The sequence below is a fragment of the Acanthochromis polyacanthus genome, chromosome 18 (assembly GCF_021347895.1).
Source record: "Acanthochromis polyacanthus isolate Apoly-LR-REF ecotype Palm Island chromosome 18, KAUST_Apoly_ChrSc, whole genome shotgun sequence".
NCBI classification, from domain to species: domain Eukaryota; kingdom Metazoa; phylum Chordata; class Actinopteri; family Pomacentridae; genus Acanthochromis; species Acanthochromis polyacanthus.
Window position 1 is genome coordinate 18,153,677 of NC_067130.1, and position 63,295 is coordinate 18,216,971.

The window sequence follows — 63,295 nt, forward strand, 5'->3', positions numbered from 1 at the left end:
AATATATATATATATATATATATTTGACAGAGGCGGCCTTGTAAAATACTATGAAATTGATTCTTTTTTCATAGATCCCACAAATCAATATCAAATGCACAAAGATTCAAATGATATTGAATGTGCTGTCGTTGCAACACAGCTTTATAAGGCATGTCAATTGTTTAGCTTAAGTGATACAGTGTGTAAATAAAGAAATTGGCTTATTTTGAGGCTTATCAACCTTAACTCACGCATGGTGTCAAATATTTCTGTATATGGAGTTTAATTCTTATTGAAACTAAATGTGAACAGTCAAGTTAATGCAAAAGAGTAGCTACACCTGCCTGCAAATAGATCTACATTATGTTTTGATATATTACAGTGAACAATATGGGGGGGGGGAACTTGTATTTTGATTTTGAGGAATGCTGTAAAACCTCAAAGATCTCAGCGTGGATCAAACTGATGAAGAGGATTATATTTACGTATTTCATCTAAGTGTTCTCTTTCAATCCAGACAGGCAACAAAGACAAAACACCAAAATAGAGTTACTACAGCCACATAGGTGTTTATCCAAATAGTTACCATTTATGCTAAAGGGACTCACATGCATGCAACAAAATAGAGAAATAGTCAAAATCCTCACTAAAAGCTGAACTAACATGAAAAACTGGGACCACACACTAACTGTAAATACATACAACAACAGCACCAGATAACTGTCCATGCATGTGTATTCTATGCTGCATACTGGGTTGTATTCATCATTGGAATTGCATTATCGTCCAGTAATATATTAGAAGTACACCCCTGTGCAATATAATTGAAATGTCAAATGTTTTGAAATTGTATCACCTTACAGTAATTACATCACTTCTAAGTTGAACATATTTGCTCTTTATGCGAAATCAAAAACTGACAGCTAAGATTAAACATACAAAAAGTACAGACCCAACACTTGGAAGTAAATGCAACAAAAGTCAGAACATTTTTTGCATTGTTGAGACTAAAATCTATCATTTTTTCAATACTTTATCTGTCCACCTTTTTTTTTTTTTTGATTGGATGATGAGACTAAATGCTCCTCAAAATGAAGGATGCCAAATTTCTGAGATGTTCTGCCATTCTTCTAGATTATTTTTTGCTCTTTGCTGGAACGGTTGTGTTGCTCTATAGAGAAAGGAATTAGATTCATGTCACACAGCATGTTTGACCAAGTCATTGTTTTCTTCTGTGATTTTGACAGTGCACTTTGGATGCTATCATGCTGAAACATTCCTCTTCTCCCAACTTTCTGCTGACTGAGAATCAACTTGTGAGTCCGTTTTTTTTTGGAATGTTCACTGACATTTGTGTTGCATCTATAAATGTTACCTCTCCGACACCTCATGTCATGGCTCGTGCTATATCTCCTGATCACTGCTGCATCTGTGTTTCCACTAAATTTTGGTTGCTTATCAAGTTTCCTGCCACCTTTTTCATTTTTGTGAAGCCTCACAATCAGATTTTTTGGTTTCTTTGGCACTTCTTTTCCATGTGGAGCCCAGATGCAGACAGATACAGAATCATTTGACTTCCAAGTAATATTGTATAAGGTTTACTTACTTCTGTTGTACACTTTTAATATAAATCTGTAAAGCAACGTGGATAATTGGCAGTAAGTAATTGAACTGCCCAACACTTTCATGGTTTTAGTTTAAAAGTGACAGTTTATTTTAGATAGTGAAACAACAGACACAATATAGACTCTATCAGCTAGAATTTTTATCCACAGCTGTGTCAACAGTAAAACTCAGTCTGCTGCATAGTTTCGGTATGGGATCATGTTGAAGTTACAGGGAGGAAAATCAGCAGGCAATATCAACAAGGGGCATATAATCCCACAAACAGGTGAAATCAGTGATTGGACATGGACAGAGGTCGCGTAGAACCTGCCTAATGCATGAGTCAATACCTTGGACAGGTTCTTCACTTCTGGCAGCTGCAGGATCAGAATCAGGACCGCAGTGAGCATCACATCATGTGGCTTTGACACAGAGTTCCTGTGACTAAACATTTACAGAAATTATTGAGCTGTTTTTTTTCTTTATATATTCTCATACCACTGAGAGAAAGAATGAACTCACCGTTCGACCAGGGGCCTTGACCAGCTTTACTTGGCATAAATGATCAGACAGTTGCTGAACTGAATGTGCTGGCAGGAGGTGAACTCCAGCAGCCAACACAGCACAGGCCAGTGGTGGACATGTGCCAGTCTGTAACCAAATCCTCACAGGTATCCAGCAGTCCATGGCTGTTGATTGCTCTTAGTGTTTCAAATATTTTAGTCCTCATATTAGGCTCCAGCACCCCCCGCGACCCTAATGAGGATAAAGCGGTGTATAGAGGATGGATGGGTAGTCCTCATATTTATTTTATTTTTGAAAGTGATTTTACAGGACATCCTGTTTGTCGTTTTTAGTATTTTATATTTAATGATTCGGCAAATTTTAGCCAGTTTTCTGCATTGCTTTTTACACATATTCTTGTAGTAACATAAGCAAATAATACCAGCAATAGACATCATTGCTCAAAATTATGCAAAAAAATCATAACCTAAAAACAGGAAATGAGGAATCATAAATATATGAAGACCCCTGAGTTAAGATCAGTCAAAATTTAGAAGAGCAAAACAAGACAATAATAATAATGAAAGATAAAAGACAGATAAAACAGACTACAATATATAAATACATAGACAAACAAATAAAAATCATATAGTAAGAATAATAACCACCGCTAACAGACCTGATCATTCTAGAATGTCAAAAGGATAAAAGCAAATCTGGTAAATAAGTAGGACCAAGACCATTCTAAAACAGTCAGGTAGACATAATAATCATAAAATCTTAGAATTTTGAAATTACTTTGATACACTCTCTTTTATAGGCTACAAATAAGGCTCCGTCTTAGTATCTTATATTTATGAGAAACTTGTGAGTGCAGCATAATTATGAGAAACAGAAAGCAACTGTATTAAGTTTATTATCACTTTATTATCAGACAGATGGAATCATAAACTTGCTCATAATTATGTGAAAGCTTGTAACTAGTCCTACCTTATGCTCCATAATAACCCCTGACTGAGTAAGTGAGGGTGAGTTACTATCATTGTTTAACTTCTTTTAAACATCTTACATTTTCGTTCTCTTTAAATGTAATCTCGGGGTAAATGTAATTAAAAGTGGCCCAGTGGACCAGACGAGTGTTTTTCCACCGGACCTGTCATTCAGACCCAACCACTCGATCATGATCTACTTCAAAGATCGATTTATCTGCGAGCAGCTTGTCATTACTGACTTCCATCTGCACACCGCTGGTTCTTACAGTTAGCTGTCGACGACAACAGGCTACTACCGTTCACTACGCATTCTCCATAGCCATGGCAGATCCAAGAATACGGCAAGTGAAGATAAAAACCGGCATCGTTAAGAGGTAAAGCTCGCGTCTCGTTCCGTTGAAAAAAGTATGAGATTTATGCTGCTTACAGTAGCTAACGTCAGGCTAATGCTAACGAGCTAACTAGCTTAGCCGGGCGGACAGGCCGACTCGACGAAAACTTTACCGTGATTGAAAGATCGTCTGTCCGCGAAATCGTAACTGTACCCCGGAGTTAGAGCACGGCCTTCGGTCGATGCCTACATAGGAAAGCAGTTGCGTTTTTATTTGTGGTGGCTATTTTTCTCCTCGTCTGGTGTTGTAGTAAAAGCTCACCGTACTCTTAAAGATAGATAGAGCTCTTTATTGTTCCGAAGGAAATTTGTTTTCACAAGCTGTAATGTCACACATCATAACATGCATACAAGGACAAAATTCACAACGTGACACACAAAAATAGAATTCAAGTTCTCTTGAACGGTAATAATTGTGTATTTTGTTTAACTTGAAGCGTTGGTGGACTTATGCTAGCTGTTAGCTACGTAGCAAATTGTCTGTTTGAGGTAGAGCTCGCTTGTTTTTCCCTCTGTCCTGCATTCTAGGTTAATATTTCATCATGGTCCCGTGTTCGTCTAATTATTCGTTAATATAAATAAGCTGTTCTTGCTAAAAGCCGCCCTATTTAACCATAACTGTGTGCGGCACAGCTCGGTGTAGCATTGTGTTGTTATTTCTAAACAGCATAACTTATCTCCACCCATTATAAACGGAAAGTCAACATTTGTAGTAATGAAGGAAAAACTTGCAAGGTCACGATACAGCAATAAGGAAGTCTCCATTATGTACTGTTACTGTCAGTGGTGTCACGTGGCTCTAAGGCCTACAAATTCATCCACGAATTATAGAGATGATGTTCGGATCCTGACATACTGAGGTCCAAAAATCTTAACATTTAACGTGATAACTGCCCCATTTTCAATATCAGATGCTGTGCTCTGGGCAAACTAAAGAGATCTTGCTTTATTTCTGTGCTTGGTCCATAATCCAGCATTACTGCCACAGTGATGGGAGGTTTGAGCATTGGTTCTCAAACTGTGTCTCGTATAATTAGTCGTTTATGTGATTACTTACAGCTTTAATCATATGTAGAGGTTGAGAAATGTTTTTCAGAAATGTGGGCCTCATTACAAACCACTGAACTAGAACAAAGTTGCCAGTTTTGTCTAACAACTTGAATTAGATTAGTATATATTATATGTTATTAATACTCAGTATTTATTTAATTGCTCTGGCAGTAATTAGGGTGACCAATCCTTGAAGTAGGTAAGGAGAAGAGATGCAGGTGCTGCTGAGGGAGAAGTTTTGCCCCTGAAGTCTAACATAATACTCCTAATATATAATGATCAATCTGAATCCTGTCTCTGTGTTCCTGGCAGGTCTGTACAGGTTTAGCAGACTCGTAACTCATTTCAATACAGCAACTGGAGATAACTTTGCATCCACCGTCTCTATCCTCAACTATTTTTATTTTATTTATTTTTTATTTTTGAACATTTATATATATATATATATATACACACGTGGACAAAATTGTTGGTACCCCTCAGTTAAAGAAGGAAAAACCCACAATTCTCACTGAAATCACTTGAAACTCACAAAAGTAACAATAAATAAAAATTTATTGAAAATTAAATAATCAAAAACAGCCATTACTTTTGAATTGTTGATTAACATAATTATTTAAAAAAACAAACTAATGAAACAGGCCTGGACAAAAATGATGGTACCTCTATAAAAGATTGAAAACTATTTGACCAGAGTGACATGATTAACTCAGGTGTGTCATTTAATTGACATCACAGGTGTTTCCAAACTCATAATCAGTCAGTCTGCCTATTTAAAGGGAGACAAGTAGACACCCTGCTGTTTGGTGAAAAGGTGTGTACCACACTGAACATGGACAACAGAAAGCGAAGGAGAGAATTGTCCCAGGACATCCGAAAAAAAATTATAGACAAACATCTTAAAGGTAAAGGCTATAAGACCATCTCTAAACAGCTTGAAGTTCCTGTGACAACAGTGGCTCATATTATTCAGAAGTTCAAGACCCACGGGACAGGAGCCAACCTCCCTGGACGTGGCCGCAAGAGAAAAATTGATGACAAATTGAAGAGACGGATCGTTGGAATTGTATCCAAAGAGGCCAGAGCAACCTCCAAAGAAATTAAAGGTGAACTCCAAGGCCAAGGTACATCAGTGTCAGATCGCACCATTCGTCGTTGTTTGAGCCAAAGTGGACTTCATGGGAGACGACCAAGGAGGACACCACTGCTGAAAAAAACTCATAAAAAAGCGAGACTGGAATTTGCAAAAATGCATGTTGACAAGCCACAAAGCTTCTGGGAGAATGTCCTTTGGACAGATGAGACCAAACTGGAGCTTTTTGGTAAGGCACATCAACTCTATGTTCATAGACTCAAAAACCAAGCATACGAAGAAAAGAACACTGTCCCTACGGTGAAACATGGAGGAGGCTCAGTAATGTTTTGGGGCTGCTTTGCTGCATCTGGCACAGGGTGTCTTGAAAGTGTGCAAGGTACGATGAAATCTGAAGACTATCAAGGCATTCTGGAGAGAAATGTGCTGCCTAGTGTCAGAAAGCTTGGTCTCAGTCGCAGGTCATGGGTCTTCCAACAGGACAACGATCCAAAACACACAGCCAAAAACACCCAAGAATTGCTGAGAGAAAAGCGTTGGACTATTCTAAAGTGGTCTTCTATGAGCCCAGATCTGAATCCCATTGAACATATGTGGAAGGAGCTGAAACATGCCATTTGGAGAAGACACCCATCAAACCTGAGACAACTGGAGCTGTTTGCTCATGAGGAGTGGGCCAAAATACCTGTTGACAGCTGCAGAACGCTCATTGACAAATACAGAAATCGTTTAATTGCAGTGATTGCCTCAAAAGGTTGTGCAACAAAATATTAAGTTATGGGTACCATCATTTTTGTCCAGCCCTATTTCATTAGTTTGTTTTTTTAAATAATTATGTTAATCAACAATTCAAAAGTGATGGCTGATTTTGATTATTTAATTTTCAATAAATTTTTATTTATTGTTACTTTTGTGAGTTTCAAGTGATTTCAGTGAGAATTGTGGGTTTTTCCTTCTTTAACTGAGGGGTACCAACAATTTTGTCCACGTGTGTATATATATATATATATCTCCACAGCTTTTCTGTCTTGACTTGGTGAATTAGTTAGCTGGCTACCACCAGATGTCAACAACAACAAGCTGTGTACCCGGTGCACTGTCTTGCATGCTCCTACAAAATATACAGGTCCCAAGTAGAGTAAAGTTGATATGCTGCTTGAAAAACCCACAAAACAAAGACTACTTGTGGTTTTGATCAATGATATCGTCTAATATTTGAGGGGTTTAATGCCTGATCAGAAGGACTAATGAATGGGTAAAGCATTCGGGGCTATAGTTTCATAGTGGCACTGCCGTAATGTGATGTTTCCTCTAAAAAAAAAAAAAAAAAAAAAACTCTTTACTTTAGAAATCTTATCGGTTGATATTGGAAGATTACAGTAAGCCCTTGTTCAACTCACACTGACCAGAAAACTTAAAGGCCTGTCAGAGTTGGTGTAATGCAGTACAGTAGTTCTTGCTGTGTTGTTTAACTTAGTATGGTAACATGTATTGCATATTTAGAAGCAAACATGGGGAGTCCAAAAAAAAAATACAAACAGCAGTGCACTAAACTACAGTTCCAAACAGACTTTCTCAAAGAACTAATTTTATTAGACTGCAATACAGTGTTAAGTGAATGAAGTCAACTGCTGGGCCTGACTGCCAGTAGTGATTTTTTTAAAACCCTTTTTTCAGTACACCAATAGTATCGGTTGCTGTATGATGACTATAAGAAAAATGTCAGTGTTTATAAAAGGGAAAGTCAAATAGTAAATGGATACAGTAATTGAGACGGGTGCAACTTCATATCGGTCAGGATGGAAACGATAATCTTGTTGTGTCATCAGGTCGTAATACAGTAAATAAGGGATCATGTGATGGCACACTGGGGTTATTCTCATGTCACATAGCAGTGCTTCTCTTCCTGCCTGTAATGCCTCTGGTCCAGGGGTGTCAAATTCATTTTAGTTCACGGCAACATGTAGTCCAATTTGATCTCCAGTGGACCGGACCATTAAAATCGCAGCATAATAAGCTATAAATAACGACAACTTCAAATTTTCCCCTCTGTTTTAGTGCAACAAAATGCATTCTGAAAACATTCACATTTATTGAATTATCTTTTTACAAAGCATTATGAACAACCTATAATTTCTTAAGACAAATGAGTGAAACTTAAACAATATTATTATGCCTCATTTGTGCAATTTACAGATCAGCGTGTCTACAAAGGCATGAAACATTTCGCTCTGTAGAATTTTTGTTCATGGATTGAATGTTTGATCACAGGACCGCAGAACCGATCGTCTTTTACTGAAAGGTTTTGATGAGTGCACATGCAATTGCACTGCTAGGTTAAAAGCGTGCAGATATGGAGTAAGGCTGAACCTAGTTAGGCTCTTAAATACTCCAAACTAGGCTGCACAGGTAGTTTCGCTTAGGATGTACAGTGATGACGGCTCAATAAAAGCGACACATAATTCCCTGGGCTTTTACTGTAAAAAGGCAGCAAGTGTAGAGGTTTCAGTAAGAGCACATTTGAAATGGCTGCTTCATCGCTCATACTCAGGCTTGTCCTTTAGGAGCACTTTGCCCCGCGATGCTTGTACTCCGCTTTTCTTTGAACCGGGCTTTTTAGCCGTTTCATGGAAAAGCATGTTGTCTAAGATGTAGACTTTAAGTGAAAATGTGTGCAGCTAAGTTTAGTTGCACAAGAATGAAGGGTTTTCTGGGCCACTTGACTTAAATGATGTTCTTGGGATGAATAGTAAATTAGCACCACTTAATTGTACTTTGTTCAGTACACCTTATACCTATAGATTTATTTATTTTTTAACAGAATCTGATTAGAGTACGCATTTTATTTTTGGAAAATGTTTAAGGGAAGCAATTATAGTAAGGGTATTTTACCAGGATATAATCATTTTTTAGCTTGGATTTGGTTAATGTGTCTGATGAAACAGCATGTCATAGATGTAAAGATTGTTGGAAAGTGGGAAATCCAACAATGTTTTCGTTTTACCGTTTGTGCTTCTGACAAATTGTGTCATTTTGGCAATACTTTTAACCCGTTGCGCTTCAGTGTCCCGCCCGCGGTACACTTTGAGATCTGCATAAGCAATTTGATAAATGTCTGAAACTGCAAACGCGATTATACAAACACTATACGCTGATGGAAAGCTTAGATTCTCATGAATCCGCCGGTATAAACCACTTTCAGATGTGATTACCACAGTGGGTAATATAAACATATTTGTCCGACAAACAGCGAATATCCATCCATCCATTCTCTATACACGGCTTCAATGTACACAGCGCGACTCACATTTCCGGGTTTATTATTACACACAGATGAAAATATTCCACAAAAAACAGCCATAATCCAACCTTGGACATCCAGACGACACAAGCCAGTAAAATATTTTGTCCAAAACATATCTTGAAGACGGTATATAATCCACGAATATGTCATTTTCGAGGAAATGCACCTCGCGATGCGCGTCCAATATTCCCTGTATTTCTCGTCATATTTTTATTTACGAATAGAATATTAGCGATGTTTTTGTACTGAAAATGGCTGGAATTGACTGCAGCTTAAAGGGCTACAAGATTAATATATCTTCTTCTAAAGATAACACCCCCTTTAAAGCCTTCCATGGCTCATTGGAGTTGAGAGACTTAATTCTTTGTCTCTTGCAAAACAGGAAAATTCTTTTGCAATAAAAACTGATACACTACTCATCTATAATGGTTCGGTTTCCACATTATATCTACTAGAGAATGATCCGATATTGGGCTCTCTGATTTAGGACTTGTGAACTTATCAGCTAGTTTAAGCCAGGCTACTAATAAAGTTGGCATCCATTCTGAGCTTAGCTCTAAATTTATACTCTGACCAAATTTCCCATGCTGGAATAGAAAATATCGTAGACATTATAAGGTGCAGGGCGGTAATGGGCTCGGTATAGTAGTCTGTGTGATGGTCTGAGTGTATCTCTCGTCGATCAGGCAGACCTCTAATTCCCTCCTGTCAATGGCGTTTGTGTAATGCGCTATCGATTGTGTTTTGATGAGGGTCAGATTACTATCAGGCTCCCTGAGGTGGTAATGATGGAGGCTGGATTTCCCACAGAGCATAATATCACGGAGTGGTCAGTGTAGGAAAAACAGCAGTGCAATCGTACAGTCGTGTACTTCATCAGCCTGTACGATCCTCTCCAACTGTACTGAGGTTTTTGAGGTTGAGTATACTATTTGAACATAAGACAAGAGATATTGTATCTCACCCCTCTAGACCAAAACTTTGACACGAACCCTTAATCAAGCTGTTAGGTTTAAATGTACAAAGTGTCATTGCTTTCTGTCTCTATAATCCCGTGTCCCTCCCAGTCTGCCTCCTTTTTCCCTCTCCTTTTTGCTTTCCTCACTCCCTCCTCCCTTTTCTATATTGGAGTTTAGAGGAAACCTGCCTGCTCTTTTAGCCAGGCCTATTTCCAGTGGCTTTTGCACATTCCAGTCAGTGCCTTTCAGCCCTAGCGAGGCGGATGCCCTTAATAAAATGACAACAGTAATTTGCCTTTGTCATTCCGGTCCCAGCACAGACTACACCGTGGCTCAAAAATACAGTGCTAGAGAAGGCGGCCGAATGTGTGTGTGTCGGCTGGCTCTAATTCCCTTTTTTTTCTATTTTCCACAGAGCTGCCTTTTCCATTAAGCCTGAGGTGGCAGGTCTATTTAAAACCAGCCACGACCCCACCCCTCATTCACACGGCGCTCCAAGTCTGGGAGAAATAAGAAATTAACATCAGGACTGGAAGGGGAGGAATGGACATTTTGTTATTAGACTGTCCTTCAGTTTTATTCAAATTATTCCAGCCTTCCTTCCTCCGTCTTTCCGCCTCTCTTTGCCGCCTTCTTTGACTCCAAACAGGTGACATCACTCATTCGGCATCAAGCACGAGAGTGGGAGACAGGAGCTGCGATTGCATATGGTGCCTGTTTAAAAGCTTCTTGATGGAACTGTATTAGAATGAGTGGTAATTGATGTAAAATATGACAGAGTGCTGCTGGCTTCCTTGGCTAAGCGAGGAGCAGCGCAACACGGAGGGAAGGGGTCTCCAGTAATGTGACTGACTAATGAAGGATTACTCACTTACACACACACAGCTGATTTTATGAAAAATGAAATTTGTGTTGTCATTCCAACAAGCAGGCACAGCCGGAAAAAGACGATTAGTCGGGAATCATTATCAATAGCGATATTTTCAAACTCCATTATGTCAATCAGGGTTGGAATCTGCTTAATAGATTTAGTTCCATTTGGCCCGTAATTGATAAATAATCAAAATTTATCAATGTACTCCCAGCCCATTTTCACTAACAATCAAGGAAAAGCGGCCCATTTACCACCTGACTTGGTCCAAATTAGGGATTGAATTGATGATCAATTAATCTCTAAAAAGAACTAGGTGTGTGTGTGTGTGTGTGTGTGTGTGTGTGTGTGTGTGTGTGTGTGTGTGTGTGTGTGTGTGTGTGTGTGTGTGTGTGTGTGTGTGTGTGTGTGTGTGTGTGTGTGTGTGTGTGTGTTGGAGGCAATAAAGGTGGATAAAGGAGTCAGATAATCATGCTGATAAGGTGTGAGCTGGAAGGCATGATACAGTTAATGAGGACAGCAAAGCGTTTTGTTCTGTCTGCATACAGCATGTTTATTAAAAGCTGGGAAATTGTCATGGGGCACATGATTTAAGTTTAAGGTGTAATCTGATTGTGCTCTGAAGAAATTCTGAAATGCATTTATTTAAAAAAACAGTCCATTTAATCAAAATTCTGTTTGCTGTAGGAGTAAGGGAGTAGATTTAGTGTTTAAATGTTTGGGAAAATGACATTTATCAAAATGAAGCATGAATTACAATGATTGGTTTTGTTGGAAAAGAGAGCTAGATATGAACTCGCCTTGAATATTAAGACCGATAAGAGGGAAATTTAACAACAGATTAGGTAGGCTCTGTAATATTTTCACAGAAAATGTCTAAATTAGGGGCAAATAAATCCATCTTGCATATTGTTTCCTTATTTTTATTTTGTACTTGGCCTTTTTTTGTTCCAGCTCATTGTTGCTGAAGACATATTTAGCCAACAGTTTGATCTGGATATTAAACATACAGTATGGTAGATTTTAAGATCTACAAATTTATTACTTGACCCTTATGGTATTGAATTTGCTCGAGCTTCTCCAATGTGAATAATTGTGTTTTGTGTTGTTTTTATGAGTATGACTCCAAATCAAATGTCCTTAGGTTTTTAATTGCTGGCGCACATAGTACACGGTTCAGGTTAAAATAGTTTAGAGTGTTCATACAAATTGTGGCAAAGGTCCTCTTTTGTCCACTGTGCTGTTTCATCCTTGCCAGCGTACTTTCATCAGGGTTGTTCCTGAAGATGTTTTCAGATCCGTATTCCTTCTGCATCCTGTATGTAAACTACAACACTCTGAAGTCGGTGGCTCCACAACATGCTTCTTAAGATTTGACAATTTATTTGTCCCATTTCCTGCTTAGAACAAATATTTTTATTTTGTTTACATCAAGTATATTTTGTTTGTGATTCTAATACCGTGCATTGTATTATATTTCTATGTCCTTCCTCTGTTAGGGCTTCATTTGAAAAAAGCAAAATTTTCTATATCTACTTTTATATCTGAATAGATAGAATGCTTATCCATGAGTCATCGAGCGTTTTCCTGATTAATTTTTACTCCGCCAAGGAACGGCAGAGTTATTTGACGATTGGCGCACATTTGTCCATCTGTCTGTGCGCAACGTTACTGAAAAACGGACTTAATGGATTTGGATGAAAGTTTCAGGGATGGTCAGAAATTACACAAGGACCAAGTGATTAGATTTTGACAGTGATGCGGCTTAGAGTCTGGATCCATGGATTTGTTAAAGATTTCTGTATCATTGCAAGATAGTGGCACTGTGTAACTGTGACTAGAAGGGAACACTAGCTCGGCTGCCTGCTGATGATGACATGATTGCGATCCTACTACAAACGACTGTTCAGGGTTCTCGCCAGCGCATTTCAGCGTAACGGGCCGTTACGTTGTCAGTATAAAAGATTACGCTGTGATTAGGGCCGCTACGCTGCCTTTCAAGTTGTGCTATTGTGTTTTGAGCACATTTGCTTGTGTAATATTTCCATATTTATGTGAGAAAACTTCTTTATTGGGGCAGTTGTCGCTGTGAAAGAGAGTTATTTTGACGGATAACGCCATGTGTGTTTGTTTTTATCGACTGGGTGCCTATCTAGGTTAATTTATGTCTCCCCACCTCAGCCGTGCTTTCCTGTCGATTGACTCGTTCCCGTCAAAAATTAAGAGTTGCTTCCAATCTTGGGGTTACGACTAGCATGTCTCGGTTGTTGTTTCCGTGATGCCATGTATGGTGAATAGTGACCTAAATCATGAGCATTTGGAGCATCTGCGTGACGCTCATTGGCTGACATCTGGGCCAGCCGCTCGCGAGATTTAATGAAGGCTGTTGTGCATGCGTATAGCGTCGGGCTGTCCCGACCTGCCGTTACGCTGTAAAAAAAATCCTGGTGAGAACCCTGCTGTTGCAGACTTTTAAGGACTTATTCATCGGAAATGTGTTTCCAAGTCCCATCAATTCCCACCGCCTGCTACATATTTAGGTCACGCAATTCAGTATCCATACATTACATACACATGCATAACACACACCTGTGCTCAGCGTAAGGCCATTTTGTTTGTGGGTACATCTGTATTAAATGGTCACGTTCTATGTTTCTGTGATTTCTGATAATCAGTAACTGATAAATAAACAAATGCTGCATTTCTGATAATGCCATATGAGGGAATGAACAGCCTTGGCGGAGTACTGCGCGCTCTGGGTGCTTTTCCAGTTTTGATGTTTGGTCTAAAAAATGGCAGAAAAAAATAGTTGTTGCTTAGGGTTTCCCAAAGCCTAAGAAGAATCAGAGATATTCCATTTACTAGAGAAAATCAACTTGAAAGTACTTAAATTTAAGATGCTGGAATCAGATTTTTTTTTTGTTTGGATAAAAACAAAAACCTACTCAAACTGACTAACTGAATTAGCAAAATAGTTGCTAATTAATTTAATAGTTGTCAGCTCCCCTCAGCTTCACAGAGCTCTTTAGTCACCTTCAGCTTGTTGTGTAGCTGTTTTGCCTACAACTTGCTGTTTTGGCTCACTCATCTAGCTTTCATAGAGGTTTTGTCAGCCAAACAAGGCAGCTGTTTTCAGCAGAAAGCTCTAAAAACCCCACTGCACATTACCTGCTCAGCACTACACGGAAGACAAGCTGCTGAACATTGTAGAGTATTTAGATGCTTAAGAGACAGATATTTCCCTCAGGAGTGGGTAGAGACCCAATACAGAGCTAAAAGAGAGTAAATACTGGACTTGTTTCTTTCCATCTGTCAAATCTGATTCTAAATGAATGATAATGTTGTTCTGTAACTGCTTGTTGTGTAAAGAAGCGACTGTTTGTTGTGTCCTCCATGGCCCAAAAAATAGTTTGTTGCTTGACTCAGTTGGCACAATAGTTAGTAGTTTTTATGATGTAGTACAAGTGCTTTTAATTGAACTTGTGTTTTGTGATCAGTATGCAGAATGTTTGTGCAAAGCAGCAGCATTTTAGTTTGAGTATAAAGCGAAGGCTCGTTCCAGAAATAAAATGTCTTCCATGCAGATGTGCCCTATTTTAAGTTGCTAAGTGATCAGCTGAATTTCAAAGTGTTATGTCAGGCTGATCTCCACCTGGCAGCAGGGAGGAGGACTGATGTGTTTGGTGGTTGTTATTGAGGTGTGTGTCTTACCATCCAGTGGGAGATGATCTCACTGTGTCCCCCTCAGTCAGAGGAATGTTGGAGAGAATGAGGATCGATGGCCTTGTCTGCAAAAAGTGACCATCACAGGCCGCCTTTTCATGCTTCAACTTATATTATCTGTCTGGGAGACATTTGATGCGCATTTATGCTTCGTGTTTGATGGAATGGCACTGCATTGCCGCCTTTAACCACGTCTTTTCCTCTCCTCTTGTTTCTTCGCAGGCTGGCGAAAGAAGAGATCGCATACATAACCGAGGCAAAGCAGCAGGAGGAGAAGGTTGAGCGCCTGAAAGCAGAGGCAGGGGATGATTATGTCATCAAGAAACAGGTATACGAGCTGCTGCCTTAACGCTGTGCAACAGTTATGTGGCTCAGTTTGTGGACCTTTGCATCATCCAGTTATCCCCGCTGCCTGTGTAAGTGAAGCAGTTTTTCCCTCCCAGAGTTAGGGAGTGAATTGTGTCGCGATGATTTGAGTGGCCCCTCGTTCATGTAATGAGGTCAGTCCCCAGTGATAATGAAGAATTAGGTTTTGAGAGGAGAATCATTAGTGATTTTGTAATGCGCTTGATGCAGATGTAATTATATCATGTTACTTTATAGGAGTTTGATAATTACTGACACATGCTGGTAATTTAGTGTCCCTAACAGATCGCTGGCCCATATCCTGCTCTACATTCTCACTGTGTCTGCGTCCCTCCATCATTTAGCTGTACATTGTTTGTGGAGACTTTGTACACTTCCAACATGTTCAGTTTTTCTTTTCAAATGCGTAACAAAGAGCCTGGAATTAAGAACAAACATGAGGATGGGATCATAAACTAGCACAGATAAATAGGGGGAATTCATTACTCAGGGAATTGGGCCAAAAATGATGGTAGTGCATTTGTACGCTTCTCTTTCTTGGGAGTAACAATACCATTTCACGTGTTTTTCTATGAAGTCATACTAGCTGCTGATTGTAAATATATCAGTCATTGGATGCATTGTTGGAAAATTTTGTACAAACATTCGTTCCTCCCAGATGATTAAAAGTCGACCGCATGTTCTTTAGCTTGCAAATCTGCATTTTTTTGGCCCTGTGATCTTTCCTCAAACAGCCACCGTCAGATTGGAATTCAGTTTTTTATAATGAAATGTTACAGAAACAACTACTGGGGATAGACTGGAGGAAATTGGGTGCAGGCATTATTGGAAATGCATGCAAAAGCCATTTGTTTAAGTTCTGTCAGCGTCAGCTTTACTTCCTTCAGCAAGATTGTTAAGATTGTGACAAAGCAACATGCTAGGCATTTACTTTTTAGGACTGGTCGTTTGAAGAATCACAGAGCTGATAGTATGGATGGAGAAAGGTCTTGTTCCACTATTTTCTTCGTGTAGCATAGACAGTTGTTGTTTCAGTGAAGTAGTGTGTAAAGTAGTGTGTTGTCTTTCTGAGGTATGCTTTTGGTAACATTTTTTCACTTACAACCATAGAGCATAAATATTGCACAAACATTTTAGGTGTGTCTTCAAAGACAAAGAACAAAAACATCATTATTAAATCACTGACGATCACTTCCACATTGCAGCCCAGTACCTTTCTGGACATGCACACCACCGTTCAAAAGTTTGGGGTCACCCAGACAATTTCATGTTTTCCATGAAAACTCATACTTTTATTTTCATTGGAAAAAAAATACTTTTCTTTTAAAAATAAGGACATTTCTAAGTGACCCCGAACTTTTGAAGTGTAGTGTAAATATATGTAGCCTTAATGTTGTTCAGTTCGTAAAAGTATTCAGTCTTTTTGAGTTAGTTTTAAAGTCAATTTAGATGTTTTGTTAGTCAAGTCTACCCTGCAGGAGTTTCTAATGGTTTGTATGTTGTGTTAATTCTGTCACAGAGGCTGTAAACTGACTGAAAACTACTTCATAGCATCTCTCTTATTTGCAGAAATGAACACAGAAATAAAATCTGTCTGGAATTAAAATCACAAATAGTGAACTTAAAAAGCTGGTCTAAAAACGCTTAAGGTCAGAACATTTTTCTGATGTTTCCAGAGACATCTGGACATTTAGACAAGATGCAAAATGCAGGTTTTATGTATTTCATATGATGTAGACTGTCTTCTCTTTGGATCAACAGTGTCTCTGAGAAAGTACCAACAGGACAAACGCTTCTTATCTTGAAATAATCTTTTTCTAAAGAACAGATGCTGTAAAATGAGGGGGGTTGTCATGTAACCTTTCTGTATATTTCAGTCCGCCATGCTTCACCGATGCTGATCCGAACCCTAGCAAGAGTAGTGGATCCCAGCACGTTTTGACTGCATCTCTTCATGTTTCAGGCAGGGAGGAGCTGCACCAGGGACACCACATCTGATTATGTTTACGGCTGACATTAAAATTCTGTGTGTGTTTTGGTTTGTTTGTTCATTCAGAGAGCGGCGGCTCAGGCTGAGCAGCAGGCTTGGTTGGTGTTAAATGGGGAGATTGGGAGGCCAGATGGATTATGGTTGGAGATGAGAGGTCTGAGGCAGGATGGATTAGAGGTTTTTATTTTAATGGAATCAATACGCTGTAAGTGTCATCTTTATCCAGCGCTGATGGGATCATTCCACTGCACTGGGAGGGCACCATGACTTTTCTCTGTTTCACCACTCCTCTGCTTAGTCTAGCTCACCTTGTCACATCAACATGGCAACCAACTCGACTAGTTGTCTAGTGTCTTTCAGCGTGTCAGTTAGGCGCTCAGATGAACTCATACACATCCAGGCAGGCTGACTGTTAGTGTGCACAGCCGTGTAATGTACATGTGTGTAGCCGCGGCCGTGTTTTGACTTTCCAGCTCGGCAGAGGGCTCGGAGAGGAAGCATCTGTCATGAGTGAGTGTGTCTGACAGCGTTAGCCAGCTCTTCTCTGCTCTTTAGGGTGCCAGCTGGGGGAATTCCACATTAGCCGCGGCTGTGAAAGTTCCCCAGGCTGTAACACAGTTTCGCTACAGGCGTAGTAATACCTCTTTACGCCTGATCACAGTGCCCTCGGCTCAGGGTTTCTTCATTCATCCAGGTGTGCAGCCAGATCGAGGTGGTCCCCTGCTGCCCAACTCCCGGTCCGATCGATAACTCAATAACATTTTTCATACGGCCGGCTTGTTGGGAGATGTTAACCGCAGCAGAGCGTGTGTGGGACACCCTGCATGTCATTGTCAGGAACAAGGCTACAGTGAAATCCAGCGAATAAACACGCCTGAGTCTGGCTGTTTGAATTAATGCTCTGAACTGGGAAAATGCGTGTTCGATAATGTGCTGATTTTTGTGAAGACGGGTGATAAGAGATGGTAATGGGAGCAGTGACAGAGGTGTTCTGATTAATACAGATGCTCTGATGTGGTCTCTGTGTGGTTTCAGATGGAGGTGTTGCAGGAGTCCAGAATGATGATTCCAGACTGTCACCGCCGTCTGGCCGTAGCACACGCAGATCTGCTGCAGTTACTAGTAAGTAACACCGTGAAGTGTACAAAATGTTTTTCATCTCACAACAGAACAAAACTGCACCGAAGCCATCGACCCATTTCTGTATTTAATGTTGCTTTTACAAATTTACAGCCTTGGTTAAAAACACAAACATGGTGTTAAACCCCTGGTCACTAAAGCAGTTTTTTTTTTTTTTAAACCTTCTCTTCACCCCAGACTCAGTTTGAATTTTACAGTACAACACCACTTATAGATTATAGAATTGATTGCCCCTTGCCATCAAGTGGCCTATCTTTAGTCTTTTGTTTTGTTTGTCTTCAAAGAGCCAGCAACCATCAGCATGTGCCTGGATTTAAATGGAAATGTACAAAAACTACAATGTATTTCTAAGTAAAGCTGCGTTAATTAGTAATTTTTGGTCATTCTGGTGCAGAAAAACATATGCACACCCCTCACGTCATTTTGTTTTGTAATAGTCTGCAACTTATTTCCATTTTTGATTATTCTTTCTATTCATTTCTCAATTACAGTGCCTTGTGAAAGTATTCGGCCCCCTTGAACTTTTCAACCTTTCGCCACATTTCAGGCTTCAAACATAAAGATATAAAATTTTTATTTTTTGTCAAGAATCAACAACAAGTGGGACACAATCGTGAAGTGGAACGAAATTTATTGGATATTTGAAACTTTTTCAACAAATAAAAACCTGAAAAGTGGGGCGTGCAATATTATTCGGCCCCCTTGCATTAATACTTTGTAGCCCCACCTTTTGCTGCAATTACAGCTGCAAGTCTCTTGGGGTATGTCTCTATCAGTTTTGCACATCGAGAGACTGAAATTCTTGCCCATTCTTCCTTGCAAAACAGCTCGAGCTCAGTGAGGTTGGATGGAGAGCGTTTGTGAACAGCAGTCTTCAGCTCTGCCCACAGATTCTGGATTGGATTCAGGTCTGGACTTTGACTTGGCCATTCTAACACCTGGATACGTTTATTTGTGAACCATTCCATTGTAGATTTGGCTTTGTGTTTTGTATCATTGTCCTGTTGGAAGATAAATCTCCGTCCCAGTCTCAGGTCTTTTGCAGACTCCAACAGGTTTTCTTCCAGAATGCTCCTGTATTTGGCTCCATTCATCTTCCCATCAATTTTAACCATCTTCCCTGTCCCTGCTGAAGAAAAGCAGGCCCAAACCATGAGGCTGCCACCACCATGTTTGACAGTGGGGATGGTGTGTTCAGGGTGATGAGCTGTGTTGCTTTTACGCCAAACATATCGTTTTGCATTGTGGCCAAAAAGTACAATTTTGGTTTCATCTGACCAGAGCACCTTCTTCCACATGTTTGGTGTGTCTCCCAGGTGGCTTGTGGCAAACTTCAAACAAGACTTTTTATGGATGTCTTTGAGAAATGGCTTTCTTCTTGCCACTCTTCCATAAAGGCCAGATTTGTGCAGTGTACGACTGATTGTTGTCCTATGGACAGACTCTCCCACCTCAGCTGTAGATCTCTGCAGTTCATCCAGAGTGATCATGGGCCTCTTGGCTGCATCTCTGATCAGTCTTCTCCTTGTTGGAGGTGAAAGTTTAGAGGGACGGCCGGGTCTTGGTAGATTTGCAGTGGTCTGATACTCCTTCTATTTCAATATGATTGCTTGCACAGTGCTCCTTGAGATGTTTAAAGCTTGGGAAATCTTTTTGTATCCAAATCCGGCTTTAAACTTCTCCACAACAGTATCTCGGACCTGCCTGGTGTGTTCCTTGGTCTTCATGATGCTCTCTGCACTTTAAACAGAACCCTGAGACTATCACAGAGCAGGTGCATTTATACGGAGACTTGATTACACACAGGTGGATTCTATTTATCATCATCAGTCATTTAGGACAATATTGGATCATTCAGAGATCCTCACTGAACTTCTGGAGTGAGTTTGCTGCACTGAAAGTAAAGGGGCCGAATAATATTGCACACCCCACTTTTCAGTTTTTTATTTGTTAAAAAAGTATAGAATATCCAATAAATTTCATTCCACTTCACAATTGTGTCCCAATTGTTGTTGATTCCTGACAAAAAATAAAAATTTTATATCTTTATGTTTGAAGCCTGAAATGTGGCGAAAAGTTGAAAAGTTCAAGGGGGCCGAATACTTTCGCAAGGCACTGTAATTGATCAGTTGATTTCAGAAAATGGAGCCAAATGTTCATCAGTGCTTCCTAAAGGCCCAGAAAAAAAGACTTTTCTCTAGTAAAAGATTTTCTCAAACTGATTACCACCTGTTTTTTTTCTTTTTCCGGTCTAAAAATCTACGAAAGTAGAAACTAGAGACATTTTTCATTCAAAAGAAAATCGCTGTTGTGGTGAAATATCTCAAAACTACTGGATAGATTGGGATGAAACATTCTGAAGACATTTCTAGTCATCAGAGGATGAATCATAATGATTTTGATGTTACCAAGTACCATCACAAGAGTGATACATATAGAACTATTGGATGATCTGCCTTCAAATTTAGTTCCCATCTTCATACCCCTGACATGATGAAGTGTGAGTTTAGTGTCCTAATCATCTGTCAATTTAAATGAATCTACTTTGGTTTATGACGTAGTCCATCAAACCTGATGATATTTTATTGGCCTCAGCTGTAGTTTCTGTCTTTAGTGTATTAGCAAATGTTATGATGAACAAACCTGCTCAACATCATCACTGTTAGCATGTCAGCATGTAGCTCAAAGCGCTAATGTGTCAGATCTGCTAGCATGGATGTAGCCTGTTGGTAAGCTGAAGAAATAAGTGGAAAAATCTATATCATTTGCTTTTGTATTTCATTGTCAATTAATTTGATGATTATCTCCCCGATTAATTGACCAGTTGTTTGGTCCTTAACATGTCAGAAAATTGTCAACAGTGTTGATCAATGTTTCCTCAAGCCCTAGATGACAAATATCTTCTCAAAGATATTCAGTTTACTGCCACAGAGGAGGAAAGAAATTCCAAAAATGCTCACATTTAGGAAGCTGAATTTCAACTAATCCACGAATTAATCAAGGGAGTGTAAATCTTAGTGGGAGATTTTCCACAAGTATCTGCTCAGGGATGTACTTCCAGATGGCTTTTCAGCGACCTAAACATGTGAATATGCTCAAGTTTCACCCCTATTAGCTGCATTTCAGTCTATATTTACAACCACAGGGCGTGCCGAAGCCTCCAGGACTCAAGTTGATATGGTGAGAAGCAAACATAAGCATGCATGTCTCGGGGTCATCTCAATTAATGCGGAGCAGCAGTCAGGCAGCTGGAGGTGTGAGTCACTCACATGAGAGCTGGGTGGGAGGCAGAGGGAGCTAACCTGGAGCCACATGTCCCCTTCCCTGCAACTCCTCCTCCCTTCTTTCTTCCCTTAGACAGACTTGCGCATATGCACACGCTCATCACAGCTCATTAGCAGCGCCGTCGCCGCAGCGACCACCGCAGGAGCTAAAAAAAAACAACCACTCGATAAAAGGACACGGACGCCTTGCTGTCACGTTATCCTTCAGTCCAACCCTCCGCTGATAAATTTAGAAGTTTTGTGTGACAGTTCACTTCATATTTTTATCGAGACAGTTTCATCAGAAAGTTAAAGAGTTGTAATCTCTCATTTTTGAGCGCACTAGATGGCAATAAAACAAAACCCCTCTGTGTGTGTGTTTGTGTCTTTTCAGGAAACGGAGGAGGATTTGGCTGAATCAGAGGAGTACAAAGAGGCTAGAAACGTATTGGACTCAGTGAAGCTTGAAGGATGATTTCTGATGTGTTTCTGTTCTCACTGTGAGATTCCCTCGCTTAAATGTCCATTCCTTTCGTCAGACCTTGTTTGGAGCCGCGGAGGCCAACTGAATCCATTCAAAGTCTCTGTTCTTGATGTAATTATTTCTACTGTTTACTGATAACGTGCCACCACATTCGACCACACTTCTCCTCTGTGTACAACCCCACAGAACATGATAAAGCATTCAGTTTAATACAGCACAAGAGTAGAGAGTTTCATTTATCATGCTAATACTGAGGTTGCAGCTCACCTTTGTTTTCATTGTTAATTAGTCTGTTTGTTAGTTCTCAGTTAACTAATTAGGTTTTATTTCAGTTTAATGTCATAGAGGAGGAAGGAAACCAGAAAATAGTCACATTTGAGAAGCTTCTTCGAAAAAAATTGCTTAATTATCCAAAAAGTTGTTGATTAATTTAATAGCGCTAAGCAGTATACAACCTGGACTTCATATGATTACAAAGACATTTGTCAGCTTTTTTCTGCTATAAAAGCCACCCATTTTGGTTGCTGTAGAGTTAGTCTAAAGTATTTTACTCTGATTACTTTTGTGATTGACGCTTTTATGATCTTTCAGTGAATTTTTCTTTTCCTTTCATATCTTTGTGAGTTGGATGAAGTTGCAGGAGCTTCACTGAATATAGTATAAATGTTGAGTAATTGATGATTTGGTTAGTAAATGTATAAATAACAGAAGATGACGTACACAAAATCACAAGTCACGGTTATGAGTGAAGGCTAAGAATCGAAATTTTATCATTTTTTATGTTTTGCTGGGGGATGACTTTCATTGTCATTTAATGTTGATTTTTATTATTTTCTTAATTCACTGACTAGCCATTTGATCTGCAAAATGTCAGAAAATGAATCGTTTATCAGTGTTTTCCAAAGCCAAAATGTCTTATTACCCAAGTATAATCAGTTTACTGTCAAAGATGAGGAAAAAAAACCAGAAAAAATCTAATTTAAGTTGTTGAAATCAGGGACTTTAGACTTTCTTTAAAAAATACTCAAGGCTAAAATGTTTTACTTTGATTTCATATCTTTCTGACTTAGATAAAGCTTAACTTGTAAAGCCCAGAACACTAACTAGAGCTGCAGTTAATAATTATGTTAATTAATCCATCATTTGTTTGTTGACATTCCCAATTGTCTTTATTACCCAAAGATTTTTAGTTTACTGTCATAGAGGGAGAAAGAAGGCAGAAAATATCCAAGACAGTTTTTGACTTCTTTTTCTTAAAAAAGAAAAACATTTCCCAAAGGATTACTTTCCTTTCATATCGGTCTGAGTTAATTTAAGTTTGCAGCAGCTAAACCAGTCCTACCTCCTTATCTATATCCCAGAATACTAACTATAACTGCCATTATTAAATATTTCCAGTGTTGATTAATTAATTGCTTATTCAGTTGTTTAAAATTAAACTTAAAGGCGACAACAACAAAATCACAGATTAAAAAAAAAATCCAGTCGAAATTGTATTTAAACAACTGAAAGCATTACATAGGATCTGACAAACCATTTGGTGAATTTCTGCCTTTTTTATTTTGCTTGAAATTTGCCTTAAAATATTTGAATATCTGATGGACTACTGGATTAATCAGCCAATCACTGATGAATTTAATTGCTCAGTGTGTTCCTGTACTACTATCCCTGTCAACAGCAGTGAAATGGATTGATACCTTACAATAAAGACAAGAGCACTTTGGGCACTCCTGTCAGTCAAATGACAAATGTTGCTTGTGGCCCTGAATGACAAAACAGGCCTGTCTAATGTCCCTGCAGCAGCTCCATCTATTATCCAAATGGCCTAAAATAACGACACCTTATATTAAGGCTGAGGGAGTCCTTCCTAAATAGTCATACTAATAAATGAACTCAATTGCCAGACAAATTAAGGTTACATTTGACTTGATCCTTATTTTACAGATTTCGATAATTATCGGGATCACCCCAAAGTCTCATTACCGCCCTAATGAGGCGCTGCTACTCCGTGACATCTACCCCGCTCCATCTCGTTAAGGAAATCGCTCTTCAATGCTGATTATTTTATTTGGAGGTATAATTATATTTCTTTCGGATAAATCACGGCCTAATCGAGTCCGTGCAGAGGGCAGCGGCGCTAATTGAGGCATGAGATGCGGCGGCGGGCCGATCCAGCTGCTGTATGACCGCTCATCTGAACAGTCTGCGTCCCAGCAACACACCGGAAACATCCGCGGGACGAACCAAACCACAGCAGCGGAATGGCGCCTTCTGCTGAAATACACAACTGAAGGTCAGTAAAGTCGAAATGCAGTTTATTTTGATGTTTAAAAGTCTTAATCTGATTAATGAAGTGCCAAACAAATGTAGTGGACTTTAATATTCCCAGCTTGGATGCAGAGGAGTTAAAAGTCGCATAATGGTTCATTCTGGAAATGGAGGACATTTGGGCTACAAAATTTTTGAAATTTAAACCTTCTCTTTTACATTTTTTTTGGTACATATTCATCAATAATGGGTAATAGATAATCAAAGACTTGATTAGGTCAGCTTACACATCAATTATGCCATTTTTATTCCATTCCAAAAGTTTAATTTGTTGTTTGCTAGCCCTACTCTCTACAGTAATACAGTTGCTAATCCATGCTAATGTTAGCTTTCTCAAGCTAGATATTTAGCTAGCTGTTACTGCTGACCAAGAGGACAAACTTACTGATGGGAAGAATTAAAAAGAATTAGTCTGATCCTGATAATATGAGGTAGAGTGAGACACTCAATCAAGGCTGACAATGTTATGAAAATATGAAAAATAAAAGAGAAGACATAGCTTTGCTCTGCCCATCCTTTAGGAAAACTGTTTGATGTTAATTCCAGCATATCATGTGATTCACTGTTTCTTTCTTTTTCTACCAGCTAAAAGGGTTATGCTGACAGGGTTGTTGTGATCATAGAATGTATGGTTGTGGTACACATGTTCCATGCATAATAATTAGTATTTATAATATTATATTGAGCTAAATAAATGTTCCCACAATTACAAGAAACAATGAAAAAATATTACCAAAAAGGTTTAAATGTAACTGTTTTATTTGAGATTCAGTTTGATCATCGGGGGTGGAGCAAGAGAGAAAAACTGCATTTTAGGGGGAACTCCATACTTCTGTGTTTCAAAAAAATATTTTCAAACATTCTTTTCTCCTTTTTTTTTTTTTTAAAGATTTGGTCTCAGGACAAGTATATTTACACAACAGCTGCATGTTTTAGTATTTTGTATATGGCTTATTTGAAATTTGATGAGTGGGACGTAAAATATCCTCCAATTCTGGAATGACCCATAAAATCATCAACTAAAATAAAAAGTAAAGTACATGTATCCTAAAATCCCCACTGGATTGTAGTTACGTATTACAACATTACTACACATCCCTCATAATCTGATGAATTAATCACATATGGAGGCTGTGGAGCAGTTTCCAAAACAACTAGGAGGACTGGACCTCTTTCCACCCAACCTCACATACCGTTCAAAAGTTTGGAGCCACTGAGAAATGTCCTTATTTTTGAAAGAAAAGCAAGTTGTTTTTTTCAGTGAAGATAACATTAAATTTATCAGAAATATTTCCTAGACATTGTTAATGTGGTAAATGACTATTCTAGCTGGAAAAGGCTGATTTTTAATGGAATATCTCCATAGGGGTACAGAGGAACATTTCCAGCAAACCATCACTCCTGTGTTAGCTAATGGTGCTGAAAGGCTAATTGATGATCAGAAAACCCTTGTTCAGTTATGTTAGCACATGAATAAAAGTGTAAGTTTTCATGGAAAACATGAAACTGTCTGGGTGACCCCAAACTTTTGAAAAATAGTGTATGTGGTGCACTGTAAAAAATAAAAGTAATAGAATAATACATTTGTTGATAGATGATACCTAGTAAAGTCAAAGAAGTGTTCCTTTACATGCTAATTTTGATCAAATAAATAGTAGAAATAGAAATTAGTGGGAAAATGGGACATTTTTAAACAATATTTCGAACAGTAAAAATATGGTGGTTTTTTAAACAAGTACAGGGTGACACAAAAAAACTGGAACTTTTTAATCCAATAAAACCAAGTGTGATGGAAGAAAAACATTTTATTCATAGTAACTGAAACCTTAAAACATGCCATTTAAGAAACAATGATGGAATTTTCATTTTTTTAAAAATGCTTCCTGTAGATGGCGTCCTCCTGTACGAATACATTCTTGAAATCTACCCGGGGCTATCTCAAGAGTAAAGTGTACACGACTCGACCAAGAACTCTGGATGAGTTAAAACAGAGAATTCAGGATGAAATTCACTGAGACGTTGCAGCGGTCAGTGAGGAATCTCAACAGCAGATTTCAAGAATGCATTCGTACAGGAGGACGCCATCTACAGGAAGTAATTTTTAAAAAAATGAAAATTCCATCATTGTTTCTTAAATGGCATGTTTTAAGGTTTCAATTACTATGAATAAAATATTTTTCTTCCATCACTCTTGGTTTCACTGGATTGTTAAAAAGTTCCCGTTTTTTTTTGTGTCACCCTGTATTTGCTGGTGTTTTAAAATTTATTATGTAAAAGATTGGGGGGGGGGGGGGGGGGGGATCCAAATTGTATTTTACAGGTTTTCCCTATTTTGTTACATTACAAAAATTATTGAGCAAAATCACAGAAAAAAATATATTGGCAGTAAAACAAATGGGTCAGCTGTAAAAAAAAAAAAAAAAAAAAAAAAAAGACATTGAAAATTTATATTTTTTCAAATACTATTTTGTTCTTTTACAATGTATGACTAAAATCACGCACTTTTTCTGTATTTACCTTAAAAAACTGCATTTTAGATATATCTGAATTAATTTTTGAAATTTTTGAGACATAACATGATTCTGTCATTTTAAAACAACTTTTATGACGCTTTTTTGGCAGATTTTTTTGCGCATTTTTTCTTTTACAGTGTGGATGATCAGGAAATAGCTTCCTAAAATGAACCCTAAATGAACGAACTGCCCCTTTCTCACCCCAGAGCTCACCCTCCACCTCCAACATGGTAATGACATAGAATAATGACGACAGTAAAAACGCCTATTTTCTTCAGCCATGGAAAGGAACTACAAGATCTGAAGTACACTGCTGGAGTATTTTACTGTTTTGTGTCTCCTCCACTGCGATTAAGAGGAAAATAGACGTTTTACATTTAGAAATATACATTTTATATTTAAACACGAGTGCAATTATGAAAGAAAATGACATGAAATTGTTACAACGCGCAGTAATTCGACCAGCTACGACATTAGACTCCTACGTGCGTGTTCATACATCAATTTACTTGTAGAAATGAGTACATTTTGCTGATATTACTTATAGAGTTCAGGGGGGGATGCGAGGCAACAAAAACATTTACTCAGAGATGCCTCCGACAGGGGAGGGCCTTTTTTTATTTAAGTCCTGGATGTGCAGGAAACTTGGAGTAGAAATCTCTGCTCAAACACTAGTGGTTTATTTATGTATTGAAATGAATAAATTCATCATTGATTGGTTAGAAATGTGCCATATGAGCATTAAAAGAGGCCCCAAACAAAAGACACGAAAGAGCAACAGCTAGAGTTTAATCAAGTATGTTGAGAACCAGCCTCACTGCATTGCACTCCATTATATTTTGAATTTAGTCTTTTCTTGTACATAAATAAAGACATTTCTGCCTTAAATTAATGCAGCTCCGTGCGTAAAAAATGAACCAGACTGCGGGAATGTGGCCTACTGTTGTCGTGTTGTCACTTTAGGCTACTTTTTGTTGATGATTTCCATTGCAGACGATATTTAGATTAGATTTAGCTGATAGATTCGATTTTTTTTTTTTTTTTACACCTAAGCTACAAACCAAACAGGTGATCCAGTTCTGGGTCTCTGAAGTTTGTCAAACTTTTGCTCCTGGCTGCTGGACGCAGAGCAGAGCGCTGCAGCATCAGCATCAGCTGCTCTCCTCTCCCTCGCCGTGCACACCAACTTATTACTCCTAATCCCCCAGACTGTCACCAAATCAGCTGCATGAAACAAGAATCTCATTTGTTAAACTGGGAGCTCGTGCAGATGGAAGATCGATTGTTTTTCTCCTCAGAAATCTCTAATTGAGTGGCTGCAAAGGCGAACCTGAGAGAAAGCAGGGACAAAAAAAATGCACCGCCACCTGGGCTGAGTATGTTTTTGGGGATCCTGCGCTGTAATCAGAAGGTCATGGGTTCGAGACCCGCCACCCCCCCCCCCCCCCCCCCCACCCCCAATACGTGTGTCCGTCAGCAGCGATCTCTTAAACTCCAACACAAAGCAGCCTTTTTTTTTATGATGATTTCTGCTGTTTTATTAAAAGTTCCTCCTTCTCCTCATCTCCACGGCGCGTGAAAACGTCTAACTTTCCACTCAGATGCGCCGCATTAACTTGCAGGAGGCGGATTTGTTTGTTTGTCTATTTGTATTTATATCATGTGTAAGATTGATGCCAGCATGTTAGTGGAATCTGCGGGAGGAGAGATGCTGCTCGGACTGTGCTCAGGTCCTTGTTTACCCTAATTAGAGGCTTTATGGAGGCAGCAAAAGCGAGACCTTCATCACACAAACACACAAAGACACGATCTATTGACACTATTAAGTGAAAAGATGCCTTTGAATTAGCATCTAACAGGGATAACAACTTCCAGGGAGAGCAGGGTGTCAAACAGCAAATTTACATGACAAACCAACGGCATTTAAATGATAAATGATATTATTAATAGCAACAATTTGTGCTTGAAGTGAATATGTTTGTGTTATTTTCACTTTTTTTTTTTTAGGTAAACCATGAAATCTTGCAGAATCTAAAGGAATTAAATCAGCATTTTGGGAGAAAAAACAACCCACCTTTTGAGTTAAAATAGCTACAAAAATAACAGTTAATATTTATTCCTCTACATCTGAGGCCCTTCTTTAACGCCAGTGTGTCATGCCTGCTGACATCTCATGATCTCCTCTCTCCTTGTTTGGGTTAAATATGACCCGCTGCAACCAGAGGAGTCATTCACTTGTGTTTGTGCGGCTATAAAAGCGTGGAGCCATTGAAAAGTCGTAAAATGAAGCGCGCAATCCATCATCCCGCTGTGTGTGATGCTTTTAAATTATCCTCACGGCTCTGGGCGCGCCGCAAAAAAACTTCTATTAAACAGGCAAGCAGAGGAAAAACACTCCGAATTTTTGCGCGTAATTATTAAGACGCCATGTAATCGCAGAAACGCTCCGTGTTTTCTGTATATTTCTGCAACAAAAAATAAATAAACAAACCTGTTATGTGACACGCAAAAACACAAAAGAAAATAGAAGCTTTGGATAGATTGGCTCTTAAACCTTCTTAAGTCTACCTCAAGTCCGGCTTCTAAAGAAATAAAGGATGAGAAATATCTCCAAGTGCGCATCTTCTTCTGTTCCTTTTCTGGAGGAAGACGCAGCGCCAAATCTCCTCCGCGTCCGACCCAAACAGACTCCCACACTCCTCTCCTCTCCATCTCCATCCTTCCTTCCATCCATCCCTCCCAGTCTGTCCGCGGTACCACCAGATTGCAGACGAATAAAAGACGAGCAGCGGCGGCTGGAGGCTGCACGGATGAAGAAAAGGTTCACGCTCGGACGCCTCCTTTGTGCCGCGTTTTGCAGCACATAATAAATGAACCAAAAACGTCCCGACATCTGTCTAAAGCATGTCTGATTTTCTTGTTGTTGCCCTTAAATATATAGCAGACTGACTGGTGTGTGGCATAAAAAAGGGCAGTTGTTCTAATTGGCTCTAATGGTGGTTTATTCAGTGGCAAATGCAGCGCGTTTTAAAAATATAAATAAAATTTGTGAAAGAACTTTTTTCAACACACTATAAGAAAACAGAAAGAAACTGGCCTCCCCTAAACATGGCCACGCTTTTGCCTGTGTATTTGTGTGTTCAGGTGTCTTTATTACCTGTGTCCCTTTGTCAAAGCAGCCACACTTCATGCTAAACTCCCTCCACTGTTTGCCGAATTAATTTGCCCGCACGTCATTTACACCGAATCTCCTCCCATCGTGACAGTTGGAGCTAAACACGAGTAAATTAGCGCTAATTTATATCGCCTTTACTCTCATATCTGCACCGAAAGATTCCACGCTAATTGCATAAAGGCCTAATGGCCTTGAAAACGAGCCTGGTTAGAATGATAAAGTTTGTGTGAGGACATTAGCAGAGCTCCACCTGCTCTCCAAGACGCATTAAAAATGTCATTAAAAAGAGGCAACAATCGCGTTCTCAGAGTGTGTTATGTGGCGCCTCTTTATGCGGCCATGTGGCTCTTCTTCATGTGAATAACTCCCAATTCCTGTCCGAGTGGCTCCCTGTAAAAACAAGCGCACGGGCAGCATGCACAATTAAACAAATATTGTGGTGATCCAACATTTCTTGAACGGGTCGAAGCTTTCGCTCAGATATTAAATCAGGTTATTTTATTGGATGTAATTTGGAGGAGAAATCAAAGCCAATTACAGGAATGAGGAGGAATGAACTTGTGGTTGTGAGAGGATGGAGGGGAGGGGAGGACGGAAGGGGAGGAGAGGAGAGGGGGTGCCGCCGGGGTCTCGGGCTAAAGCTGACATACCTCAGGCTTCAACTCTGATTGGTCCTCGTTTGGAGAAGCTCATGGGTTCATTCCGTTGTTAAGCGCCTCCCCATTTCTCTAAACTACATTATAATGCAACGAACCTCCCTTTTAACCACAAACCGAATTTGCTTTCATTTAGGCCATATATATTTCTTAAATAGGTTAAAGTCATAGAGATTTTTTTTGGAATAGCATTTCGCCCTGGAGCGGTGCGCAATGCTATCTCATGCCGACCTCCTGGATGCTCGCCTCGGTGAGTTAACATCACCAAACTCCGGTCTTCAACTCTACTGTAAGCTGGAGGAACTTCTAATCTTACATCAAGCTCAGAAAATTGTCAATTTGCTTCTTATATTATCTTAATGCGACTGAAGTGAGCCAAACTCGCTTAATTCATTGGAAAAGTAATTATTATTATTATATTACTGCGTAATTTGATTTAACAATTTTCTAAGATATCAGTGTGATCGAATTGAATGAAGAGTATTTAAGGAGCAGATTGGAATGTGCATGTTGTCTCCCTGAAAAGAACTGCGTTCAGTGCTTGTTTTAATTTCTGCATTTGTGCTTAATGCATGCTGCTTTTTGTCTGGTGGTTTTTTTTTGGTGCTGCAGCGCAAATAATGTCTGAATTGTTCCCGGCTGCAGCTTTTTGCCTGTAGAGTATATCTGCTGCACTTCCAGATCTCGCTGCATTTCTCTAACCATGTGCCCTTTCCTCCCCTGTAGAGGCTCTGTTCACTGTGCAAAACTCACCCGCTCTGGTTGTCTGTGCAGGGATGAAGGATGCCGCGGCGGAGCTCCTGGGCCACAGGGAGGCTTTGAAGTGCAGGCTCGGCGGCGGGGGACCTGACCCGGGACACTCCGGGGAGCTCGGCCCGGGCCCGGACGGCGTGGAAGGGGCCACGATGCTCCCGGGCGACGACATCAGCAGCGGCGGCGGATCCAACCCGGTGCAGGTGAACAGCAAGGAGCAGGAGAAGCAGCAGCAGCAGCAGCAGAACAACAACAACAACAACCCGAACCAGTCCGGAGGGCAGCAGAGCCAGAAGCAGAAGCGGCACCGGACGCGCTTCACTCCGGCGCAGCTCAACGAGCTGGAGAGGAGCTTCGCCAAGACGCACTACCCAGACATCTTCATGCGGGAGGAGCTGGCGCTGAGGATCGGCCTGACGGAGTCCAGAGTGCAGGTGGGGCAGCAGAGGAGGGAATTTACTGGTTAGAACAGAGCACAGACTCAGGCGCAGTCTCACGTTTATACGGTTCCATTAGAAATTCGCGTATTTAAAATACCCAGATACCTTCAAATCTGCACCGTCTCCAAAGACAATAACAGATCTTTCTCTAGATCAAATGTTGCATCCAGTGCATGAGATCATTCAGATTAATTTGCAGCTTGAAACGCGCCATCCACCAAATTCTCCAATTTCTGTTAATTAAAATATTATTTTAAGAAAATTGCTGTCTATTTGGATGTAAAGATCATTAACATTATGGAGTGTTTCTGGACAAACTGAAGCTAAAACGTCTTTCACATTAATTTGCACAAGCAATCCAATTTATCTAGGTGTTTTTATAGCGTTGATTTTATGTCGTTGTGCTAAAATGAATGTATAAAAACGACAACAACAACAAAATGTGTTGGTGTTTAGATTCAGTGTTAACTGTTTTTATAAAAAATGAACATAAATTGCAAGATATAGAATAAAATAATAAGGTAATTGTAAACTGATTTATTTTCTAAAGAAAAATTAAGACCTTTTACTGACACCAAACACCAGAAATGAGTCTATTTTGTTGATTTCATGTTATATTATTTTTTTACAATAAATAAATATTACAGCACACAGGTTTGTGTAGATTTAGTGCATCACTCGGATTCCCATCGGCGACCTTGTGGATTATGCTTCATCCTCATATTGAACATAATATGACAGGAATCATTATTACAACCCATTACATCAGCTCTTTACAGTTTATTTATTCCAGCAAGCTGCATCTTTAATGATATACTGACACCTTATCTTATTTTCGTCCTCTCACCTTGAGAGATTTTAGATAAATTGATATGAAACAAAGTATTTTATGATACAAATCCATTGCGTTTTGTTTAACGCAGTTTTTTTTTTATTCCATCCCATGTAATTTAACAACAGGGAACCTAATGCTGATTATTACACTCATCTAATTTGCTTTTTAACAGTCCTGAATTAACACCGGTGATGGGAAAAGTGAGTGACTGAATTCCGCCTCCACTCTGCACAAACTCAGAGTGTAAAAAAATATCAGCCGCATCACAGGGACGGTGGCGCCTTATTAGCCAGCGGTGCCAATTGCGCTTGGCTCCGCTCACATGTGAAATAATACCCCGATAATCATTATTATTATGGCATGGCTCAATTCAGCTTCTCCACCATTTACATAAAATGAGAATTAGCGAAATGACGCTCATCTGATATTATGATAGGACTGGAAATAAGGAGCAGGTCCGGCCTGGGGTTTAGCGATGCTGCTGTCACCGCTGTGCGCGTCTTCATGCCGGCCGCGCTCACACTGCACTCCGTCTTATTTAAAAAAAAAAAAAAAAGAAAGAGGGGGGATGAGAAATTGCGTTTTCTTTCCTTTGAAGTGTAATGCATTTCAGGCCGGATTTCACGGCTGGCTACGCCGGCCCAGGGAGGAGAGTGAGATTGTCCCGTTCTTATTACTGCGCGCCACTTTCTCAAGCAAATCTCCACATTAATCATAGACAACAAGCAAACCTATTGAAGCTCAAGGACTCCCGGAATAAAGAGCGCAATGTATTGATCTCAGCAGTAACATTATCTTTATTATGTCAGTGCGTGGTTTCCCTCCAAAGCAGTGAAATGATTTGAAAAAAAAATATTTTACGCACGAATATAAAAAAAATAAAAATAGGCCTGTTTTTTTATACGTCTTTTAAAAGCTGAAATAATTACAAATAAATATATTGATGCTGCCAGATGTATTTAAATGGAAATGCTTCTAATTTGTAATAAACTTTGTAAAATCCACCGTAAACGTTACAAACTGTGCCACAGTTTGGCATCAAAATATACGTTTGTTATAGCAGGCAATGAGGAAGACACAATAGCCAATATGTGATTTATTTTTATTATTTGGAAGCGTTTTATAATGCAAATAGTTGCTGTAGTAGCTGCAAGGTGCTTCAAAAACACATGCCTCAGTGTTTTTCTTCTCTGATTTATAGCTGGCGTTATTGTAGCGGTGATCACAGCCTGGAGTCATAACCTCTTTATGTGCGCTTCCAGCTCTGCTAACAGTCCTGTCAGCACAGTGCAGCTCTTCCTCACCTCCTCTCTGTCTGCAGGTCTGGTTCCAGAACCGACGCGCCAAGTGGAAGAAGCGCAAGAAGACCACCAATGTGTTCCGCGCTCCGGGGACGCTGCTGCCGACGCACCACGGTCTGCACCAGTTCCCCTCCGCCGCGGCGGCAGCGGCGGCCATGGGCGACAGCCTCTGCTCCTTTCACTCCAACGACACCCGCTGGGCCACGGCAGGGATGCCCGGCGTGTCTCAGCTGCAGCTACCGCCGGCTCTGGGCCGCCAGCAGGCCATGGCGCAGTCCCTGTCTCAGTGCAGCCTCGGCGCCGGGCCGCCGCCCAACTCCATGGGTCTATCCAACATGTCGTCGAACGGCTCCGGGCTGCAGTCGCATCTCTACCAGCCCACTTTCCCCGGAATGGTACCCGCGTCCCTGTCCGGCCCCACCAACGTGACCGGCTCGCCTCAGCTGTGTAGCTCCCCGGACAGTGACGTCTGGAGAGGGACAAGCATCGCGTCGCTGCGCCGCAAAGCGCTGGAGCACACAGTATCCATGAGTTTCACTTAGTGAGCCGAAGAGCTTTTCTTCCACTCACACAGAGATCTTCTACATTCAGTTCTTATCCATCCAGTCCATCCAAACGGTGCACCGGGAGAAATACAACCAGGATTCTTGTTCAAACCACAAATCGCAGCTACACCTGGCACTTTCCCTCCCAACCGGCAGACCAGAGGGAGTCATCCGTCAGGCCGTGTGGCCTCCACTAACCATAGGGCTGGTTCTGTTGAAGCTATAATTTATTATTTCGCATGTAGCCTATGTCAACTATTTATTTGTCTATTTAAAATGGGTTTGTTCAGTATTTATTTATTTATTTGGCACATGCAGCTCTGCCTTTATGGGGCTTTCAGTGACATTTGCTTGTTGACTGAGGGTTTTTGAAGACAAATTCTGTGGATACTTTGAAATACAACCCCAGGCTCCAGATTGTCCCCCTCTGCTGCACAGCATGCAACTCTGAAGGGCCAAAGGGAAGCACAGTGGACGTGCAGAAACAAGACGTTTAAAAGAGTGAGAAGATGAAAGATTCACCAGGAGAGAGAAGGATTTGACAGGAATCAGGACAAAGAGGAAAAAGGACTTGAATGCATGTGCTGTCCAAAGCAAAAACAGGGGGAAACACTATAAATTAAGACATGGAAACTGACTTAACTATAATCTGTTATATAGGATGTTTTGTGTAGCGGAAGCACTCTTGTTCCCATTTGGTCAGTTTGTGATAACTTCTGTTTCCAAAATTATGTCTGTGCTTATTCTCAAAATATGACTTTCTTAAATGTTTGAATCATTTTGTTTCATGGACATGTTTATATCAATTAAATGTAAATGATCAAATAAAAATCATTTTCAATTATGTCACATTATGAATCAACCCTCCTTTCTTGAAGCAGTTTTAAGAGTTTAATCCGTCTGTTTTTTGTGTATAAGTTCAATAAAATAATGGGAGACAGTTTTTATTAGAAAGTGACGCTATAGACGATACAGAAAAATATTATTTGCAGCTTTAAGTTAAACCACATTGTCGTGCAGTTAATAACTCAGATTCATGCTAAATGATTTGAACGTGTGTCTGTGCCTGATGGTGATCATTTTCTGTTCAGCTGATGACTTTATGGGTCAGATGAGGACTTTGAGTGACATCATCTGTGGAAAAGTAAACAGCAATAATAAGATGAATTTTAGCAGCGAACATGTGATGTTCTGCAGAAAAGCACATTTACTGAAATGCATGTTTGAACTATTTTATTGAGTATTAGCGTACTTAACAATACTTTACTGCACAGAGTCTGCATACATCACAACTTTCCTACAAAGCCCTTTATACTACCAGCCAAACATTTGGACACACCTTCTCATTCAGTGCTTTTTATTTATTTGTATTATTTTCTACATTGTAGATTAATACTGAAGATTAACACTTTTTTTGTTTACAACGTAATTCCATATGTATTCTTTTATTGTTTTGAGATCTTCAGTACTAATGTTTAAAGTAATCAAATAAAAACCATTGAATGAGAAGGTCTGTCCAAAATTAAATGAATTATTAATGTTTCAGTGATTATCAGTGAAACTCTCTCAAAGGATTCATTATGGATCATGACTACTTTTACTCTTGATATCACATTTTGCTGATAATACTTGCATACCTTCACAAATGCACGACTTTTACCTGTAAAAGTTCAGCTTCACACTCTTCGGTCTCAGACTGCTCATCTGATCCTCTTTAACAGAAAACATCGTGTGTGTTGACTCAGTGAAACAGCTGCGTGGTGTTTAGCTGAGAGTTTATAGATTTAAACCCGAAATATACTAAAAAATTTTCTTTTTTAGGTGGACAAAAGTCTCCCCAAAAAGCTGGAAAGCAGCCATATTATTAAAAAAAGAAAACAGTACTGTATACACTGAGTCCTGGAGGAGCGCCTCACCACTAAATGCTCAAATCCAAATGAGCAATTTAGGCAGGATCAGGGGTGTCAAACTCAATCTCAGTAAGGACCAAACTGACAAATTAGCGGAGGACCAAAGGTGCGTTTCTTCATTGTATTAGTTTTTAGGAGAAAATACAAAATAATGACCTGCTTAATATACTGTAAAAACCCCAAATAAGATGAAAAGCCAACAGCTGTGCCGCCAGCATGACAGGGGAACACGTCTATCTCCCTACATAGCATTTAAAGGCAGTGCATAAACATCCAATAAACTGTCTATAGCACTCTATAATACATCAGTGTATATTGTCATCAGATATAACTTCTCCTATGAACACATATTTTGTATTATTGCCACTGTACACCCACATGAAGACAAATTAATTTATCTATAAACACTTGCATCTGCTCACAACATCACTGTACATGTATTAAATGTATATATCGGGATTAAAAGACTTAATATTAGACCTTAATATAAAGTAATCATCCTTTATATCAGCAAAAACATGAAGGTTTAGTATTCTTAATGAATGTTTTAAATGTGACACCTGAAGCAATGAATCATAGATTTGAGGATATATTTCTACTTCTTTGCAGATATTACTGATTAAACAACAGCAAACAGGCCAAACATGAATACATCGTGCCTACAAGCTGCTCATGTGTGTATTTCCTCACGCAAATTTGGTAAATCGTCCTGCTGAGTTCTTCTTTTCAGGTTGAATCCAAAGGATGCTGAGGTTTGCCGCGTCAGATCAGGGCTGCTATTGTAGCAGGAAGCAAATACAGTAAGAGACTTAGGACACGGACAGTAGTGGAAAATGTGTAGGTTTATCATCCATAATGTTGGGGTTTTGAATTAATTACACTATATCATATTTTCGGAATCTTTTGCCTACATTCTTCAGCTTCTTCAGTGTGATCTCGGCAGAAGTGGTACACTTTATTTTGGCCTTTTACGGAGAACTCACCTGTTTTTAATCATTAAACCTCACACTGCTTTTGTTCAGCTGTCCAAACACGTGGAAATATGGGGAAAAGAGGACAACAGCATTACTATACCAGTACATCCTTTCTTGGTTTTCTGAGGGAATATTGTACTGACTGAGAAAAAAAGACACACACAGTCAAGGATTTATGACAGAAAATGAAAGACAAAAGCCTTTTTCTTTGCAATAATTCCACATTTGGCATCCTGGAACTGCTTCTTGTTTGCAATTTGTGAGCTTGACCTGTTAACACCAGTGTGGAGGTGCAGTATCTGTTCTGAAATCAGTGTTGGATGATGTTAATGATATACAGCTGCTCTCTTCACCATTCAATTCAAATGTGTACCACTTGAAGCTGAATTTGAATAATTTGTATTTGAATCGGGTTTGCTTCACTTGGATAATGACTTTTGCAAACTGAATTTGAGTCTTGAAATTTGAATTTCAATTGTTCAACTTGAAAAGATGCATTTAAAAATGATTTTGAATTACACTACCAGTCCAAAGTTTGGACACACCTTCTCATTCAATGCTTTTTATTTAATTCTTTTATACATTGTAGATCAATACTGAAGGCATTAAAACTGCAAAAGATTGCAAATGGAATTATGTTGTAAACAAAAAGTGTTCATCTTCAGTATTAATCTACAATGTAGAAAATAATACAAATAAATACAAAGCACTGAATGAGAAGGTGTGTCCAGACTTTTGACTGGTAGTGTACATATTTTGGATCTGAATTTATTAGATTGTTTTTGATGCTCATCGAAAATGTTACTTCCTGTAGAGGTCCATTTCATTTTTTCACAGTTCAAATTCAGTTTGCTTGTTTTTCCTGACAAGAGGTTATCTTAAGGTCAGTCAGAAATTCTGTTTACCGCCTCTTTCTGTGTACTAGAGTTTCTCGATTCAATTTTCCCCGTCAGTTATTCAAGCTGAGCAATTCAAATTCAGAATAATGATTCAAATCCAGTTTCTGGCGGTACATATTTCTGTCCAAACAAAACCTCCTCTTATTGTTATTGCTGTCTACAGTTAAAGAAATTCAATGGTCAGAGCTTTAGAAACTACACTACCGTTCAAAAGTTTGGGGTCACTTAGAAATGTCCTTGTTTTTGAAAGAAAAGCAGTATTTTCAATAAAGATAACAATAAATGAATCAGAAGTCCAGTGGTAAAGGACCATTCTAGCAAACTGTTGATTTTACTGGAATATCTCCATAGGGGTACAGAGGAACATTTCCAGCAACCATCACTCCTGTGTTCTAATGCTACATTGTGTTAGCTAATGGTGTTGAAAGGCTAATTGATGATTAGAAAACCCTTGTGCAGTTCTTCACAGGCCTTCCTGCATAGAGTTTGCATGTTCTCCCTGTTTTCTCCAGGTTCTCCGGCTTCCTACAACAGTCCAAAAACATGCTAACGTTAATTGGTAGCTCTAACTTGTCTGTAGGTGTGAATGTGAGTGTGATTGTTTGTCCATATGAGTCGCCCTGTGATGGACTGGTGATCTCTCCATGGTGTCCTCTGCCTTTGTCCTAAATCAGCTGAGATAGACTATGGCCCCCTCATGACCCTAATGAGGATCCATTGTACAGATAATGGATGGATGGATTTTCCTCCTTAACACAAATGTGTGGATAAAGTATATTTTTTCACTCAGTCAAATGACTCCACCCACTGATAACTTACAACACAGAAATACCCACGGAGGTTACATGCGCCTCTGGTTGGAAATAGTTAACTAGTCTGAGTGAAACAAGAAAATGTTTATTATCATGAAAATCAAAGGAAACACTAAGTTTGAATGTGATGGTCATGCTGAAAACTCACGCTGTCTTAATATAACCCTTTAGAGAGGAAGACACATTTCAACCATTTCATCAGCCATCACATTAAACGTATGCTGTACTGAGAATGCACATTTTTCTCAACTAATAAACCATCTATTTTTCAAAAGACTCTCTGTGACAGCGGACTGACATGTTTATGTCGTCTTTTTAATCTGTCTAGGTGACCTTTATCCAGTTATCTTTCTGTTTTAGCCCATAAATAAGATTCTCAAGAAGTGGTTTGTAGTCTACAAATAGGCATTTAAACAATGGATTTATATTATTTACCCAAAACTGTTAAATAATTAAGCCAAAGAATCAGGTTTCCCTCTATAACTATCATATATTAATATTGTTCAGAGATTTGAGAAGTTAACAGAATAAAACACTTCTCCATTCATTTTATTTTGTAGCCTACTGGTGATCTTGTGACCCCTTAGACTCATGTTGTGACCCTGGATAGGGCCTTCAGCTTCATGTTGGGAACCAGTGCATGCTGGTTTAAAAAAAAAATCTGATTTTGTCAAACTGCAGGTTTCTTTTTAAAGCTTTGGTGTAAAGTTAAATCCTCTTCATACAACGTGTTCTATAGATGCATACAGTATGTGTAAAGCTTTCATGATGCTTTCCAAACACAAAGAAGCGATCAGAGGGCGGGGAGCCACGGGGATAAAGATTTTTGCAGTCTAGCGACAGATGTGAAATAATATTACATAAATGTAATAATTTGTTTCACTATCACCCAGGTTAATTAGTTTGTGGAAATGGGTAACCTATTTCTCATTGGGTAATTTGTCACACACTGACGAGGTAGCCAATCAGTGACCCTGCTGCTGGTGGGATCATTTCTCCCAGAATGCTGTGCAGCGAGTGTGTCGCAGAAAATGTGAGCGCGAGCCAATGTTTACCTCCTATTTATTCCGCACAAATAAATGAAATCAGTCAATAAACCATCCAAGGGTGAATATGGCTCTCTCTGTCCTGGATTATGAATGAGAGCTCATTAATTTTCCCGTGTGTGAGTATGTGTGTGTGTGTGTGTGTGTGTGTGTGTGTGTGTTTCTGTGTGTGTTTTGTATGTTTAGGTGTGCTTGTTTTGTTTATGTCCACATGTTTGTGTATGAGAAAGGGATATCAGAATCAAATTATTTGCATTCATATTTATGAATATGAATCGGGCTGCTGTTAAACAAATCCAAACAATTACATGCAAAGGTCCACGTTTTTGCAATTATCCAAACAAAACAACAATAATAGTTTGACAATCTGGGAAATATGCTGATGTGCTTTCTTACAGAGACTTACATGAGAAAATCAACAGAACTCTACAGGTAGAAACATGTGCCACTAGTAACTGAATGTGAATCATTTGTAACTGAATTTAAATTGCTCAGTTCTAATAATTGTATGTGCTACATGTATTATTTGATCTATAAAAATAGTTATTTACACAGACATAGGCAGAAAGTTTAGACTGACCATGAGACAATCACCTGGCTATGCATTCACTGCTGGTGAAATCCGATGTGTCTAAAGGCTGAATTTGAATCACAAGAACTGAATTGAATTCTGAAAATTGATATGGGGCTATATAGAGAGTTGGATTTTCAGTGAGCATCAGTTACAGTGTGATGAGGTTCCAATTCAAAATTTTGAATAAAATATTTAAGTTGAGCATTTCAAAAAAAACTTATTGAGATTTAAATTCAGTCTTTAAAAACAAAATTTCAAGCTGTAAAGTCAAAATTCACACATAAATTATTCAAATTCAGTTTCCAGTGGCACATTTCTGCCCACAAAACTCATACTTGTCCATTCACATTGAAGTTAGCAGCAGTTAGCTTAGCCTAAAGCCTGGTAACAGAGGGAACCAGTGAGCCTAGCCATGTCGGAGGTTAAAACTCTAAAGCTATTGGATTAATTTGTTTTATCTTATTTAATTAACCTGGACAAAAACCCTCTTGTGATGATGAGACTCTGGGATGTCACTGTGCTGGCCGTGAAATAGTCCATGACTTGTTGTTCGTACACTTAAGGTTTTGTACAGAGTTTGCCCTTAAATCAACCAGTGAGAAAAAGGAAGGAAATTCAGGCCACACATTATTGCTATTTTTTTTTTTAAAGAAAAGCATGGTATCCTTTGGGTTTTAGGGGTGGAGGTGCGTTGGTGGCTTCACACCCACGTTATGAATCCAAATTCATGGGATCTTTAATTTTATTTGACAGGCCGAGTCTAGCAGTGTCTTGGTGATTGTTATTCCAGATGGCGGAGAGAAAATTCCACTTGAAGGTTTTATTAATTTTCGTTAAAATGGAGAGGTTCGCCGATGCTGTCTCTGCTTTCTCGCTGACGAGGCTGACTGACATCTCGCTGCTCCCTCCATTTGTCATTGTTTGAAAAGGTCTTAATTGTATTACATGCAAATGAAGAGATTTGATTTTTGCCCATTATCTATTCATAAGAGAAAATGAACAGAACATTAGCGGGTCACCAAATGAGGGAGGGAGGCGGGAGGCGGGAGGGGAGGAGGGGTGAGAGACGGAGACAGCGATGATCAGTTGAACAGAGAGGAAGATAATGCAGGGTAAAAGAGGACTTGCAGCTTTAATGCCTCCTAAGTTTGGGTGTAATGTAGGAATAATCCTTCCACCCCTGTGTTTAAACTGTGTCTGTATGTGTGCATGTAATACTGTAGGTCAAGGCTCATAATTAACCCGTGATGACTGAAACACAGCAATTACAGTCATGCTCATGTGACAAATCAAAGTGACAGAAGCTGGAATACACTCCTCCTTCCTGGTCAGCTTCAGACCATCATTACGTGCCATATATATTCTAATCAACTGCACACCCTCACATTGTTTCAATCAGGTTTTATGGCACCGTGCAAGCTTAAAGGAAAACAAATAAATGCACATTTTTCATTGGAATTACGTTCTACTGTCATTATGGAACTGTGAGTCAGTGCATTTTCTTGAAGCACTAGGGCAAAGCTTTATGTAAAAGAAGCTGTGGTGAAGTTTTTATTGCAGTGGGCAACAAAAATAAAGAGAAAATACAGCAAACCTGCAAACAAGACCTATCTGCAAAATCTGCCCTGATGTCGGTGTGGCTAAATATCTCTGTATGTTGAGGTACAGTGCCCAGAGTGAAGTCTAAAACCCCTTCTCTTTAACATCAGGATGGGGAAGGAGGAGGCTGTATCTAAAAATTGTCAGTGCTTTCTGAAACTAACATCCACTTCATTTCTTCAGAAATTGTCCAGCTGTGCGAAGGCCAGAGCTAAATTTCTCTCGTAACCTCTCTACATCCGTCGCTTTTCATAAACAGCCATGAACTCCTTCGAGGAGAACTCCATGCTGCTAAAAGAGAATTTTGTCCTGGAAAGGCTGCAACTGTGGAAAATACCAATTTAATCTGTGGAACTCAGACTGGACTGCTGAAGCCCCAGCTAAACTTTGGGAAGCACTTTTTTTTTTTTTTTTTTTTTTACAGAACAAGGGTTGTGGATCTTGTCCTCTTGTCCTACATTAGTGTCGCATTATATTCTTTTTTTTTTTTTTTTTTTACATATTTAGTTTATTATTTTATATACACACTTTTGAAAAAGTTATTTTGAAAACCCAAAAAGCACAATAAATACACTATTTTCTCCATTTGGAGTAGCATTGGTGGAATATCAGATGTGAAATTTTTACAAGTAAAACTCCACTATGATTTTAAAGATTACCATGGACTAAACAGACTTCAGGTTGAGTGTTTCCAACAGTAAAAGGGAGCAGGAATTCATTGAGTATACTGGTGTTATAAAGAAACAGGAATTATGGACTAACTCTGTGGGTAGCTGTGGACCTATAAAGGTGTTGGTGGAGGCCTGAGTGGAGGCAGAGGCCACCGTAGGTAAAGCAGAACACAGTGAAAGTCTGATGAAGAGGGACAGTGAAGTGTGTTGGTCAGGAATGAGCCTTTCTGCTACAAGACCCCTCCGAACAGCAAGGGAGGGAGCCTGTTATTGAAAAGTGCTGTTGGCCCATTGTTAAATTACAACTTAATTCCTCTTCCATCATCATAACCATTTGTTTTCCTTACAGGCTGGAGATGGGGGGATGAGATCGGCTGCTACAGTGGAGGAAGTAGGAGCAGCTAGACTTTTCTCTCTCTGGCTCTGACTCTGGGTTGGTCTTTAGTGCGGTGAGTGTTTCGGTGGCATCATGACTTCACCTCATAGCTGATTCCTGCCATTGGTCATATCTGACACCTCGTCTACACCACGCCAAGGTCACTGGACTCAGCAGCCTCCTTCCTTTTCTGCCATCCCCCCCCCCCCCCCCCCCTTGGACTCTTGAATCTCTTTCCTAAATTCTTTTGTGCTCTCTCTGCCTTCCTCCTTTGTTGTAGTTTTCAGATTTCTTGAATTTTCAATGTCCTTTTAAACCATACTACTGCAATGAGGATAGGGGTGGTCTACCAGTTGGTGCAATTTGGTCCAACCTGAAATACTTTGACCGGTGGTCTCCAGAGAATGAAAACTACAGATTTTGGTTCATTTTCTCTTACATTTCAACCATACGTCTTGAAATATCTCAACATCTACTATTTATTGGCGACTTTTTTTTTCTCTGTGCAGACACATTTGGTTCCCAAACAGTCTTGTTGACTTTCGTGATAGCCACTGGTGACTTTCCACTCCATGATCACAGCAGGAACAATGGCGTATTCAGCTCTTTCAGCCGTTCTGTTTCCATTGCGGTGTGGACTCTGATAGCTTTGACCATGATATTAACTCTGAATGCACCAAAGCAACAACAAACACTAGTTACTGGACAGAACTCCAGAGCTATAAACACGTAGGAGATGCAACAAGGGAGGTCAGCCTGTATGGTGAATTTTCCATTGCTGATAGCAATGTTAGGGATGACTGATATTTGACAAGAGGACACAAAAATGGAACGTGTTGTGCCCATCTGAGTTTAACCAAACAGCATTCGTCTTTTCTGAGATGAACCAAACAGTGTTGAGACTTGCATAGCAGTTTTTCAGGATTGCTCAGAAGTACTCATCCTGGACTACGGACTGTTTTCAATCCACTCTAAAATCTAATTCTTGCAGCGGAAAATGGTCTCATGGCATTTTTTTTTTGGTGAAATGCAAAAACACAATACACCAAGTAAATAACCAGCAATAATCAGACCAAATCTGCTGTCTAAGTTGCAATAAAAAAACACCGAAAGCTCGCTCTATAAGCCTAATGATAACATGTCTAACTATATAAGCATAAAAAATATAACAAAAATGTTCATATGCTGCTCAGTTACTACTGTTGCTACCATATGTTGTTACTGTAATGATCAGAGAGTCCACATTCTGTATGTAGTTATGGAAACATCTGAAAATCTGCCTGCGCAAACATTTGATGTGACAGAAAAATAGTGTTACTTTAGTTTACAGATCAGATTTCCACTCGAAGTAAAATAATATATCCGTGTTTTTGGGGTTACTCATAAAACATTCAGGTCTATAATCTTGAATGCTCAGCCTTAACAAAGCCTCTACTTGGATCACACCTCTTCACATCTTCTGTATTTATTTTACACTGAGTCTAAGCACTCCTGTGGAATCTACATATCTGACCCATCCATTCAGACCCCTGACAGACACTGTAGTTAAACAAACAGAGCCGAGCCCATTCTCACATCAGAAACCCATTCAGTGCACCTCAACCAATCCCTCTCCCTAACCCTCCTCCTCTCTCTAGCCGCCCTTGAGCTTTTCTATTACCGCATGGAAAGCACCTCGCAGCCCCTGACAAGCGCGGCGGATCGACACTAAATCAGAAATCAGTGCCAGCCGCAGATCTGAGCCACCATGAAGGTCACAGGCCCTACACTGCGTGTCGTCTCAATCTGGGGAGCAGACACAGCCGGGCTGATGTGTGACTGTGTGTGTGTGTGTGTGTGTGTGTGTGTGTGTGTGTGTGTGTGTGTGTGTGTGTGTGCGCTAACAGGGGGATACACTGAGAGGAGGTTGTAGAGGAGGAAGGAGGTCTGGATGGAGAGCAGGTCAACATACATGCACAGGTCATATTAAAGAAGAGGAGGAAGAAGGAGAAGCAAGACTGAGTGTTCAACTCACGAGAAACATCATAAAAGTGATTTGGATTTTGTCTTTCGAGAATTATAGTCGTAATTTATATAAAGACAAGAGGAAACAGATGGAAAAAATATTTGTTTTTCCTAGGCTAATACAGGTTTGAACCTTCTCCTGATCTCGTGGGATTGTTACACACTGCCATCTAGTTGTAAGAAGGTGAATGACGCCCGCATCTGACTCTCCACTCTAAAATGTGTTATTTTTACTCTCTTGTATGTTTGAGCTTCACTGCAGAATGGATATGTGCAGAGTTTAAAGCTAGAAGGTTTCTGAAGGGAGAAAATTTCTCTCTATACACACGTGGACAAAATTGTTGGTACCCCTCAGTTAAAGAAGGAAAAACCCACAATTCTCACTGAAATCACTTGAAACTCACAAAAGTAACAATAAATAAAAATTTATTGAAAATTAAATAATCAAAATCAGCCATCACTTTTGAATTGTTGATTAACATAATTATTTAAAAAAAACAAACTAATGAAATAGGGCTGGACAAAAATGATGGTACCCATAACTTAATATTTTGTTGCACAACCTTTTGAGGCAATCACTGCAATTAAACGATTTCTGTATTTGTCAATGAGCGTTCTGCAGCTGTCAACAGGTATTTTGGCCCACTCCTCATGAGCAAACAGCTCCAGTTGTCTCAGGTTTGATGGGTGTCTTCTCCAAATGGCATGTTTCAGCTCCTTCCACATATGTTCAATGGGATTCAGATCTGGGCTCATAGAAGGCCACTTTAGAATAGTCCAACGCTTTTCTCTCAGCCATTCTTGGGTGTTTTTGGCTGTGTGTTTTGGATCGTTGTCCTGTTGGAAGACCCATGACCTGCGACTGAGACCAAGCTTTCTGACACTAGGCAGCACATTTCTCTCCAGAATGCCTTGATAGTCTTCAGATTTCATCATACCTTGCACACTTTCAAGACACCCTGTGCCAGATGCAGCAAAGCAGCCCCAAAACATTACTGAGCCTCCTCCATGTTTCGCCGTAGGGACAGTGTTCTTTTCTTCGTATGCTTGGTTTTTGAGTCTATGAACATAGAGTTGATGTGCCTTACCAAAAAGCTCCAGTTTGGTCTCATCTGTCCAAAGGACATTCTCCCAGAAGCTTTGTGGCTTGTCAACATGCATTTTTGCAAATTCCAGTCTGGCTTTTTTATGAGTTTTTTCAGCAGTGGTGTCCTCCTTGGTCGTCTCCCATGAAGTCCACTTTGGCTCAAACAACAACGAATGGTGCGATCTGACACTGATGTACCTTGGCCTTGGAGTTCACCTTTAATTTCTTTGGAGGTTGCTCTGGGCTCTTTGGATACAATTCCAACGATCCGTCTCTTCAATTTGTCATCAATTTTCCTCTTGCGGCCACGTCCAGGGAGGTTGGCTACTGTCCCGTGGGTCTTGAACTTCTGAATAATATGAGCCACTGTTGTCACAGGAACTTCAAGCTGTTTAGAGATGGTCTTATAGCCTTTACCTTTAAGATGTTTGTCTATCATTTTTTTCCGGATGTCCTGGGACAATTCTCTCCTTCGCTTTCTGTTGTCCATGTTCAGTGTGGTACACACCTTTTCACCAAACAGCAGGGTGACTACTTGTCTCCCTTTAAATAGGCAGACTGACTGATTATGAGTTTGGAAACACCTGTGATGTCAATTAAATGACACACCTGAGTTAATCATGTCACTCTGGTCAAATAGTTTTCAATCTTTTATAGAGGTACCATCATTTTTGTCCAGGCCTGTTTCATTAGTTTGTTTTTTTAAATAATTATGTTAATCAACAATTCAAAAGTAATGGCTGTTTTTGATTATTTAATTTTCAATAAATTTTTATTTATTGTTACTTTTGTGACTTTCAAGTGATTTCAGTGAGAATTGTGGGTTTTTCCTTCTTTAACTGAGGGGTACCAACAATTTTGTCCACGTGTGTATATACTGCTCGTCAAATTTTTTTTAGAACAGCTCAATTTTTCATTTTTTGGATTAGAAATTTTGCATGGTAATGTCTCATTGTACTCAGAAATGAAAATATAGAACAAATGAACTAAATAAAAAAAATCGATTTAGAAACCAAAATGTATTCTAAACTTTTGACTCATCAAAGTAGCCATCTTTAACAGATATAACAGGTGCACACACTCATGGCATTCTTTCGACAATGGAAATCAGATATTCTTCAGAAGGTTCTTTCCCACTCTGTTGCAGAAGTTCCTATAAATGTGTGGCACTTGCAGGTTGCTTTGCTTTCACTCTTCTGTCCAGTTCATCCTAAACCAGCTCCATGGGGTTAAAGTCTGGAGACTGTGCTGCCACTTCATGTTTTCAAGCTTACCATCTTGTTCTTTTTTCCTAAGGTAGTTCAGGCATAGCTTGGACTTATGTTTTAGGTCTTTATCTTGCTGTAGGATAGACCTCTGACCAACTAGGAACATACCAGAGGGTACTACATGGTGCTGCAGAATGCTGTGGTAGCCACTTTGGTTCAGGGTTAATCTCACTCTGCACAAATCACCGACTGGATCCAGCAAAAACAGCCCCAGACCATCACGCTTCCTCCTTCATGTTTGACAGTTGATGTCACACACTGAGGAACCATCCTTTCTTCTACTAAAAATTCTCCTACCTGTGTGATGAACCAAAGATTTCATATTTTGATTCATCATTCCATAATACCTACTTCCAGTCTTCAGTAGTCCTTTAGTGGTGTTTCATGGTCCAGGCAAGCCTCTTTTTCTTATTCTGACATCTTAGCAATGGCTTTCTTGCTGCAGCTTCAAGTCTTCTCTTCACAGTTGAAAATGAGAATTCTTCCTACAACCACTATTAAGCTGTTCTTGAAGCTGTTGTCCTGTGAGCCGTCTATCACCAAGCTGTTGACTCTCAGAAACTTGTCTTCTGATTCTGTTGTGGTTTTGGATCTTCCAGACCTCTTCCTGTCAGAGTTTTCCCCAGTTTCTGAGTCCCTTTTGATGGTGAAGAAAACTGTACTCACTGACACCCTGACTTTCTTCCCTATTTCTCTGTAGGAAAGACCTACATTTTTAAGTGTTGTGATGGTCTGTCTCTCTTCTATTGTTAATTGTCTCTCACCATTTTTATAGTAACACACTGCTTTCTGCAGTACAATACTGCTGAAATAATGCTCTGGAGGGTTTGGTGCCACGGTGTGTTCCAACACTACTTTTACACAGACAGAGGGGGTTTAAGTAATCAAGAAAAGTTGGGACACCAGTAGGATTTGGTAGCACCAACTTTCAAGGCTTGGTCAACCTCCATTGCTGCAGAACAGCTTTAAACCATCTCTTGTTCTCTGAAAAATTCCTTTTTGTATAATTCTGAAATGTATATTATTTTAACCTTACCTTTTTTTCAACCTCTGGCAGTTCATCACATACCTTTGTACTATTTCAAGCTATTCATTGGACTAGAACTAGTAAAAATTTCAATAAAAAAACTGGAAAAATTAGGGCGTTCTAAAACTTTTGACCAGCAGTGTACAGACAAGCCTCATTTTTCTTGACTGCTGCTTGAAATAAAAAGAGTTTTGCATCCGGTATTGCCAGAGTTTCTACCTCTGCTTGAAATAAAAAGAGTTTTGCATCCGGTATTGCCAGAGTTTCTACCTAAATTAATTAGTTTTTATTTAGTCTTGCAGGTCCATTCCTTTTGGACAAGCATAGTGTTATTTTTGTCATATATAGGAGCAGTCTCTGATGGAATCTTTGGTCATATCCCACTAGCTGCCTCCTTTTTCAAACAAGATCAACTGTGCACTGAGTTTAATATGTTTGCCTCAGCACGCAATGACTAACATCTGACCATCAAAAATAATTTCATTTCAGTTTATTAGGTTGAAATCTTTTTCTATCTTTGTGACAACACTCCTCTGATGCAGCTCTTCAGGTTGCTCAAGACCAACAGCTTCTGGCAGGGCACCTCAAATTTGTATGTGTGCTTTATAGAGTGTTTCTGTGTGTTTTTTATTGTAGTTTTGATTGTTTTTATTTTTACTTTGGGAATTTTGTATCCATTTTATGATTTAATGGACAAAGCATTGTCACACTGTTATGACAGGTGCTTCATTTAAGGCTTAGCATTATTATTGTTATTGTTATTATTATTATTATTACAAAATCTCTGTGTTCTCCAGGTTTAATATAAAATTATCTAGAAGATACTGTTATAGGTAGAAAAAAACATTATTGTCTTTATGTTTTTCCCTAGAAAACTGTCAAATGTCATCCACTAATACTCAGATACAAATATTAGCCGCGATATTAAATGTCACGTACTTCTTAACAATAATTGAAAGTCGGAAAACAATATGAGTTAAATATTGAACAGTCAATAAAAAAATACATAAGATGTAAAAAAGATAAAAAAATAAAATAAAATTCTGAAACATAAGCTGCAGAAAAGTACTGACACCAAAGCCTGCTTTTGAAGAAATAAGTCAAATCATCCTTTATAAAACTTGATAAAGGTCAATTAGTGAATCCAAAACACTGCTCAGGGCATCACAGTTGTTCACAAAAGGTTTTATTCACACAGCACATCTTTATATATAATTATAGCTGTAAATCTTCACTAATAAGAGTAATTCCAAGGCACACAGGTGGAAAACCACTGTTATATTACAGTGGAGCATGGACAAAGCACCTACAACACAGTATCTGAAATCACATATCAATTTGAGTATGAAATAACCTAAACATGCAATTAAAATATCAAAATGTAAAGAAACTGATTGCCAGTGTTTCAAGCTCCTTCATTGAAAGTAGAATGTTTTATATCTGCTTTACAGTGTGTATAGACACTATAAATAAATGAATACGTTAATGCATTAGTTAATGTTTGTACTCACTGCACAGGACCACAAAGCAATAACATGTTTCACAGCAACAGCGTTTACTCTCACTTTCACCCAAGGATTAGTCGACCTCAGTGAATCGTGTCCTTGAAAAGCTTCCGTAGTTTCAGTCACATGAATGGTTTGTTGTGACTGAAATTCATCTTGTACAGCATATAGCTTAAATATAACTGTACTAGCCTAACGTTGATCAGTTTTGGTGAAATTGTCCAGTCAATATACTGAATTTCTACTTGTCGTAATCTTGTAATGAGGCAGCAGAGCGACTTTCCACTGAGTGAAAGCGTTTCGTTTTTTCTTTCAGTGTGATGCTACTGACTGGTAAGATTTAATGCACCTGTAACGGTAGCTAGCTGGCTTGTTCCCCACGTCAACCTTAATTTTTTTTCTCATATTTGGAGAAACGTTCACCTGAACTGTCTTTATTCTGCTTATCCAGCTAACGTCAGTCGCTAAAACACGAAGTCATGCTTCGATGGATTCTTGGAGGTCGGGAGGCTCAAAGTTCAGTGGAGGTAAGCTAAGCTAAGCTACTTCTGTACAGCTAGCTAATGTTTGTAGCAGCTTCTTCAATGTGTTGTTTAATGATTCTACAATAATACAGGATTCGTCTCGAAATATTGCGAGTACACCCTCTCTAATCTTGGTCTTCATGTATTGTAAACCAGACTCTATCCTGTACTATACTCTTTTCAGTAGTATAAAAATCAATATTAGTAAATATCTATCACATATTGAGACTTAAATTTCAGCAATTTGTCATCACATCCTTCTAGAGTGGTAAAGATTAGTTAATTAATCAGTTAGTTGTAAACTATTAGCTGTATTGTCAGCTATTTGGAAAATAGATCTATTTGTTTGAATAATTAATAAAAAAGAAAAATTATCCAAATCCTTTGTTTTTACCATCTTAAATTTGAATAGTTTCTGCTTTCTTTCCTACTCTCTGACAGTAAAATGCTCTGTGATTGTGGATAAAACAAGATGTTTGTCATCTCAACAAACATTGATTAGTGAGCTGTTACCATTTTTTGGACAGTTAATTGTGTGATCAGTTAAATATGTGACACATGAAACAACAGTGGAAGTAATTTTTGCATCCCCACATTTAATATATGGTGTTTTTAATCAGCTATTTATATATGCATTGTGTTTATGCATCTTTTACAAGATTACTGTCTGCTGCTGTGGTGAATTTTTCTTTTGATTGGAGTGGTCTTTTGTCTTGTTACATAGTGGATGTTTTCCAGGGTTACACTGATATGTATCATGTTTAATAATGTCACCACCTCTCCCCATTTGACCTGTGAGCTCACCTTCAACCGATCAAATCCTGTAAAACTACTCTAATTTAGTCATGCATGTTTGAGCCACGAACCAGTTCTGAGGAGCTATAATGATACAGAAAGCCACACACTGCAAGCTGACAGGATTGGTTCCTCAGGATAGTGGTATTGACCCCAGAAATCCAAATCTGTGTTTTTAAGACTGCCATCGGCACACTGCACTTTGAAAGTGGAAATGCTCAACCACGATGCTGCATACTTATCTCACTCATGGTGCTTTAGTGTTTTGTTAGCATGCATGGTTGAAATTCTTTTGTTTAGTATTTGCTGTATTTTGTGGGACAGTCAGCCAAAGTCAACTGTCAGTCTAGCTGTGGCTGCTTTACTCAGTTCCTGTCTTGCCCTTTATATAACCATTGTAAAATCTGTGACATGAATTAAATGTTTCCCATATCAGCAGTAAGACTAGTAAGGGTTGCACGTTAGTAACCGCATTAGCTTTCAATAAAAAGGAAGTGAAAAATGTACTCAAAACTGGAATATAAAAAAAATCCCCAGTACATACAAGTTCTGCATTCAAACTTAACTGAACCACATTCTAGCTAAATGCACTTAAAATATTTAAAGTATAACGACAACACTCTGCAGAAAATGAAGTGAATCTGGCCACTGGTGAGATAATTGATGAAGGTGAGAATAAACAAACCCAACATTCTGCTACACATCTGTATTTCTTTAAATGTGTTAAATCTTTTTATGGTGAAATGTTGGAATGTTTTATTTCTTTGTTCATCTAAATGAACCGTTTGTGATGGAGGGAAATCTTCCATTGATGGACTAGCAGACGTCTGGAACATGTAAAGTAAACCAAACTTGACCCCTTTTGTTGGAAGACGCCAAAAAAAAAAGTTTTATTCATGACCAATTCATTATATGTTAAGTTTATAGCGTGTTGTTTTGATGTTTATTTAGAAACTGAAAAGCAACCATGGCTCTCAGATCAATGTAAAACAGTGTAGACCACAATATTTTGCTCTGAAAGACGTGGAATAAATTTATAAAGAAGCAGAAAATTGAAATACCAAGTACACATCCCTTAAAATTCTACCTAAATAAATGTACTAAATTACCTTCCACTACTTTCTGTCCCTGCTTCTGGATGCTCCAGCCTTCAGTCTGTCTACGGCTGCACCGCAGCCTGTTTGTCTCACTGCTACCTTCCCTCTTGTGTCTGCAGAAAAGCCCTGTGTTGTGCATCGGAGAGGAACAGCCCAAAAACTGGTTCACTGAGCTGCAGGTGCTGAAAGGACATTTTGACATTGTTCGATTTCTGGTGCAGATTGATGACTTCAGGTAAGCGGACCACGACCCCCTCCTCCCTCTCCGTCTCTGTCTCTCTAACCTCTCTCCTCTCTACCCTTGGCTGGCCTCTATCCCTCTGTGATTGACAGGAGATCCTCACCTACAGCGAACTTACAGAGCATGACAAGAGCCCAATCATCACCACTATGCGATTGTGTGTGCACAGTACAGTATAACCAAAGCCTTTTAATGCTCTCCATACACACATGCACGCACACATATATGAGGTTTCGCACCTGCTCTCCTCTCTGTGCTGCACTGTGGAAGCATGCTACACACTGGCATGGTAGAGTGGGTCTGCATAAGTGGTCAGATTGGGATTTATAACTGAGCTAAGTGTGTGTGTGCGTGTCAGGAGGTGGGGGTCGCTTTACGCCTGGTCTCCTCCAGTAATAACCCCCTCCTCTGGGCCTCGTCATCCCCTCACACGGGTCCACAGTTGGGGGCAAAGGCCAGAAAATTCTCTGCAGATTGCTTTTGAAGTCCGAAAATGTATCCTCAACAGTTCCTCTCTTCTCATTTTGTCTCTCGGTTTCATCCGCTCGTCCTGTCTGTTGATTTTGGGAGCAGACAGTGTGGTTGGTTAAGGGTCAGAGGGCAAGTTAAGGTGATAAGCTCCAGGACAGATGTTTTTTAAGATTTCTCAGGTGAAGACGGGGCCTACGGGAAATGAGTCCTCCCATAAATAGAGATTGCCTCGGTGTGTTTGACTAGTCAACCTGCTAAAGATGACGCCTGCCAACTGCAAGTCTCCACTGTAGAGTTGGTTACCGTGGAATTCAGTACTGCTACCCTGCAGTACCTTTTTCACTACCTTGCAGCTGCAGCCACTGTGAAGTGTATGCTGACAGAGGTGATCAAAATCCTGTAATTAAATATTCAGATAGACCCAAATTGATGTATCAGTTATCCTAAGGCTGGGTGATAAAGCTGAAAACATTATAATGTTGAATTGCAGTCGATATTCAGAGTAATTGATCATTTTTAATTGCTGATTTTTAATAAAGACCAGCAGAAAAAGAAAAATAGGGTACACCAAAATATTTTTAGTGTGAATGCACAAAAAAGACACAAATAATTTTACACATATATAAACAAGAAAAACACTCGGAGAGTTCAATACTCCACCAAGGCTGCTCAGTCGTTGTATCATTTCCAACAGATGAAATCTTTAATAAAAAATTGCTTTGCGATAAGCACAGGCGTGTGTTATGCATGTGTACATTATGTACGGATACCGAATTGAGTGACCTAAATACGTAGCGGGCGGCAGGAATTGATGGGACTCAAAAACACCCACACAATTTAATCACTTGTTCCTTGTATCATTTCTGATGGATAAGTGCGCAGCAGTCGATTTGTAGTTGGATCACAATCGTGATCGTCAGCAAGCGTCTGTCGCAGTCATAGTTAGAGTGACGCCGTGCCGCGTTTTCGCAATACAGAGATCTTTAACAAATCTGTGAATCCAGACTTGAAGCCACATCGCTGGCTGAATCTAATCACTTGGTTCTTGTGTCATTTCAGATGAACACACTGATGTTACGCAGTGTGCACAATGTAAACGTATTTTGTAAACACTGGGTACCCAGAGCACCAGGGTGAAGCCTCTACACCACATTGGGGTTTAAGGTTCCAAGTGGAAGGCTTGAACTGGTGCCTCATCAGCCTCTCTGCACCTTTTGACTTTTGGTCATGAAACCAACCCCCACCGTTTGTTTTTTTGCATGTTTTCATTGCGGTTTGCATCTAGTACATCTAAATGAAACTTCCCTGCATACTCTTGAACATTTTTTGATGTGCAGTGGATGTCCTGATAGTTTTTCTTTTGTGTGGCAGATCTGATCTGAATCATTTAATATTCATTATCTGGTGATATCGCGCCCCAATCTGATACCATCTACCTAGATAGTGTGTGGAAATGTGTTTTGTAATGGAACACTTTACATTTATTAAAATCCATCTGATTATATGCTTGACAACGGAATAGCTCTGCAATGGATTAAGATCAAACTGCATTTCTGTATCCAAGTTGTTCCTTCATGTCATGGAGGTGGTCACTTTCTAGCATCTGCTTTACCCAACAAGACTTGGCACTGATTTAATGTGAATCCATATTCAGTAGTACTGATGTGCAACTGGTATCCTTAAAAGTAACAAATCTGTTGTCCAACTATAACCTGTTCAAGTTATGCATGCGTCTAATTTCTGGAAACAAATCTTACCTTTCTCTTTATGTTTTCCAGGTGTGCCTCAGCAGGAGATGACGGCCTCGTTTTGGTGTGGAACGTTGAGGTAGTGTGTTGAAATGCAATTCGTGTCTCATTGTGAAGTTGCACACAACACGGTGGGACTAAACGCATTATTTTTGTGCCTTTCTGGTAGACGGGTGAGAGGCTTCAGGAGCTGAGGGGCCATTCCCAGCAAATCACAGCCATAACCACCTTCACCTGTAGCAGTGAAGTCACATCACACACCTCGCTCATCACCGCCTCCTCAGACCGAAGCCTCAGTGTATCCTCGAGCAGTGCCAAACGCACAACAGACACACACCCACATTACCACGGCAAGCTATCTATATGTACTGCAGCTGTTTTGTTTCTACATAATGTTCGATTCTCCTTAAGCGTATTTGTCAGCTTTGGGACCCTGATACAGGTACCAGGGTTCAGACCATTTCAGATCTTCAGTCTTCTGTAAAGGTAACTGAGCTTCTTTGAAACCTCTTTCAGACATGACTGAAAAGGCTTTTTCTGTTGAAGCTGAAAGGACAAATAAGAACTCGCATACCATCCAGTATCAGAAACGTGGTGTGAGTGTACAAATTACCTGTCAATTTTGTTCTCAGCTTTGGTGCTGTTGGCACTGTCACACCTGTGAGGAAATACCGAAGGCACGAAATCAGGACTGTCTGAATCGTCAGACGCACGACCTGTTAAAATAGTATTTATTATAGTTATTAAAGTCACATAAAACAAAATAACAAGGCTAAGTCAACAAACATATTCATTGCGGTAATGACAAAACACCCTATTATCGCTCACATGCACGATAATGATATAAAGGATTTTACAAATATAAATCAAAACTGAATGACCGTTTACCTGAAATGAAATGTGCACTGCAAAGCCGTGCATTCTTTATATGTGCCTCCGACCAGTTATCCCGGTTGATCGCACGTAGCCACAACTGCCTTCGTTTTTCTTGAAATGGATGAGCCCCTCCAGGTATTGAATAAAACTTTAAATGAGGGTTGTCTTTACTTCGATTCTGACAGCCAACAGCACAAAAGGAAGGCATATTTAGCGTAATATGTGTATATATATAATGTGTATAAATATCCCGAGTTGGCTAGCTAAACAAGCTTTGTTTTGCACCGGGTCTGCGCCATGCAGCTGCCTAATTAAGTATGCATACGTCATGTGAAATGCATCTATAGGCTAATTATGTTTGATTTCTTGCCTTTGCTATTTTGTGTGTTCGGATGTGCACGCTTGCATGTCCTCATCAAAAATGGCATGCGATTCATGTGCTGAATTACTTGCGTGTCTCTCAGTGTTTGCTGGTGCTGGAGCGGCTGTGTTTGTGGGTCTCTGGTGGGGAAGAATTGTGCGTGTGGAACAGAGATTTTCAGCTGCAGTGTCACAGACAACACAAACAAAGCGATACTGGTGAGAAAAAATGATCAAGACACACTCTGAATTGCTGGATCAACTGTGCTCACCCCTGATGCTGTTGTTTGCACACAGACTGAGTAATGTTACTGTGTGTTGTATTTTGCAGGAATAACTGCTTTAATAGAGCTGCCCAAGAACTCCATAGGAGCTGCTGTAGATAAAGAGATTGGTAAGAGCAAGAATTTGGGTGTATGAGAGGACAAATTCGGAGCGAAATAGATCAAATAATTGCATTGCTTCACCGTCTGAATGCCTCAATAAAACAGCGAATTTGAAAAGCATGTTATCTTGAAAAATAATCACCCAAGTTATACCCATTCATCAGTGAAAGAAACTGTACAGAATGAGTGTAGAATGAAAGTAGTAAACTACAAATTCTGTCTCCAGACTGACTGCTCAGTACAACTGAGAAGCGGTTACTGACTGAGCTGTGACCAGTGACTATTCTAGCTGGAAACGGTTGATTTTGAATGGAATATCTACATAAGGGTGCAGAGGAACTTTTCCAGAACAATCACTGCTGTGTTCTAATGCTACATTGTGTTAGCTAATGGTGTTGGAAAAAGTTCTGCATGTTGATTGAGATTTGTATCTTACGGTTTTGTAACATAATCAAAGAAATGTAAGATTGATAGTACCATAACTGCGTTGTATTACACAGGAGCTATTTTTGCGTTCTCATTTGTTCTAGCCATGGTTGTACTGACTTTATATTTTAATGAAACAAGAACACACACTAAGTCAAAATGTGACAGGAGCACAAAAACACCCAGAAACTGCTCGGAGTTCAGAGGGTGAAAAATTCAGCCTTACTTCCTCCTCTTTACAGTGATCTACAGGCTGACCGTCTCTGATTCTTCTGTGTCAGTGGCTGAGATCCGCTGTCTGTCCGACCACCAGGACCAGATTCGAGCTCTCATTAACGTCAATGGTCTGTTTGAAAAACCTCTGAAGCATTAATAGTGACTGCATCCCTTTTTTGAGGTACCAAGAGACTACATGTCATATCCTTTGCTTCACGTGTTTGGCCTTCTTATTCCTCAGATGAGCTTTTTGCCAGCGGCTCCCATGCGGGCGAGTTGATTTTATGGGATGCGATCGAATGGAACATCCTGGCCTACGAGCACATCCTGTGGGAGGAGTCACAAGCCAGCACCCAGAATGCAATACGACTAGGTGCCTCAAAACCCAGCGAGATGTCCATTCAGCATCTGACCACCAATGGAAAGGTGAGGACAGAATAAGACAGATGGGTGTTGTTTCATTGTCGTTTCATCAACCAAACTTTATCTTTGCGTGTTTTGCAGCTCATCCTTGCGGCTGTGGGCAGCGGCCTCTATGTGTACAATGTTCAGACCAAAGCAGTGGTGGCCTACAGGAAGGTTGCTCATGACTCTAATGTGCTACACACGATGCTGCTATCCGACAGGTAGGATGCTTGGGTGTTTTCTTATAATTCAGCTCAATCTCTTATGGCTTGTCATTTCTTTCTAGGAGTGGTAGAATGTGGTACAAAGATTTTATTCTTGGAGAAATTTTAGATGAGATAAAGAGAATAAAATAATTTTGATGAAATATTGGGATTCCAAACGCAGATTTGATTACATTAAAGTACTTGTTCGAGGAATTTGACAATTTCTGGCTCTGATTAATTGTGTAATTTTGGCAAATGTTAAAAGATAGTATTCTTCCTGGCAAATTTTGGAGTTCAAATAGTAAGAGAGACAGATATTTTTTTCAGTTTTATTAAAATATTTCAGAATTTACAAGAACAAAAAGTGGAGGAAAATCTAAGATCTTCAGTTGATCAGCGCCACGAGCCTGCACTCCCTTTTCCATCCACTTGAGTGCGCCATTGTCCTCTTCCTGTGCAAGACACTAAAAACTGAAAATGCAGAAGACCAGATCACATCAGCATTTTTCCTTCCTTTTAGTGAAACGCAAATCTTGTAATAATGGTTCTAAAAGCGTCTTTATGCTTTTCAGAGTAAGAAAATGGTCTGAACAAACAAGCAGGCATTTCTGGAGCAAGAAGGAAAATGAAAATGTCCTGCAAAATATCAACCAAATGTCAGTTTGTGTCCTCAACTTGTTTTTGATCAGATATTTTATTAACAAAAGTAAACTAATGCATATGGATTATCTGGTTAACGTTAGTGTCTTGCAATAAATGACACAGGGAGACTTAAGGCAGCAGCAACAACCAACGTGATCACATAAAGGTCATACTGTACGTTTCCACGAATTCAAAGAGAAGGTTTCATAAATAGAAAGTCATAAATGGTCTGCTTAGAGGCCCAAAGTGGGCCTCCATGAAAGATGCAGTGTTCTCAGTTGTAGCCGCAACTTGTTTTCTATATTTAGTTCCTACAGTTAGCATTCAGACCATTAGAACAAATGAGGGCCTTTAAGTGAATTTTCCCAAGTATCAGACTCTTTGCGTTAATGTGGAGAATACTGAGGCACACAGTTAAATTATTCCCCAACGTCAGCAAGATCACACAGAACACATAAAAGCTGCTGTTGAGGAATGCCGTGATACTGTCTGTTTTCTCTATTATTGGTGTCAGCACTTAACTCTCTGGTCCCCAAGCAGCGTCAATTTTGACCCACTTATGCATCTAAGGGGTAAACCATATTAAATCATATTGAAAACTTGTTGGTTTTGAATGCATCTCCAATCTTTAGCATATCCTCACGTATGTCCAGGTCAGACCTGTTGCGAGTTGTGTGTGCTCAATACATCCATCTTACAAACAGAAGAAGAGCTTGTGATTATTATTTTCCTCTCTTTCAGTGAGCTGATGTCCTGCTCTGAAGATGGCAGTGTGAGAATATGGGAGATCCAAGACTTGCCTTTGCCTGCTGAGCCAGCCTCTGCAGGTGACACACTCAGATGTTACACTGTTGACAGGATGGTAAACAGTTCACATACTTTGTAACAGGCCATCATCCCTTCTAGTGGATTTGCCATTTTATGAAAGCTGGATTACATTCCTCATGATAGATCACATACTTAAGTATGAATTAGAAAGATCAAAGACTGAGGAAAATTGCCTTCCCTGAGCTTGTGCATGTGTGTAGTACAATGTCTTGATGTGAGGGAGGAGGTTAGGTGCAGTAATGTTGGCCAGATGTGGTGTTGTGTACATCAAAGGACAGTGGACTATACCAGCACTCAGACTGGCTGTGTTTTCTACTTAAGTGGGGTGGTCTAAAGTTGAGTCTGTGTGGTCACGCTGTCTTTGATGCTGTAGATGTCTGTAATTGGTGTCGAGCTGTGGGGAGTTTTGGCTGGAGAATGCACTGCACAGGCCAATTATTTGTCAATCATTTGTTTTGTGTCGGAAACCAGAAGTCAGTCACTTGCAACTCCTGTGGGCTTTCAAGGAAAATTCCAGTTTATTTCATCCTGGGATGTTTCCCATAAATGTGGCCGTGCTAGCTTAACCCTCAGCAGCTCCACAGTAGAGATTTCTGGGAAGAAGAATTTGTGCAAAAACAACTCCAGGACAGTGTAGTGTGAATAGAGCTACTAACAATGAAGTACCTACAGAGAACATAAGCAGTGGTAAGTTGCTGTTTTCAGGAAAAAATCTTTCTAAATCAACTGTATACTATCTGCTCAACATGAAACACATATGCATTCAATGGATTTTGCTGTTTGCCTTCTTAAATGTACGTCCTCAAGTATGCTTCAACACTAACTTACTGTCCCTATTACCAGGGTTCTTTGGGATGTGGAATTTTAGCCGGACTAACAAACAGTCTGGTCCTCCATCAAAGAAGGTCATGGACATTCCCAACATCAGGATGCTGGAGTTGACAGGAGACCTGATTGGACACTCAGGAGCAGTCCAGGTAGGGCTCCATGATGTTCCAACTTGTGTTGTACTTCTCAGTTATGCTGTAATCAGTAATCCCTTTTGGACTTCTTTCAGATGTTTGTGAGCTTCAAGGAGAACGGTTTGGTGACATGCTCGACGGACCACCTGCTGATTCTGTGGAAGAACGGAGAACGACAGTCCCATCTCCGCAGTCTGGCACTTTTCCGGAAACTGGAGGAGAAGGGAGGACTTTGACCTTTAAGCCTTCAATCACTGCCTTAAAGAAGGAGAGCTGGGAGGTTGTTGCTTGATGTTGCTCTCAAATGATGTGAATGTTAGTGTAATGATTGTTGTTTACATTTTATTGTTGGCCTTTTGACTGAAAACAAGTATTTAAAATTTTTTTTAAAAACTGACTCAATACCTTATCTCAGAAATGAACAAATGCTTTTGCTTCCACCCTGGGGTGTTGGAGAGCAGTGACGTTACGGTAAAGTCAGCCATTTTGTACCAAATGTTGCCTATTATGGGTTACATGCTAGTATGTGGTGTGATGGAAAAAAATTAGTCAGTTTTTGTTGAACAAGCAGTAACTCTCAAAGTCACGAGACCATATGATGCCGTGCTATTACCAGCAACACCTGTGTTCCACTGGTAGGTGTGTATTTCTGATTTCTCCATAGACTTCAACCAGAGCAGACTTGCTTTTCGTGTTGGTCAGCAGCCGGGATGATTCAACCTATACGTGGAGGATCATCACTGGTGACATAAGGTGGGTCTGTGGCTACAACCCTGAATCCAGACAGCAGTTTTCACAGCAGAAGAACTGCAGTCTCTAATGCTGGATAAGACTGGACGTAATTGTTTACTTCATGTGGTTGTGCACCGTGAATTTCACAAAGTTCTACTGTAATATTCTAAGGTGTTTGAGAAAAAACATTCAGAGCAAACAATGTGAACTGCGACTCAATAGTATGTGTGTGCGCCAAGTGCCTGTGTGCATTACAAGAGTGCTGGGAGCAGTGTATCTTCATGTTTGGTGTGTGCGGTTCGATCAACATGTTCAGAGAGTGTCTATATGTAAAAAGCAAAAACAGCACCTCATTTCTCATTTCTGTCTTATGTAGCAGTATGCCGCTGCCAGTGCTCCTACTAGGACTGTAGTACTTCCTGGAGGTCATGTTCTGCAACACGCTCCGAATCTCCACAGTCAAAAAGTCGACCGTTCAGTTTGAATTTCTTTGAATTTCTGTGTGGGGAAGTCAATCTGGTGAGTGGGGCGGGTGGAGAGCGACCACTATGGTGGCGTGGCCTTAAACCCAGTGCGTAATCAACACACTGGACGGGCCCAGAGCGCAGCTGGAGCACTCAAATGTCATAGCGCCACAGTTTAAGCCTTTTATGTGGAATGTTCTCCCTCAGATGCCTCAGACCGTCTCAGTAGAACTTTCTGTTAAACCTGAGGGGGAATTCATGATGCACAACCATATGGATGTTGATTAAAATTGCTGGTCCGTAGCCAAAGATCCAACTCTTGTAACCAGTCATGATCCTTGACTTGAAGGTCGGATTGTCCCATCTGCTGATTGGCATAGAGTGTAATGTTTACTTCTCTGCTCCAGTTTAGGATCCACCTGTGAGTGGTCACAAAAATGTCTGTGAAAGAATTTTCTGATTTTGATTGCAAAATGTGATATGCAATCCTGACAGTCATTGCTTTTATATGCTGCATGCAATACAAAGAGTATTCATATAAGCAATTCAAATAAGCTTATTCCATTTGCGTTATTGTAGAGTTTAAACTCTCTGTGCCAAAAACAGCTTGTTCTGGTTCTTGTCTTGCTGTGAAGGAATGATTGCTGCCACTTAGGTATGCATTATGTTTTAATTTGTACTGACGCATTCAGTTATTTTTGCACTTTTTTGCATTCTTGGATGAGAAAATTGATGCCACTCATATCTGTCTGTTCAAAGAAACTCAAAAAACTGTTAACACAAACAGGGTTCCCATGCGCCCTGGAAAATGATTGACCAATTCCAGTCATGGAAAACACGGAAAATGAGGAAAAAGGTCAAATGTCCTGGAAACGGTTAACTTATGGAAAAATATTTATCCTCCCCCTGTCAATGCAAACGTGTTAAGTGTGTTGTCACCGTACCTTCCAGGCAACATTAAGGCATATATATATATATATATATATATATATCTACACACACACACACACACACACACACACACACACACACACACACACACACACACACACACACACACACACACACACACACACACACACACACACACACACACACACACACATACATATACATATATATAAAGGGTGTCCCAAAAAAATGTATACACCTTTTAGCAGCTGATAACTAACCTCACACCACTAGACTTCTTTTTATGGGGATACCTAAAAGACAAAGTCTACGCAATGAGACCTGCAACAGTCACTGAATTGAGAGCAACCATTGAACGTGAAAGCACGCAAACACCAAGGGAATTGTTTCATGATGTGTGCTATTCCATCGCTTTGCGTTGTCAGCAGTGTCTGGACCAGAACGGACATCAGTTTGAGAACTGGCGGTGACAAAACGATAGAATGATGCTTGTAAATTCTTTTACGTGTTGAAAATTAAACGAGATTTTTTTTTTTAGGCCATATCGCCCAGCTCTAGTGCAGTATATTGTCAAAATAGTATGCCATTCAAGAAATCAGTATAATATGTCATCTAAAAAATGCCATAGAATAATAGTTCATTGCACAAGTAAAAGTATAGTAATTTTTTAAACTCTTCAAATTCTTATAAAATGTTGCTAAATAACAAAAACAAAAAATGAACAAAAAAATGTCAGTAATATGTCAATTAAAAAAGCTTATAGTATAGTGTGCCATCCACCAAACATCATATTATAACATGTCGCCCAAAAACGTCATATTATAGCATGTTGCTCTAAAAACGTTATGGTACAGCATGTTGCCCAAAAAATGTCATAGTATAGCAGGTCACTCTAAAAAACGTCAGAGCTTAGCCTTTGGTCCACAAAACGTTGTTCTGTCCCGGCTGTCTGAAGTAGGTGAGGAGCAACACAAAAACAGTCCACATGC

The 63,295-nt window shown here is 39.6% G+C and overlaps 3 protein-coding genes across 4 annotated transcripts; all 3 read left to right on the plus strand.

Annotated features, from left to right (window-relative positions):
* The first annotated feature begins 3,288 nt into the window (after window positions 1–3,288).
* tbca (tubulin cofactor a) lies at window positions 3,289–21,931 on the plus strand. Its single transcript, XM_022209003.2, has 4 exons — window positions 3,289–3,457; window positions 14,697–14,802; window positions 17,866–17,952; window positions 21,628–21,931. Exons 1-4 carry the CDS (start codon window positions 3,405–3,407, stop codon window positions 21,706–21,708), a joined length of 327 nt encoding a protein of 108 aa, XP_022064695.1. The 5' UTR covers window positions 3,289–3,404; the 3' UTR covers window positions 21,709–21,931.
* Window positions 21,932–30,389: 8,458 nt separating this feature from the next.
* On the plus strand, window positions 30,390–35,112 carry otpa (orthopedia homeobox a). Of its 2 annotated transcripts, none has more exons than XM_022209011.2 (3): window positions 30,390–30,678; window positions 31,164–31,576; window positions 33,739–35,112. In XM_022209011.2, the coding sequence occupies exons 1-3, from the start codon at window positions 30,603–30,605 to the stop codon at window positions 34,258–34,260; spliced, it is 1,011 nt and encodes a 336-aa protein (XP_022064703.1). In that variant the 5' UTR covers window positions 30,390–30,602; the 3' UTR covers window positions 34,261–35,112. The 2 variants fall into 2 exon arrangements, with proteins under 2 accessions (XP_022064703.1, XP_022064704.1); XM_022209012.2 differs by having other exon boundaries at window positions 30,392–30,639.
* Window positions 35,113–50,122: 15,010 nt separating this feature from the next.
* On the plus strand, window positions 50,123–61,999 carry wdr41 (WD repeat domain 41). Its single transcript, XM_022209002.2, has 14 exons — window positions 50,123–50,348; window positions 50,467–50,542; window positions 52,551–52,666; window positions 54,922–54,970; window positions 55,061–55,189; window positions 55,315–55,377; window positions 56,232–56,346; window positions 56,459–56,521; window positions 57,182–57,283; window positions 57,397–57,581; window positions 57,660–57,781; window positions 59,150–59,235; window positions 60,080–60,213; window positions 60,294–61,999. Exons 2-14 carry the CDS (start codon window positions 50,495–50,497, stop codon window positions 60,432–60,434), a joined length of 1,353 nt encoding a protein of 450 aa, XP_022064694.1. The 5' UTR covers window positions 50,123–50,348; window positions 50,467–50,494; the 3' UTR covers window positions 60,435–61,999.
* The last annotated feature ends 1,296 nt before the right edge of the window (window positions 62,000–63,295 follow it).

Bases quoted from the DNA above. Each gene is read 5' to 3' on its own strand.
- wdr41 (XM_022209002.2), top strand. From the start codon at position 50,495: ATGCTTCGATGGATTCTTGGAGGTCGGGAGGCTCAAAGTTCAGTGGAG. The intron at 57,582-57,659 runs GTGAGGACAGAA...CGTGTTTTGCAG, and splicing joins ATCTGACCACCAATGGAAAG to CTCATCCTTGCGGCTGTGGG. The intron at 57,782-59,149 runs GTAGGATGCTTG...CCTCTCTTTCAG, and splicing joins ACGATGCTGCTATCCGACAG to TGAGCTGATGTCCTGCTCTG.
- otpa (XM_022209011.2), top strand. From the start codon at position 30,603: ATGCTATCTCATGCCGACCTCCTGGATGCTCGCCTCGGTGAGTTAACA. The intron at 30,679-31,163 runs GTAAGCTGGAGG...TTGTCTGTGCAG, and splicing joins CTCCGGTCTTCAACTCTACT to GGATGAAGGATGCCGCGGCG. The intron at 31,577-33,738 runs GTGGGGCAGCAG...CTCTGTCTGCAG, and splicing joins TGACGGAGTCCAGAGTGCAG to GTCTGGTTCCAGAACCGACG.
- tbca (XM_022209003.2), top strand. From the start codon at position 3,405: ATGGCAGATCCAAGAATACGGCAAGTGAAGATAAAAACCGGCATCGTT. The intron at 3,458-14,696 runs GTAAAGCTCGCG...GTTTCTTCGCAG, and splicing joins AAAACCGGCATCGTTAAGAG to GCTGGCGAAAGAAGAGATCG. The intron at 14,803-17,865 runs GTATACGAGCTG...GTGTGGTTTCAG, and splicing joins ATTATGTCATCAAGAAACAG to ATGGAGGTGTTGCAGGAGTC.